A 72089-nucleotide genomic window follows, 5' to 3' on the forward strand; every position below is an offset into this window, starting at 1 on the left:
GTCAGATGAAACCAAAATATAACTTTTTGGTAAAAACTCAACGTCATGTTTGGAGGACAAAGAATGCTGAGTTTCATCCAAAGAACACCATGCCTACTGTGAAGCATGGGGGTGGAAACATCATGCTTTGGGGCTGTTTTTCTGCAAAGGGACCAGGACGACTGATCCGTGTAAAGGAAAGAATGAATGGGGACATGTATCATGAGATTTTGAGTGGAAACCTCCTTCCATCAGCAAGGGCATTGAAGATGAAACGTGGCTGGGTATTTCAGCATGACAATGATCCCAAACACACCAAAGGAGAAGGAGCAACGAAGGCAACGAAGGAGTGGCTTCGTAAGAAGCATTTCAAGGTCCTGGAGTGGCCTAGCCAGTCTCCAGATCTCAGCCCCAAAACATCACTGCTCTAGAGGAGATCTGTATGGAGGAAGGGGCCAAAATACCAGCAACAGTGTGTGAAAACCTTGTGTTGACTTACAGAAAACCTTTGACCTCTGTCATTGCAAACAAAGGGTATATAACAAAGTATTGAGATACACTTTTGTTATTGAACAATTACTTATTTTCCACCATCAGTCCAGGCTCTCTCAGCCTATTGCGGACAGTCTGAGCACTGATGGAGGGATTGTGCATTACTGGTGTAACTCGGGTAGTTGTTGTTGCCATCATGTACCTGTCCCGTAGGTATGATGTTTGGATGTACCGATCCTGTGCAGGTGTTGTTACACGTGGTCTGCCACTGCGAGGACCATCAGCTGTTCGTCCTGTGTCCCTTTGACACTGTCTTAGGCGTCTCACAGTACGGACATTGCAATTTATTGCCCTGGCCACACCTGCAGTCCTCATGCCTCTTTGCAGCATGCCTAAGGCATGTTCACGCAGATGAGCAGGGACCCTGGGCATCTTTCTTTTGGTGTTTTTAGAGTCAGTAGAAAGGCCTCTTTAGTGTCCTTAATTTTCATAACTGTGTCTTAACGACTGTTCCACAGGTGCATGTTCATTAATTGTTTATGGTTCATTGAACAAGCATGGGAAACAGTGTTTAAACCTTTCACAATGAAGATCTGTGAAATTATTTGGATTTTTACAAATGATCTTTGAAAGACAGGGTCCTGAAAAAGGGGTGTTTCTTTTTTTGCTGAGTTTATGTACTGTGTTCAATACTATTCTACTGTTTCTTAGTCCGTTCCGCTCTGACATCGCTCGTCCATATAGTCTTAATTCATTCCTTCTTAGATTTGTGTGTGTTGTGTAATTTGTTAGATATTACTTGTTAGATATTACTGCACTGTCGGAGCTAGAAGCACAAGCATTTAGCAATAACATCTGCTAATCACGTGTACTGTATGTGACCAATTACATTTGATTTGATTTGACTAGAGGCTGAAATCGCTGCCAAAGGTGCTTCAACAAAGTACTGAGTAAAGGTTCTGAGTTCTTACGAAAATGTGATATTTCTGTTTTTTTTATTTAATAAATTAGCAAAAATGTCTAAAAACCTGTTTTTGCTCTTGTCATTATGGGGTATTGTGTGTAAATTAATACATTTTGTAACCTAACACAAATGTGTGGGGGGGGGGGGGGGTCAAGGGGTCTGAATACTTTCTGAAGTCAATGTATGTCTCAAAGGGAGAGTGCAATTGGCATGCTGACTGAGGAATTGTCCAAAAGAGTGGTTGCCAGATAATTTAATGTTAATTTCTCTTCCAAAAGCCACCTCCAACGTCATTTTAGAGAGTTTGGCAGTATATCCAACTGGCCTCACAACTGCAGACCACGTGTATGGCATCGTGTGGGTGAGTGGTTTGCTTACGTCAACATTGTGAACAGAGTGCCACAAGTTGGTGGTGGGGTTATGATATGGGAAGCCATAAGCTATGGACAACGAACACAATTGCATTTCATTGATGGCAATTTTGAATGCACGGAGATAATGTGACGAGATCCCGAGGGCCATTGTTTTTTAAAGGTACCTGTGAAAATCCATATATTAGGGCCTAATGAATTGATTTCAATTGACTGATTTCCTTCCATGAACTGTAACTCTGTAAAATATTTCAAATTGTTGCGTCTACATTTTTTGGGGTCAGTATAGATCCAGGGATGATTGTGGCCAATACTCACGGTTTGCCTGTCCGACAGCTAGCAGTGAGAGAGATGATAGCTCAGAGAACATGGTGCATGCTCCTCTCGTATGCTGGCTCCACGGGGCTGGTAGTAGGTCGAGCATGTAAGCCAAGCACAGTCACGTCCCGTCATGACTTCAGAAGACTTTTCCCGTCTTTAAAAATGCTCAAAAAACACAGCTGCCACCAACGTAGTGGGTCATTTCTAGGGTTCGGAGAGTGATTACAGTCATGTGTGAGGAGAGGGAACAGCACTGGTGCTTCGTCACAGTTGAGGGTCCGCAGTGTCAAAACAGGTTCTCTCTCTCTCTCTCTCTCTCTCTGCAGATCACGTTTTGAGATGTACAGTATCTGGTTCACCCTGTGTTCTATATTTAAAATATTTCAAACATCGAAATTCAGAAGATAACCGAAGATAACAAATAAGCTGTCCACACATTCGTATGAAAGTGAAATCCTCTTCACAATATCTCCACCAAAGACGAGGCTCACTTGGAAACTGATGACAAGAAACAAAAATGGACTCACTAGCAGTTTCATAATTTTTTCTTCCCAGAGCCATCAACAAATACATTTCACTAGTGTGTTTACCAAGAAAACAACAGCAGGACATATATGGGACTAGATTGGCGAGGAGGAGGGGGATAAAAAGGAGGAACATGTTTTGAAGACAAACATTTGTGTTTACAGTACATTTATAACAGGGGTCTTCTGGGAGCCGGAGTCTTTAGTAAAGGACTTGTGTTTTATTAGTTGAATGATATAAAGCATGACAAAACAACTACTCAAAGAGGCTCAGAGATTCTCCCCCTTTTCCCACAGGGATTTCTATGTAGGCCAAGAGCTGCTCCCCTCTTCTCTTTGTGTGTGTGTGTGTGTGTGTGTGTGTGTGTGTGTGTGTGTGTGTGTGTGTGTGTGTGTGTGTGTGTGTGTGTGTGTGTGTGTGTGTGTGTGTGTGTGTGTGTTGGCAAGGAAAGAGGACATTCTAGCACACATAGAGGAGATTGAGAGGCAGGGCAAAGCTAGGCAATCTTATCCGCTGTAGAGATGACAACACTGGAAGCCTGGGAGAGAGAAGTGTGCGGGTAAAATAAACAAGCATCTGCAATCCCATATGCACAAATGTGAATTAGACTCATTAACATTAGCAGTCCGATCAAAGCAGACAAGATGCCGTTTATGGACCTGTTCTTGAGAAAATGTTTCTATGGTTCCCTGAAAGTTTTCCTGGGAGGTTTCATTAACTTTGTAAGAATTTAAATTATCAGATATTTGAAGGTGATTAAATAACATTCTGAGAACATGTTTCAATCATACTGCTAAGTTTAGTTGAACTGTTCAGAACTCCAAGCACAGACAGGACACATGGAAATACATTTGCTGAGGCATTAATTATGCAAATATTTATTTATTATTTATTGTGGCATGGCATCAGTGAGATTCAAACCTATGACCTTCTGCTGTCCATCCATGGAATTAGTCCACCGCGCTACCAGGATGGAGCTAGCATGCCATGTTTGTTTTTACTTATACCAAGCTGTTCATCTTAGTCTATTCAAACACATCCTTTTTCAAGTTAAGTGTGTTCAGGTGTGGCCAATTAGTGGGTGTGGCCGACACACACAAACACACTTAACAAGATGGAAGACAGTTTTGTTGATGCTGAGAATGGAATGTATATTTCTTTCAACGTAAATGTTTTCATGTAAAGTTTTCTGAATGTTCTGAGAACATAACTTTAAATATAACCATGAGGAAACATTATGGGACGGTTGCATGCAAAATTAAACATGGGACGACAATGCTCTCACCAAGCTCGAAGAAACATATGGTTCTCAGAACATTATGTGCTAGCTGGGAAAGGTGAGCTAAGGGAACAGATGGCCTTGCTGAACACAACTGAGACGACATCAGATTTTGGCACTGAAGAGAGACGGCTGAGCAGACCTTCCCTGACCTGGAGGCAGTTTATTAAAAAGAACCGCCTTCAAAAATCTTAGGGCCAATGTTATTTGACCTGTTAGAGCTCCTGAATAAAGAAGAAGGAGATGAGGAAAGGAAGCTACCTAATAAGATTAATGGGACACAGCCAATCAGACACAATATTGCTAATCTGACAACTGACAATGTCCTGATATGGATGCTGTACATTCAAAATTGGGTATTAAAACACAGCCCATACTGCACTTAGCTAGTGTTACTCAACTTCTGTTAACTGACCTGAACTAAAATCAGAATTGGGCTTTTTAGAGTCGAACATAGCTATGAACTGAATTGAGCCTAGATCGGTGTATTATTATCAGAGTGGAGATTCTGGAGGACTCCATTCCATAATGAACCCAGCCAAGTGGAACAAGACAGGGTGTGTGTGTGTGTGTGTGTGTGTGTGTGTGTGTGTGTGTGTGTGTGTGTGTGTGTGTGTGTGTGTGTGTGTGTGTGTGTGTGTGTGTGTGTGTGTGTGTGTGTGTGTGTGTGTGTGTGTGTGTGTGTGTGTGTGTGTATACATGCATGTGTACAGTGTGCACAACGCCAGAAGACATGCGTTTGGTTGTGAAAAATCAAACATCGTCTTTAGCTGAATTGACAGATTATAATGCCCTTTTTCTCTCTGTCAGATTTTAGACCAAAAGTGCAGCCATAGTGAGAAACACAATAGCAGCATGCTCTTCAAAGTGGTAATCAAGCTATTCCCAACCCAAGGAGCACTGATCTAGGCTCAGTACACCATGTACAGTAGCATGGTCCGTGTCCTAATACCCTATTACACTGATCTAGGATCAGTTCAGTTCATAGCTGTGTGTGTGTCTGCGAAGAAGTATGTTTATCTGAGTGTGTGTTTATGAGCGTGCGCATGGTGTGTGTGTGTGTGCTGGCCTGCTAGTTGGTGGGGTGGAGCCCAGCCTATATCTCCTCACAGACCCTCTTTCCTTCAGTGGACTGGCTTTTCAACAGTGATCGATTGGGCCGTGCTGACAGTAAATTTTCACTGGCAGCAATAAAGGGAGGCTGATTCAAAGAATAATCACAGTATGCAAATGAATAGGATTTCTGGGCCGTCATTTTATGGACGGCCCCCCGCCGCCATTCATCAGGGAAGAGGTGGGCTTAAAGACAGAGAGACAGAAACCGAGAGGGAGGGATGGGTGAAGGACAAGAGAGAAAGAGAGAGATGAGAGGAACACACACACACACACCTCCCCTTGTTATGCTTGTTTACCAGGCCGTCTTGTACCGTGCTCTCCACTATGTCCATTCCCAGAATAGAGTTGGCTGACAGTATGGCACACTCCCCCAACACCTCTCCGTTTTTGCTTTCCTCTGGCCTTGGGTTAAAAGGCTTAGTGCAAGGATGTTGGTGTCAGAGATTAGGACGTTAGATTTAATTCACAGAGCCTAACAAAGATTGACAAATTAAAACCTTTTGGCCTTTTTGGATAAGCAGGTGCCCGGCTCCCTACCCACTGGACACACACTGGTTGAATCAACGTTGTTGCCACGTTATTTCATTTAAATTATGTTGAACCAACTTTGAATAAAGGTTGAATTACCGTCTGTGCCCAATGGGTAGTAACTCCAAAATGGTACATCCCACCTGCTCATTTTAAATTGTGGAGGTCTTTTCCATTGCAGAGTGTAAGGGGTGGTCCAGCCCACCATACACTGAGTGTTACAAAACATTATGACAGACTGACCAGGTGAAAGCTATGATCCCTTATTGATGTCTCTTGTTAAATCCACTTCAAATCAGTGTAGATGAAGGGGAGAAGACAGGTAAAAAAAATGAAAAAATTAAGCCTTGAGACAACTGAGACATGGATTGTGTGTGTGTGCCATTCATAGGGTTGAATGGGCAAGTCAAAAGATTTAAGTGCCTTTGAACGGGGTATGGTAGTAGTAGCCAGGCACACCAGTTTGAGTGTGTCAAGAACTGCAATGCTGCTGGGATTTTTCACACTCAACAGTTTCCCGTGTGTATCAAGAATGGTCCACCACGCAAAGGACATCCAGCTAATTTGACACAACTTTGGTACAATGGAGTCAACATGGGCTAACGTCCCTGTGGAATGCATTCGACACCTTGTAGAGTCCATGCCACGATGAATTGAGGATGTTTTTAAGGTAAAAGGGGGTGCAACTCAAAATTAGGAAGATGCAGGTGTGTTATGGGTAAACTCCATGCTATTGTCATGATTGGATTAGGACCCATACTCACAAATGCTCCAACAAATACAAAGTAACACTACCTTTTATGGGTTCTTATTACAGTGTAATTACACATCAGCAAGTACTGCAGTTAACTATAACTCATAGTTAGTGTAATAACATGTAACTGGTAATAATTGTAATTAATGTGTACTTATACAGTACATTACCCACCCTGACAACCTGGCCCTCAATTTAAAGCTTCTGGAAGCACCATCCAAACAAAATTAGGAGAATAAACACACAGGTACACCATTGAGTACAGGTAATATTCACATGAATACAATGTAATTACTAATTGTTATACAGGATCAAGCTAATCAAGCTAATCAAATGATCAGGGAATTAATCTACTACTGAAAGCATAAGCTGGCTAGCACTGCAGTGCATAAAATGTGGTGAGTAGTTGACTCAAAGAGAGAGAAAGACAATGGATGAACAAATGGTTGAACAGTTTAACAAATTCATTAATCCCAAAATGAAGTAGAAGCAAGAGAGAGAGTGAGATTTACATTTTTTTTTCAGTTTCACTTACTTAGCAAGCAAATGCAGCTAGATAGTTTAGCCTACTGAAACACCCTGCTCAAACAGTCATTTTAATCCATAGAGACGTGAAGGAGAAGCTCGTCAGATGTTGATCTCTTCTCGGCTGTGAGCTAGCTGGCTATCCTGGCTAAGCCAAGGTAAAGCTGTAGGTTTTACTCATTTATTACCAACGTTGCAAACGGAGGAAAACGGGGATAAACATATCTGATTTTGTCCAATTGAAACTGGTTTGCAACTGTTAGACGAATGATTACACCCCATATCAGCTAGATGCAGGCAAGAGTGTGCAAGGCGGTATTGAATATGTCACTGTCTGTCACCTAATTTCCACCTCTTTCCCTATGTTGCAAACTTTCATTCATAGGCTAGGTTGTACCAACCTCATGATGCGTATAGAGAAAATGTGGGTATCATGCAGTAGCCTAAACCTATCGCTGTTACATTGAACTGGGTGAATGGAATATGAATGACAGTCATCCAATATGCTGTAATAGAAATAAGGCCATGCTCATGAAAAAAATAATCATCCTCCCTCATCTTAAATGGCACTGACCGCCACTGATTTTGATGGGTACTTACTTTTAATTATAGTGTATCTACAAAGTACATTACACATCTTGACAATCTAATCTTCAGCTTCTGAAAGCGCCATCGAAGTGGGAAATGAAAACAATATTACGTACAGTAACAGAGTACATGTATAAATACAATTTAGTTACTAAACTCAAAAAAAGAAATGCCCCTTTTCAGGACCATGTCTTTCAAAGATCATTTGTAAAAATCCAAATAACTTCACAGATCTTCATTGTAAAGGGTTTAAACACTGTTTCCCATGCTTGTTCAATGAAACAAACAATTAATGAACATGCACCTGTGGAACGGTCGTTAAGACACTAACAACTTACAAACGGTAGGCAATTAAGGTCACAGTTATGAAAACTTAGGACACTAAAGAGGGCTTTCTACTGACTCTGAAAAACACCAAAAGAAAGATGCTCCCTGCTCATCTGCATACCTTAGGCATGCTGCAAGGAGGCATATGGACTGCAGATGTGATCATGTCCGTACTGTGAGACGCCTAAGACAGCGCTACAGGGAGACAGGGCAGACAGCTGATGGTCCTTGCAGTGGCAGACCACGTGTAACAACACCTGCACAGGATCGGTATATCCGAACATCACACCTGCGGGACAGGTACATGATGGCAACAACAACTGCTCAAGTTACACCAGGAACGCACAATCCCTCCATCGGTGCTCAGAATGTAATAGGCTGAGAGAGGCTGGACTGAGGTCTTGTAGGCCTGTTGTAAGGCAGGTCCTCACCAGACATCACTGGCAACAACGTCGCCTATGGGCACAAACCCACCGTCGCTGGACGAGACAGGACAGGGGATCCATTCTGCTGTGAGATAAAAGTGGTGAACCTTCTCTCTTATAGTTTTTGAAACCTGTAGATCTTTATATATCCTTTCAACTAGGATATCCTCCTGTGCACAGATGACAAAGTCACACCAGCTACAACCTGTGAGAAGGATTTGACCTTTCACCCACCAGTAGTAAGCATGAGATCTCTGCAACTCAGCTCTCCATTCTGTATCTTCAGGTAAGGACATCAGCTCTCCATTCTGTATTGTCAGGTAAGGACATCAGCTCTCCATTCTGTATCTTCAGGTAAGGACATCAGCTCTCCATTCTGTATCTTCAGGTAAGGACATCAGCTCTCCATTCTGTATCTTCAGGTAAGGACATCAGCTCTCCATTCTGTATCTTCAGGTAAGGACATCAGCTCTCCATTCTGTATCTACAGGTAAGGACATCAGCTCACCATTCTGTATCTTCAGGTAAGGACATCAGCTCTCCATTCTGTATCTTCAGGTAAGGACATCAGCTCTCCATTCTGTATCTTCAGGTAAGGACATCAGCTCTCCATTCTGTATCCTCAGGTAAGGACATCAGCTCTCCATTCTGTATCTTCAGGTAAGGACATCAGCTCTCCATTCTGTATCCTCAGGTAAGGACATCAGCTCTCCATTCTGTATCTTCAGGTAAGGACATCAGCTCTCCATTCTGTATCTTCAGGTAAGGGCAGTCAACATATCTTGGTACATTTGGGCACTTGACCTCTAAGAGTCCAAAGTGTGGTCTTACACTGGGATCAAATATGATTCCGTCTGGAGAGGATCCTAACCACGGAGCATCTGGGTGCACTACAAAGCCACACGGAAAGAAGTTAACATTCTTCAGTGTGCAGTACTCCTGTACAGCTACTGGCTCCATGGCTAGCCCCCTCTTCATCTCCATGGTCTGCATACCAGATCCCTGTACAGCCACTGGCTCCATGGCTAGCCCCCTCTTCATCTCCATGGTCTGCATTCCGCTCAGCTAGGTGGTCAGCTGAGGTCTCTCCCCGGACATGGCAAACCTCTCAGAAACGAGAGGATGTTATTCTCATTTTCCTGAGCTGATGCCATTCCGAGCTGCTGCTGCCATTCCCTTGTAGCAACCTCGACTTTGTGTGACATCTCGTAGGTTGTCTCTAATGCCTTGAGGTGGAACTGCTCCTGATGGCTAAGGACGTAAGCACACTGGGAAGCCTGAAGCCTGTAGTCAACTAATGGAAGTATTGGTGGAGAAGGGGCATCGGCAATCTTCACAAATTTCACAGGTCTTTGTGGAAGCTGAAAGGACAGAACACTGCCGGCTTGCCCTGGCCCAAAGGCGGACTCTACCAGGGGCACGTCAGCTGACATTTCCATTGTTGTCACAAGAGGGGCAGTAAGTGGAGAAAAGTTGGCATACGTTTCTGAGACGCGGAGAAGGTCCATGTCAGGCATGTATCCATCGAGTGCTTTGTAGAGAGAATTTCTACAAAACATTTTAGAACCCTAACATAAGGTTGGAGAGATTACAATGACGAAGACTCATGTAACTTTTCCAGAAACAGTACAAGCCCGAAAGTTCAAATAAAATGAATTCAAATATACAGATTATATATTTCCCCCCCAGTCTTTGTCCCAAACATTTGTCATTACATCGTAAAGACGCCACTGTTTAGGCTTATCATGTGGATACAATCACAAGAAAATGTTTTCTAACATGTTTCCGTTCTAGGAACCTCCAACTTACCTTATTCCATCAGCACACGAGTTAGTAGGTTTACAGAACTCTATCCCATCAACCGGACCTGGCTTCACACCCTAATTAACAAGGATTTACTGTAACATAGGCTGAATACTTTTCAGGTGTATTTTTTTATGGATATTGATAGACTCACAAGTGTTCTTGGCTTGTGCCAACGCTGTTCTGTGTCTGTGCAGCTGTGAACTGGTGGTGCAGCAGGAATGTTTAGTTGAGAGTAGTGCGCTGTCTGGTAAAGAAGGGCCACCAGAAGATTGCACAGAGCACTTCCTGCAACACAGGAGCAGTGGCTTTGGACCACTGTCACTGGTACGGAGTGCTTTAACACCATCTGTGAGGATAAGTGTGATGAAAGACTGAAGTGAGAAACAAGAATGATGTGGCCCATAAATAACAATAAACATAGTAGTGTCTAGTCTTCTTAACTAAGGGCTCATTTTACTATACAGGAATAGATTGTGTCTCAGTAACACAATTACCAAACACTGCATCAACAGATTTTTACCAAATAACCTGTTAAGTGGGCAATTCTAAATTGGGATTGGGACCCATCATTAATATCTCTCTACTGAGAAGATTAAACGTTGACACTGTCTCCAACACATTTTGACCATGATGACAGTGCCTCACAGGAGATGTTTAACAAGGTCCCTAGTAGCCATCTATAACCTTTCCCTACTCTCATGCTGTGCGGCTTTTCACTCTTCCTCATGGACCTGTGACAGGCAGCCGTCACGGTGATCTCCCCTGTCAATGTATCTTTGTTAGATACTGTGAAGAAGACATGAATAACAAGTATTTTTAGCTAGCAAATATAGCTAGCAAGCATAACTTAACCAAGCTAACGAAAATTGCCCATATTTTAGCGCCCCCCAAAACATAATACTTCCAGATCAACTGTAATGTCAATACCATTGTAAAGCATAATTTCTCCCCTTTCCAACAGAATCAATTACATGACCTAAACGCTGCCCGTTTCTGCATAATTCAAGCAGGCAATGAGCCCCGTCGGGTCTTTTTAAAAATGGCGGGTGGGTAAGCTGAACTAATGCGTGATAGTGAGAAGGAGAGATGTTGTGTGGGAATTTTTTTCACTCGATCTGTCCAACTTATCACCTTATCACATCTAAAATGTAAATAAAACACTATAAAGAGTTTATATAATGTGTCATTACATACCTATTTGAACGTTTGTGTCGAATTTGAATCGGGTTTTTAGGGCGGTGCTAAAGTGATCTTAGAAGTAAACAGCGGCCTTGAGAATGATGATCGCATGCTATGATGACGAATAAAACGACTAGGTATCCCCCCCTTACCCCCATCACTGTCCATTTCTTGTTTTTAAAGGATGATAGAAGTGCTACACCTAGTGGAGAGAGATTGTAAGACAGAAATAGTTGCTTTATGCGTGCTGTACGATATGACATGACATGTCAAGATGTAACAGAGGGTCAGTTTTTTCAACTTTTCTCCAATACTATAGAACCATTACCAAGTCGATCAATGCTTGAATAGAAACCTAGTTCACCCCCCCCCCCCCCCCCCCCCCGATTTTGACGTCAACACAGTCGCTACAGGCCCATTAGTTTTCTTTGTAGCCTCGTTTGAATGTTGCGGTTGCGCACATTTGTACGGAATGGGGTGAGTTTACGTTATACATATTGAACCCCTTTTCATTCTTGCTAGCTGGAGTCTCGGAGGCTGATTTAACAATTCGATCTACATCATTAATATTAATTTGAGGCAAGTCCTGAAGACACGTAGTAAAACCTTTTTGCATCAACACATCACATTCGAAAGTCAGAATGTTCTTCAACAGTGCAAGGTTACATGATGGAATAAGAGTTTGTTTTATGACTATTTTAAATGCATGTATAAACCACTATTCAAGCAAACTTACAATTTTAACCATAACTGTTGCTTAATGTGTCTAAAAAAAATGTCATTGATGGTTAAAGAAATTGACCCATTGTCAAATACACATAAAATTATTTAACAATTGAATTGTTTTTTTATGTGAACCATTTGTCAACCTGTTTTTGCCATTGTGCTCATAAGCTTCCATGAATTTGAAACAAAAGCTTGAACTGGGCCTTTGAATCAGACTCCAGAGCCCTTTATAGGTACTTTGCAGAACGTTAATTCCGTAGTCATATAGTAAACAGTACTGCACGGGAGGTTCTCTTGGTGCCTTCAGCAGTTGCCGAAGTTGACCATAAACAATGTCCACAGAAATGCCTGGGCCACAACGTCAGTGCCAAAAATCCAATTGGAGAAGGGCTTTAAATTCTATGTGTCATCCGCTTTAACTCATTTCAAAAGGTATGTATACTTAACATTATTAGCCAACTAGCAAACTAGCTAGGCTAGGTCAGTACTTGCCAGCAGCGACAACATTAGCCAGTTCGCTAATCTAGTAAACAAAACAACCAAAGTTAACTTTCTACCTGGTGATCAAAGCAGAGTCAATGAGGAGATCGGTCCTCAGTTGGCCTACACATATCACAGGGTTTGTCCAGGCTGAAACATGGTGTGTTGGGATGCTAGTTCTGATACTTAAAGATGCACTCCAGGATCTTTAATCGCAACAAATGTGTAACACGATATAGAACGAATAGCCCCAAAAAATGTTTTTGCAGGACATACAGTATCATGTCATATGACATAATACACAATTTGATGACATAGTACACAAACAGGGAACACTTTTGAGCACCACTGTCAGGCTGAAATTATACAAATGTTTGAGAGTGCATCTTTTAGTCAAAAAGTATCTGTAATTTACTACTTTTACTCCACTACAGTGCTAAAGAAAATAATGTACCTTTTACTCAATGCATTTTTGTTGACACACCCAAAATTACTCATTACATTTTGAATGCTTAGCAGGACAGGAAAATGTTCTAATACACACACTTATCAAGATAACTTCCCTGGTCATCCATACTGCCTCTGACCTGGTGGACTATTATTATTATGTCTGAGTGTTGGAGTGTGCCCCTGGCCGTCCATATTGTTTTGTTATTCGAGTTGTCTGGTTTGCTTAATATAAGGAATGTGCAATAATTATTTCTACTTTTACTTTTGACACTTAAGTATATTTAAGACCAAGTACTTTTAGACTTTTACTCAAGGAGTATTTTACTGGGAGGCTTTCACTTTAGTCATTTTCTATTGAGATACAGTGCATTCAGAAAGTATTCAGACCCCTTCACCTTTTCCACATTTTATTATGTTTACAGCCCTATTCTAAAATGTATGAAATGATTTTTTCTTCCTCATCAATCTACACAAAATACCCCATAATGACAAATCAAAAACAGGTTTTTAGACATTTTTGCAAATGTATTACAACCGAAAGGTTGCAAGTTCAAATCCCCGAGCTGACAAGGTACAAATCTGTTGTTCTGCCCCTGAACAGGCAGTTAACCCACTGTTCCTAGGCCGTCATTGAAAATAAGAATTTGTTCTTAACTGACTTGCCTAGTAAAATAAAGGTAAAATAAAAAAATAAAAATTTAAATAAAAAACAACGGAAGTATCACATTTACATAAGTATTCAGACCCTTTGCTATGAGACTCGAAATTGATCAAATCAAATGTTATTTGGTCACATACACATGTTTAGCAGATGTTAATGCTGTGTGTTGTGAAATGCATGTGACAAACCTGATCTCAGCTGCATCCTATTTCCATTGATCATCCTTGAGATGTTTCTACAAATTGATTGGTGTCCACCTGTGATAAATTCAATTGATTTGACATGATCTTTCTAGAGCTGGCCACCCAGCCAAACTGAGCAATCGGGGAGAAGGGCCTTGGTCAGGGAGGTGACCAAGAACCCAATGGTCACTCAGACAGAGCTCCAGAGTTCCTCTGTGGAGATGGGAGAACCTTCCAGAGGACAACCATCTCTGCAGCACTCCACCAATCAGGCCTTTATGGTGGAGTGGCCTGACAGAAGCCATTCCTCAGTAACAGGTACATGACAGCCCGCTTGGAGTTGGCCAAAAGGCACCTAAAGGAGTCTCAGACCACAAGAAACAAGATTACCTGGTCTGATAAAACCAAGATTGAATTATTAATCGTTATTATAGTAAAATCTCAACTACTGTTTGTAGGCATTTTCACTTGGTAATTAGTACTAGGCCTAAGTAATTATATAGAAATTGCTAAAACCTGCGTAACGCCTAGTAACTACCTTGTATTTATGGAGATATTACATTTACTCTGAGGTGTACTAGTGTGTTGATTTCCCACAGAAGCTGACGATGAGATTGTCCCGATGTGTATCTTACTTTGTAGGTACACTATAATTACAAGTACTGTAACTACCCCTCAAGATAAACTTCATTATAACAAACCAAATCCTGTGTAACACCTAGTAATTACACTGTACCTATGCAAATATTACTCTGTGGTGTACAGTGTATTTATTCACCCAGTAAATTGATAGCCCGGTTGTCAGGATGGGTAATATACTGTATATTTACACATTAATTACGGGTAAGTACTCCTAAAGATACACCACATTTTAATTAGCTAAACAACTAGTAATTACATTGTACTTATGCAAATCTTTTTATTTCTCCTTTATTTAACCAGGTAGTTCTCATTTACAACTGCGACCTGGCCTAGATAAAGCAAAGCAGTGCGACAAAAACAACAACACAGAGTAACACATGGGATAATCAAACGTACAGTCAATAAGACAACAGAAAAATCTATAAACAGTGTGTGAAAATGTAGTAAGATTAGGGAGGTAAGGCAATAAATAGGCCATAGTGGTGAAATAATTACAATTTAGCATTAACACTGGAGTGATAGAGGTGCAGATGATGATGTGCAGTAGAGATACTTGGGGACAAAAGAGCAAACATAAATAACTATATGGGGATGAGGTAGTTGGGTGGGCTATTTACAGATGGGCAGTGTACAGGTGCAGTGACCGGTAAGCTGATCTGACAGCTGATGCTTAAAGTTAGTGAGGGAGATAGAAGTCTCCAACGATGACCAGTGAAATATACCTGCTGGAGTGCGTGCTATGGGTGGGTGTTGCTATGGTGACCAGTGAGCTAAAATAAGGCGGGGCTTTACCTAGCAAAGGCTTATAGATTACCTGGAGCCAGTGGGTTTGGCGAAAAATATGAAGCGAGGGCCAGCCAACGAGAGCATACAGATCGCAGTGGTGGGTAGTATATGGGGCTTTAGTGACAAAACCGATGGTACTGTGATAGACTTCATCCAATTTAATGAGTAGAGTGTTGAAGGCTATTTTGTAAATGACGTCGCCGATGTCAAGGATCGGTAGGATAGTCAGTTTTACGAGGTATGTTTAGCAGCATGAGTGAAGGAGGCTTTGTTGCGAATAGGAAGCAGATTCTAGATTTGATTTTGGATTGGAGATGCTTAATGTGAGTCTGGAAGGAGAGATTACTGTCTAACCAGACACCTAGGTATTTGCAGTTGTCAACATATTCTAAGTCAGAGCCGTCCAGAGTAGTGATGCTAGTCGGGAGGAGTGTTGTATTGCATTGAAGCTCGTCTGCAGGTTTGTTAACACAGTGTCCAAAGTTGGGCCAGAAGTATACAGAATGGTGATACAGAAGTTGCTGCGGGGGGTGCATAGCTGTTGGCCAGGGTAGCGGTAGCCAGGTGGAAAGCATGGCCAGCCATAGCAAAATGCTTGAAATGATCGATTATCGTGGATTTATCGGTGGCGACAGTGTTTCCTAGTCTCAATGCTGTGGGCAGCTGGGAGGAGGTGCTCTTATTCTCCATGGACTTTACAGTGTCCCAAAACGTTTTACATGTACTCTGTAGTGTACTAGTGTGTTTATTCTCCCACTTGGATGGTGCTTCCAGAAGCTTTAAAATGGCGGCCAGGTTGTCAGGATTGGTAATGTACTGTGTAAGTACACATTATTTATAAGTAAGTAGCCCTCAAGATACACTTAATATTAACTTGCTAAACCCTGTGTAACAACTAGTAATTACATTGTATTTAGGCAAATCTTACTTGTGCTTAGAAAGTATCTTATTCCTCATCTGGGATGACACACTAAATCTGTTTTCGTCAGCTCAACAAAGTTAACCCAGATGGCAAGCTTTATTTTTGGGTTCGCAACTAACGCTAGCAACAACGTTGACTGGAGATATATTTTTAACAGTTCACATACATGGTTAAAAATGGTTAAATTTAGTGGAAACCTGCCCACTTGTAACAAGCATGGTAACAAGTTTTCGTTGCTACACTTCTGTAATTACAGACCGCAATTACTACCAGGTACATGCTATTACATTGTAACCATGAGTCCTTACAGTTAACTTGTTAGTGTATTTACGTGTGTAATTACACATGTAATCACACTAATAACGACCCCATAAAAGGAAGTGTTACCAACTATAATACACCTATGAGATGAAAAATGCATAATACTGATGAAGTGACAATGTATTGAGATAAATATGACACCGTCCCTCTCTGCCGCTCCTGTAGCCAAATTATTTAATTAAAACACTCTCACCCAGGCTTCTACTGCTCACAGATAGTCTACATCAGGTCAGGAAAAGAGCGACCGTAGATGATGTATATCAGTATATTGTTATCTACAGTAGCCATTTAGCTATGCTATTGAAAGAATACAACTAGTCTTTACGTGACTTGAGTTTGTTTTCTTGCTGCCTTGTACAACAACAAAAAACAGTCAAATTCTCCCCTGCTCTGAGATATGACAACAAGCTACTCAAAAGTAGGATTATACTCTACTCACCATATGGTGCCTGTGGTCTGTCCTACAGCCAGGATGTGCTCTCCTGGTGGCAGAGGTGCTAGGGAGGGGGATTTATCAAAAATTCAAGAGTTTGTGAGATTAGCCTAGCAAGTGTTATGGACAATTCATTACATTTACAAGAAAGAAAACAGAATACATTCTCAATAATTCAAAGTATTCATTAAAAATGTTGCCAATCTGCAAGGGCACTTCTCATACGAGGGCAACTGGGTACCCCTAGGGCCCTATCTGTGCACGTGCCTGATTGAGGGTGGCTAACCAAGCCTAAAAGCTTCTACAATTTCCATGGTTGTGAGATTATGTCCTATGTTTAAGACAAAAAATGGATTTAAAGCTGTACAATTTGACCTCCAATGCACACTGAGAGTTATGATGCTCGAACATGTGAGTGAGTGGCAGATGCCAACATGGGCCTGCCCTGCCGAACCTGTCACTGTTGGAATGCCATCTCCCACCTATCACTCCGTGTGTGCCGGCACTTAATCCCCCCCTTTCCTTCCCTCACTCCCCACTCACTCACTCACTCACTCACTCACTCACTCACTCACTCACTCACTCACTCACTCACTCACTCACTCACTCACTCACTCACTCACTCACTCACTCACTCACTCACTCACTCACTCACTCACTCACTCACTCACTCACTCACTCACACACACGTCAAACAGACAGACACATGCACATACACACACGCAAGCACAAACACACACACATTGCAAACACAGCATCACACAACATAGTACATATAGTAGCATTGTGAGAGATGACCAAACAAATCGACAGCATCACCTGTCCACCAAACACGCTATCCATACTTTGCGCAGTCTTCATCAATCAAATTACCCAGTGCATGTGTTTTTTTTGAGTGAAGGGAAACCAGTCAAACAGTATTCCCCCGGTTGTGATGGGGGGATAGAGGGAGAGATGGAGGGAGGAAAAAGTGGTCTGTCATCTTTGACAGCCCGATTCACAAGGCTGTGCCTCATCTCTTCAGACAGACGTGTGCGTTTCCCCACGTCTACCCCAGGTGCTACAGATAGATGGAGAGCTAAGAGAAGGGGAGACAACTTAAAGACAGTTAGGAAGGAGCTATCAATAGTTCATCACTAAGCTTGTGATGCAAACAAACAAAGAGGAAATGGCACCAGGAACAAACTCCTGCAGCGGATCTCTCTGACTCTGATGGTTCTCTGCAACTGGATCCTGAACTTCCTGACGGGTCGCCCCTGAGTGGTGAGGGTAGGCAGCAACCCAACAGCCTCGTTGACCCTCAACATGGGGCCCCTCAGGGATGCATGCTTAGTCACTTCCTAAAAATGATCAAAGACTCCAGCCACCCAAGTCACTGTTCTGTCTGCTAACACACGGCAAGTGGTACCTATGCACCAAGTCTGGAACCAACCCTGAACAAGACATCATTTTTCTAAATATTAGTTAAATAATTAACCAAGTAGCTACCTGGACTATCTACATTGACCCTTTTTGCACTAACTTTGTTACACCACATACACGAGGAACGGGATGGTCCATAAAGCCACCCACAGAAGACCGAGCTATTGTTTTATTAATGGCATCTTTATGCTTTCATTAATAAAACAATGATAAAAATACTCTTTCAAAATGCCGACGTTTATTTAGTTATGGATCCATAACGAATTCGTATGGGAATAAATATCACTGAATTACAGAAATATTCTCCAATTCTATATATGTAATTATTGGCGGAGAGCCATGTCATATTTTTCGATATACTGTAGGGGGACATGAGTCTCACTAGTGTTGTGCTATTTGCTGTTAAAAGGGGTGTAGGTCTTGTTTCTTTTAAAGAGCATATTGAAGTTCGAAGCAACAGGATTTGAAGCAAAAGCCTACAACTATTTTAGCACCTTTTCGCGCTGCTCTGAGACGAGCATGGGGACTGATCTTGATAAATCCATGAGATTTTATTTTCACAGAATCTCCATTTGGGTATTAGTTTGAGTAGAATGAGAAAATGAGGGTGTAGAAATGTTATGCTCTTAGTGTAACCTTTATTCAACTGGGCAAGTCAGTTAAGAACAAATTCTTATTCACAAGGACCGTCTACTCCTTCCTCCCTGTCGGGAATTGAATCCCGGTCTCCCGTGTGCCTGGCATTCTCTACTACAGCCATTATTGAAGGCTGTCAAATGCTTCTCAAAGATGCACTCTGGCGGTCAAACTAGCACTAAGTAGCATTAAATGGTACCAGTTGTTCACACTTAAATAAGGTGCCATAGAATTATGCGGCACCATGCAAGCTGCACCGCAGTACGCTGCATTTTTTAAAGGGGGAACCACCGTATGCTCCTGCTACTGGTTATTATATGTAACTTTATTCCTTGTAATATGTACATATCTACCTCAATTACCTCGTACCCCTGCATATCGACTCGTTACTGGTACCCGTGTATATAGCTAAGTTATCATTATTTATTGTGTATATATTGTTACTTTTATTACTGTGTGTTTTACTTTTCTATTATTTCTCCATTTTCTTTCTCTTGGGAAAGGCCTGTGAGTAAGCATTTCACTGTTAAGCCTACACCTGTTGTTTATGTGGTTCTCTTTCACTGTCATTCTCTCCCTCGATCGTTTCCTTCTCCACTACTTGAAACCTTTGTTTCTCTCATTCTGTTTTCTTGCCTCATTTAGCCCTTCTCTTCCCTCCTCCCACTTTTTAACTCCTTTATGTATTCCCCCTCTCCCTCTGCAAGTAACTTTAACCTGCTTGAACGAGTCAATTAGGCGTCTAAGCTAAACACAATGTTTGGTGCTGTGGATGTTTATGAACGTGTATATTGTGTAGCCTAAAGTTTGTTAGAGGTATGACTCAGTGACTGTTTATGTAATGACAGGGGAGTGAGGCCTGAGGTATTGGTAATGAGCTATGACTCGTAATAGAGCTAGACCATTATGTCTATGGCTTGAAAAAATCTATCTGAAAAAGTGTATTACGAAATGCATGTGTTCTCCCAGTGGGGAACCTGGTAAATGTTTTTTTTTATTTTAAATAACATTCCAAATAGATTCCTATCTCAGTGGGACTCAATTGGCTAAATAAAGGATCAATACAAAAATAAAAAGTCAGTTACCCGACAATAATCGAACCTACTTTTCCCTTGAGAGGAAACTGTGAGAGTCTGTCATAAATACTTTAGTCTGCACTGCTACTCCCATAACCAACCCATAAGCCCTTGTGTCAGTCTGTTGAACGCACGCTGAGGCAAAAAAAAAAAAAGTTCTTTGAATTCAAGCTTGTTTGTTTTTAAGTTCCGCTCTGTATTAGGCAGTAAAGATTAGGAAAGGCAAAGAGTGGTAGTGGTTTGGGTATTCTGGGCGGGGGTTGCTTTCAAACCGTTTTACTGATGTTTCCCTATCCCCCAGTTGCCTCTTTTTGAACACAGACATACGATTTGAGGATTTTAAAAGGTGCGTTAAATGTTCTGCTCGTTGTTTTTGTTTTGATGTGTGCGTCAGGAAGGCGCCTCCATACTTTGGTCTGACGCTTTGAAGAAAAGTGGGAGAGAGCGAAAGAGAGTCATTTTTTTTAAAGAGGCAGTTTGGAAAGTGTTGCAAATCTCTGTCTTCATAACCCCCTCCCTTCTCAATGCACAAATACACCTTAGATCAGTGAGGGGCTGCTGAGACTGCATGTGCAAATTTGGCAGATTGACAACTGTCCAAGCACAGATACATCAACAACCCATGGGCATGTGTAGAGAGAGAGAGAGAACGAAAGAGAGCGAGAGCGAGAGAGAGATATCCTTAGCAGGCACGTTGACTCGACATTGACAGGCACTTGTCTAGGAGGCGCTCCACTTCCAAAAACCATAAATCTGGATTGAGGGGTGGCCAGAAGGGACTTTGACAGAGGCAATAATAAAATGCAAACAGAAATGAACATTTTAAGAAGCTATTTCAATGAGGAAAAAAGACAACTGTCAGCATTTCAATAATTGTTTTCTCCAACGTTCGCTTTTTGTATTATTTAGAGATAGATTCAAATCTGTCAATCTACGAATACATTTCTCACAAGGTGCTTAAAAGCAACCCAGACCTAAATCTCTTTTTAGAATAAAGCGAAAATCCAATTTGATTGCATTTGAAACATGTTTCTCCACAGTGCAACTTTGATCGAATTAGGTGGATTAGTCTACAACCTTCGCAGCTAACAACCATTCCCACAACTTTAGAAGACGTTCCCTTAGGAGTCTCATTAGGTCTTTAACTAACATATTCATAGGAGCAATCCAGTGATGTGCAAGGACTGTTTCCAAGAGACCATTCATTCCCTTAATGTCAAACAGAACTTACCCAGAACGTGGTTACAATGTTCTCCGAATAATCAATATTCATGTTCTAGACACTTTTCATTGGAACATTGCAAGAATAGTCTAGTTTTCTGAGAGTTAGGATAATATTTCATCAACATCACAACAAACAAACACAGAACACGGTAGCCATGTTCTGAGAATAAAATATATGAATGTTCAAGGCATGTTTCATGGGAATGTTTGCAAGAGCATTCATGTGTCCAATGGCGTTTAAAACATAGGACATTCTGTCATTGTCCTCTTGAGGATTTGGTCTAGTTCCGAGCTTGTTCCAGGTATGTCCCTAAAGACCCTAAAAATGATGTTTCTTTACACACCCCTTGTTGCTGTTGCCAAGCCCATCGAGGCCCTGATTGGTGAACCACTGATCCATTCACAGCTCTTTGTTTGCAAGGTTAGGTACACCCACACACAGAGTGCCATTAACATACAATGTTTTCAGTGAACACATTTGACATAAATAAGTACATTGTACAGTAATTACTGTATTATTCAACATATCCTCATCTGGGATTTGAACTCGCAACCTCTTGGTTCACCTCATTCTGATCTTCCTGTTACACCATCATGTCTGTGTCAATGACTGATTTCACCTACAATGCTACACTTTGAACTACTGTATATCTCAGCTCTTTTACAGTTTATCGCGTTGGTGCTATTTTCACAAGTATGTGGTGAATTTCAAAAACTCTTAGTACAAACTTCAAACTGGTGACACTTGTAACACAGCTAGTCTTACGTTCAAAACCTTCCATTATGAATTATTTTAGCTTGCAGACAAATTGCACCACACAACCAAAATATAAGTTTACAGAGCTGCCAACTCTCACACACCTCTTATATCTCACGCATTGAAAAGTACTGCTTTTAAGTCCATTGTATTGTGGTTAACTTTTCAACTGTGCTCAAAATGGTTTTGAAATTGTAGCATCTGGGACTGCAATTTAACATCACATGCAGAACCTCTATTGTTGTCCTGTCTTGCCACAGCACTATGAACCGCTGCACACTGAAGCATATGATTGGGCTAGTTATGTAAGGGATCAAGGGGATTGGATGCACATTTTAAAGAAACGCCCCTCAAGATCAGAGTGGAGATGAATGGGGAGGGAGAGAGAGAGAGAGAGAGAGAGAGAGAGAGAGAGAGAGAGAGAGAGAGAGTTTATAAAACCGTAAAGAGAGCAGCATGGTAGCACTGTTTTGTGTAGAATGTTGTCAACAAAAACAGGTTGCTGTTACTTCGGTCCCTATTGCAGAATGCAGTCTTTTGACAGCATGTACGAAAATCGATTTAATCCACACTTGAATTAGTCCCCTCTGGTGATTGGCATTTAGCCTGTGACAATGAAAAGGCAGCAGACAGACCTACAGTCGGTTTTAGCATGAAAGTTTGGTAGGGTGACCTGATTTGTAAAGATGAAAATGCATTTTCGTCAAACAGATTGTGAACCCAAAAGTGTACGTTTGACACTCGAGGGGGGACAATGAATAAAATAATAATAATTGATTAGGGGGTAGGGGCAGATTGACGTAATCTTGTGTTTTTATTATCAGTTAACTTTATTGATTCTGATCAGTTGAACAATTCTCATTCTTAACAAAGGGCTAAAATAAATCTATTCCTCACACACTTACAGTATTTTATTATTTCTCTTCTTCCCAAGTTGGCCAGTGTCTGATATGCCTACTTGTGGCTTTGAAAATGATTTATATGAGGCTATGTATTTTTACAGCTATTCGTGGACATTTTTGAATAAGTCCTACAAAGAAGCATTGACTATTAAATGCTCCAGGCCATTTTAGTATTGCTCACATCAATGTTCCCTCTAAGCTGCGCCCCCCGGGTATGCTGTGCAGAAGAAATATCAGCCCACACAGAGAAGCAGGAGATAAAACTTTACTTTCTAGCGTTTTCCCCCCTTAGTTAATTAACACTATCAATGTTTCTTTTTACTGTGGGAATTGTTGACCGAAACAACACAATATTAGCCACTTTCAACGCAGCATACCGAAACAAAACGACTTACGCAAGACTTAGCATGCAAAACGAACTATGCAAGAGAACGCTAGAGAGACGTCATGGCGGACTCAACACAGCAGTGCAAAATGCCTCAAGACAAGAAGATAATAGTCCATATCTGTACGTTTGACTAAATATTAGCACTTCACTCCATAAAGGCTTCGGCAATAACCTTCAATCTGGATAACAACACAAAACAAATGATAAGGCTAGAGAAATTGAGCGACCAATATCACCAACACAATCGACACCCAAACATGTTGGAGAGTAAGCATGGAGAGTCATTCCCCGAAAGAGAACGAGACTCCGACGGACACAGGCGATTTATGCTTTTCACCACCAGGAACACCTTAGCAAGTGTAGAAACCGAGTTGCTAAGATCGATTAATGATAAACTGGGCATACTTGAACTAGTCAGTGGAGATATAAAGGAGTTGAAGGGGAGCCTCGAACATGAGTGATGAAAAAGCTGTGACAATGGAGGAAGAAAGAACGAAAGAAGCTAAAAGGTACAGTCGACACGATTGAAACGGACGTTAAAGAACTTAAAAAGGAAAAACAATTGTGAGACAAGCCTAGTGGTCGGAGACTTGGAGGGGAGTTGCAATGAGGTTAGTGGAAGAACAGCATCTAGTAAAGATGAGGTCGAGCGTATTTCCTGCCTTGTGAGTAGGGGGGGAAGGTGAGAGGGTGAGGTCAAAAGAGGAGAGGAGTGGAAAGAAGGAGGCAGAGAGGAATGAGTCAAAGGTAGACGTGGGGAGGTTAAAGTCGCCCAGAACTGTGAGAGGTGAGCCGTCCTCAGGAAAGGAGCTTATCAAGGCATCAAGCTCATTGATGAACTCTCCGAGGGAACCTGGAGGGCGATAAATGATAAGGATGTTAAGCTTGAAAGGGCTGGTAACTGTGACAGCATGGAATTCAAAGGAGGCGATAGACAGATGGGTAAGGGGAGAAAGATAGAATGACCACTTGGGAGAGATGAGGATCCCGGTGCCACCACCCCGCTGACCAGAAGCTCTCGGGGTGTGCGAGAACACGTGGGCAGACGAAGAGAGAGCAGTAGGAGTAGCAGTGTTGTCTATGGTGATCCATGTTTCCGTCAGTGCCAAGAAGTCGAGGGACTGGAGGGCGGCATAGGCTGAGATGAACTCTGCCTTGTTGGCCGCAGATCGGCAGTTCCAGAGGCTACCGGAGACCTGGAACTCCACGTGGGTCGTGCGCGCTGGGACCACCAGATTAGGGTGGCCGCGGCCACGCGGTGTGGAGCGTTTGTATGGTCTGTGCAGAGAGGAGAGAACAGGGATAGACAGACACATAGTTGACAGGCTACACAAGAGGCTACGCTAATGCAAAGGAGATTGGAATGACAAGTGGACTACACTTCTCGAGTGTTCAGAAAGTTAAGCTTACGTAGCAAGAATCTTATTGACTAAAATGATTCAAATGATACAGTACTGCTGAAGTAGGCTAGCTGGCAGAGGCTGCGTTGTTGACTATGTAGGCTAGCTGGCAGTGGCTGCGTTGTTGACACTACACTAATCAAGTCGTTCCGTTGAGTGTAATAGTTTCTACTGTGCTGCTATTCGGGGCTAGCTGGCTAGCTAGCAGTGTTGATTACGTTACGTTGCGTTAAAAGAACGACAATAGCTGGCTAGCTAACCTAGGAAATCGCTCTAGACTACACAATTATCTTTGATACAAAGACGGCTATGTAGCTAGCTACGATCAAACAAATCAAGCCGTTGTACTGTAATGAAATGAAATGAAAAATGTCATACTACCTGTGGAGCGAAGCGAAATGCGACCGGATTGTTGAGTGCGGAAGTTCTGTTCGGTAGACGTTGGCTAGCTGTTGGCTAGCTAGCAGTGTCTCCTACGTTAAGGACGACAAATAGCTGGCTAGCTAACCTCGGTAAATTAAGATAATCACTCTAAAACTACACACTCTAAACTACACAATTATCTTGGATACGAAGACAGCAAAGACAACTATGTAGCTAGCTAACACTACACTAATCAAGTCGTTCAGTTGAGTGTAATAGTTGTGCTGCTAATCGGTAGACGGTGGACTAGCTAACGGTGGACGTTAGCTAGCTGGCTAGCTGCAGGGCAGTGTAGACTGCGTTAGGACGACGAAATACGATAATTACGCAATTATCTATGATACAAAGACGGCTATGTAGCTAGCTAAGAAGAAATTGCTAAGATTAGACAAATCAAACCGTTGTACTATAATGAAATGTAATGAAATGTAATACTACCTGCGGACCGAGTGCAGATGCAACCGCTCGCTCCAACATGCAACAATTTCAACAAGTTACAATTCATATAAGAAAAATCTGTCAATTCAAATAAATTCATTATGTCCTAATCTATGGATTTCACATGACTGGGCAGGCCCACCCACTGGGGAGCCAGGCCCAGCCAATGAGAATTCGTTTTCCCCACAAAATGGCTTCACTACTAACAGAAATACTGCTTAGCAGCCCCTCCTGCAGGTGAGGAAGCCGGATGAGGAGGTCCTTGGCTGGCGTAGTTATACGTGGACTGTGGTTGTGAGGCCGTTTGGACGTACTTCCAAATTCTCAAAAATGATGTTTGAGGCAGTTTATGGTAGAGAAATTCACATTCAATTATCTGGCAACAGCTCTGGTGGACATGCTCATGCTGTTAAATCAGCTTCTTGATATGCCATACCTGTCAAGTGGATGGATTATCTGTGCAAAAACTTTGAGAGAAATATACTTTCTGTGGGATCTTTTGTTTCAGCTCATGAAACATGCGACCAACACTTTACATGTCGCGTTTATATTTTGCTCAGTATACATAAGTATACAGAAAACACAGAAAATATAAATACAAAATGCAAACAGAAAGAAAAACAGTCATAAAAAAAAAACACATTCATCAGTAATAAGGTCCTCAATCAGCTTTCTGAATTGCCCCAGAGGCACCAGAACATCAAATTGGGAGAACATTGAGATTGTTTCACAAATAAGGTGCAAGAAAACAAAAAGCTGATTTAACTCAGTAGAGACCAAAGCAATCTCCAGAGTTAGCCATCCCTGAGACCGGGTGTGATAACTCTTATTACTAAAGTTTAGTAATGATACAGGTACAGTGGGACTTTTTGTAAAAGGGCTTTATAAATGAAGACATAGCAATGTACTGTATCAACCTACATGACATCAAAGAGGACCAACCAACTTTCTGGTAGATAAATGAATGATGAGTACTAAAATAGTAGTTCAAATAGAGCCTGGTCAACCGTGGGGCCCACAGCCTTCACAACAGTATCATCGACATACAAGTGCAGGTAAGAAATGTTTACAGACATGTCGATATTGTTCATGTAAACAGTCAAAAGTAAAGGACCCAGAATCGACCCCTGCGGGACACTTTTTGTAGTATCCAGGAAACCGGATTTAACACAAATTGGTAGATTTATATACGTTCTATCTGTCAAATAATTTTTAAACCAGTTACATGGCAAATTGAGGAAAGCCTCTTAATTAGCAGTGAGTGAGCAACAGTTTTGAAAGGTCAATGACGAGGGCAGCACAATGTGGCTGTTTGACCATACAGTTAACCACATCTATAACTAGGAATGCAGCAGAGATAGTGCTATGATCTGTTCTAAAACCCGACTGATGTACATTTAGAAAATATTTGAAAGATAAGAAAGATCTTCGCTGAGAATTAATCAAAGATTCTAATATTTTAGCTAGGCAAGAAAGTTTAGACGTAGGCCGATAATTCTTAAGGTCGAAAGGGTCACCACCTTTGTGAAGGGGGAGTACATGGGCCGCCTTCCAAACCTTGGGGACAGTACCAGATATAATTGTCAGATTAAAAATATGGTTGAATGATTCAGCAATCAGTGGGGCAGAGAGCTGCAGCAAATAAAAGGATCAAGCATATCAGCCCCAGTGGATTTTTTTAAAACATCAATCTTAAGCAAAGCATCCACAGATAGTACATTGTTGAAATGAAAACAAAAATTTACTAGAAGTTGACGGGTTAACCTTCGAGTCAGCTAGAGGCTGGCAGAGGGAAGAGCAGTCGATTGACTGACCAGGATCATCTACACCACAGCTTCTCTCAAAGCCTTCCAAGATCAAATTATTATTAAATGCATCACTTAACCCATTCTTCTCAGTTATGATACCAGAATTAGACTGAACTTGCTTAGGCAGGGAAGAAAATGAATTTGTACTCGTCAGACCTCCCTCAAGTCGCTGGATGCAGGGGCAGGGGCACGAACTGGGAGAACAGTTTTGGCAGAGCTCAGTCCACCCCGATGGAGTTCCCACAAAAGGAGTGGAGATGCTGCAGGGGACCAGAGTGGCTGCCAATGTTCCATTCTGGGTGTGCACAGGAGGTATTGGTTGTGGCTCCTGTTGCAGGGTTGGGCTGGGGGGCAGGAGTGTCCCAGGCCTGACCTGGGGATGGGAGTAGGGAGGGTAACCAAAACTTGCCTTGGCCGGGAGGTTGTGGGTGGAATTGAGATGGGTGGTGTGGAGGGCAGCGTGGCTGGTGAAGCACCAAACTCTCAGCATATGTAGGCTGATGATGTGAATGATGTGGACTGCATCATGTGGTGCACTACCCTTGACAGTGTTTTGCCAGACCCTAGGATAGGGGTTGGTGCTGTGTAGAGCTGGGCTGAGTTGGGGTGGGCCTGGTTTGGTAGAGCTGTGCTGAGGCGGCCGGTTCTGGTTGAGTTGTGTTGTGATGGGCTTGGTCTGGTAGAGACGTGCTGTGATAGATATGGTCCGATTGAGCTGTGCTGTGATGGGTCAGGTCGGATTGAGCTGTGCTGAGGCGGGCCTGGACTGGCATCAAGAGTGGGCGGTTTTCGGGGGAATTGAAGAGGATGGTGTGCAGGGCAAAGTGGCCGGCAATGCTCCAAACTCTGTGTGGGGCCTCTTTTAATGCATACGGCTTGGGCATAGCTCAGTGTATCCGCATGCAATTCCTGGTAGAGAAGTGGTGGAGGGTGCTGTGGGGGGGAAGTGTTTATGGCTGTTCTCCAGTCTCTGTGAAGCACCACTGGATGCAGGTATAAAGGAGTGTCTCAGGGAGTTGGTGGCTGGTCTGCGGCTCCTGTAGGGGTGAGGTGAGGTGGCCACCCAGAGCAACATCCTTTAACGTTCTGGTGAAGGTGGGGACTGTCTCTTCGTACAGGTGTACACTGTTGTAAAGACAGTCCAGACTGAGGGTGGGATGGTGTGCTGTAGCACACAGTCCTGAGAGAGGCTGGCATTTATCCTCTGGATGGTGGCAGGGTGGACATGTCTTCTCTGAAGCAGGGTAGATATTACAATCTTCGCAAGGGGAAAGATGGTGGAGGCCTGCTCTATCACTCCCCTTAGGGATGTGGCCACCCTCTCCTGTTGGGCAAGCAGATAAATTGATCCATGTGTGAATGATGATGACTGGGGGAGCAAAGCTGGGCCACAGTCAAGAGCTCCGTAGCTCTCTCTTGTGGAGCACCATAACTTTGCCATCTTTTTATTTGGGAAATGTTTATTATCTAATATAAACGTTCCATTGGAGTCCATCATTAATATAATGTCTGGTTTCTCGTCAGGTCTGTGGAGGATGGCAGGAGTGATGGGAGTAATTATGGGGTTGTCCTCCTCAACAGTTTCATTGCACACTGCAGCTCCCGGATCTCATCTGTATGCTGACGCGCCAGGCTGATCTCCTCCTCTATAAAGATGCTGTGGTACTGCAGGTGCACGTGTGAGAGAGGCATGCTCAGGGCTGTGTCTGCTCAGGCAAGAAACACTGGGGACTACATACTGGGAGAGGTTAAGTGGACAGTGGAGAGGTTAAGTTCAGCAACAAGAGCTTTTATTTGGTCGAAGTAGTGGACAAATTGATCCAGACTGGCCTCCGAACCTTGAACCATCACATTGCTGATATTATAAATATTAATGTTACATTTGGAGGTGGAATCAATGTACCATTTGCCTCAATGTTTATGTTTTCTTCCATTAAGTTGATTGCTGGTCTTGTGGAGAACTGTGTACCGTGTAGAACAGAAGGTCTCCTTTTATTTCCTCATTCGCTTTTAGGATTAAGTCTCTTAAGTCCTCGGAGTCTCTGCGGATTCTCTTAGCAACTTATTTATTATTTATTTATATATTTTTTCCTGACTCACTTGTAAACATTTTCAGGATATGTGATGGCAAGATCTCTGAAACATTGCCTCGAGAATTCATCCATCTTCATCTCCATGGTGACCTCTTTACAAATATATGAAGATACTCTCAATGCTCAGAATGTACTCACCTTTCCAAGTGCTCTTTTGCTTGTTTGTTTCTTCACCTGTATGCTTGTTTACTATCAGGGCCTGAAATAGCAACACTAGACTTGGGTATTGATTTTTATAAGGCAGCGGCTACTTTTCCTAGTGTCCAAACAGGAAACAAAGCAACAAATAAAACACATATAATATACACATAATCTCCTGCCTCACACTTCAGAAAACAGAAGATGACTACATAATACAATACAATGCAAAATAGAATACAAAAGATCAACAAAATGCCTGTTTCTTTCACAGTCACCGTTGTGACGTAAGGTGTTCATTGATCTCTTAAAAAAAATGTTATCTGTTTTTCTTGCTAGCTTGAGTTACCTGGGGTGGCAGAGAGTTCCATGTAGTTATGGCTCCATTTAATACTGTGTGTTTCCTAGCCTCTGTTCTGGACCTGGGGACTGTAAAAAAACAGTCCTCTGATTGCATGTCTTGTGCTGTACCGATGAGTGTCTGTACTGTGGGCCAACTGGACAGATAAGTCGGTATAAAAGAAATAGAGCCCACACACTCATAAGCTCCACCATGTACCTTTACTTATAAACAAACGATGTTTCGATCCTGCAATGATTTTCGTCAGGTATTTTCACAGGAAGTTTACCGTGCCCATAATAATAGACATAAGACAAGCACCAATCAGGGCGGTCTATATATTTTTAAGTTGAAATGAGCAGCACAAAAACAATGAAATATACAGTATGTGGGCTGAACGCGGCGGGCACTGAAGACACGCATATCCGAACATAGAAGTAGCATCAGAAACTAAGACCCCAAAAATCCAGTCGTTATGCCCTTTACGACTGCCAGACACAATGTTTCTTCATTGAAGTAAATGGGTATCGAGCATGTCAAAGACCAGAGGCGAGGAGGGGATATTGATAGATCTTTAATCGCAAAGAAAATCCTACCGGATATTCCGATAGGAAATGATGTCTCCAACGGGACTTAATGAGGATTTTTCCCATCAGCCATTTTCTGTGAACGTCATCCGATTCATCAATTTGTTATTATGACTCTACCACTTTAGGTTTTGGTGCATATGCTTCGTCTAGAAGAAGAAAAATAATATGCATATGCTTTGTCTACCTCATAGGAATTGGTAAACAATCATAATATTGGAGAAGTATATATACAGTTGAAGTCAGAAGTTTACATACACCTTAGCCAAATACATTTAAACTCGGTTTTTCACAATTGCTGACATTTAATCCTAGTAACAAATTCTCTGTCTTAGGTCAGTTAGGATCACCACTTTATTTTAAGAATGTGAAATGTCAGAATAATAGTAGAGAGAATGATTTATTTCAGCTTTTATTTCTTTCATCACATTCCCAGTGGGTCAGAAGTTTACATACACTCAATTAGTATTTGGTAGCATTGCCTTTAAAATGTTTAACTTCAGTCAAACGTTTTGGGTAGCCTTCCACAAGCTTCACACAATAAGTTGGGTGAATTTTGGCCCATTCCTCCTGGCAGAGCTGGTGTAACTGAGTCAGGTTTGTAGGCCTCCTTGCTCGCACACGCTTTTTCAGTTCTGCCCACAAATGTTTTATAAGATTGAGGTCAGGGCTTTGTGATGGCCACTCCAATACCTTGACTTTGTTGTCCTTAAGCCATTTTGCCACAATTTTGGAAGTATGCTTGGAGTCATTGTCCATTTGGAAGACCCACTTGTGACCAAGCTTTAACTTCCTGACTGATGTCTTGAGATGTTGCTTCAATATATCCACATAATGTCCCTCCCTCATGATGCCATCTATTTTGTGAAGTGCACCAGTCCCTCCTGCAGCAAAACACCCCCACAATATGATGCTGCCATACAGTACAGTGGGGCAAAAAAGTATTTAGTCAGCCACCAATTGTGCAAGTTCTCCCACATAAAAAGATGAGAGAGGCCTGTCATTTTCATCATAGGCACACTACAACTATGACAGACAAAATGAGAGAAAAAAAATCCAGAAAATCACATTGTAAATTGAAAATAAGTATTTGGTCACCTACAAACAAGCAAGATTTCTGGCTCTCACAGACCTGTAATTTCTTCTTTAAGAGGCTCCTCTGTCCTCCACTCGTTACCTGTATTAATGGAACCTGTTTGAACTTGTTATCAGTATAAAAGACACCTGTCCACAACCTCAAACAGTCACACTCCAAAGTCCACTATGGCCAAAACTAAAGAGCTGTCAAAGGACACCAGAAACAAAATTGTAGACCTGCACCAGGCTGGGAAGACTGAATATGCAATAGGTAAGCAGCTTGGTTTGATGAAATCAACTGTGGGAGCAATTATTAGGAAATGGAAGACATACAAGACCACTGATAATCTCCCTCGATCTGGGGCTCCACGCAAGATCTCACCCCGTGGGGTCAAAATGATCACAAGAACGGTGAGCAAAAATCCCAGAACCACACGAGGGGACCTAGTGAATGACCTGCAGAGAGCTGGGACCAAAGTAACAAAGCCTACCATCAGCAAGGACATTGAAGATGAAACGTGGCTGGGTCTTTCAGCATGACAATGATCCCAAACACACCGCCCGGGCAACGAAGGAGTGGCTTCGTAAGAAGCATTTCAAGGTCCTGGAGTGGCCTAGCCAGTCTCCAGATCTCAACCCCATAGAAAATCTTTGGAGGGAGTTGAAAGTCCATGTTGCCCAGCATCAGCCCCAAAACATCACTGCTCTAGAGGAGATCTGCATGGAGGAATGGGCCAAAATACCAGCAACAGTGTGTGAAAACCTTGTGAAGACTTACAGAAAACGTTTGACCTCTGTCATTGCCAACAAAGGGTATATAACAAAGTATTGAGATAAACTTTTGTTATTGACCAAATACTTATTTTCCACCATAATTTGCAAATAAATAAATAAAAAATCCTACAATGTGATTTTCTGGATTTATTTTTCTCTCATTCTCTCTGTCATAGTTGAAGTGTACCTATGATGAAAATTACAGGCCTCTCTCATCTTTTTAAGTGGGAGAACTTGCACAATTGGTGGCTGACTAAATACTTTTTTACCCCACTGTAGGCTTTATTCAAGGTCAGTGGAAGGTCATTAGTAAAAACAGAAAACAACAGCCCAAGCCGGCTGTGGTACACCTTTTTTTTTAATGAGCCATTTGGAAGCTTGGAATGATTAAGTGTCCATGATGATACGAGGGCCTGATTCGGATTTTAGCCAGGACATCGGGATTAACACCCCTACTCATACGATTAGTGCCATGGGATGTTAAGTGACCACAGACAAGCAGGACACCCATTTAATACACATCTGAAATTTTAGGTCCATTCTTTGGAACTTAGTTTCTTCTAGACATGGCTATTATATTATGGTCACATCTGAAGGGTGTGGATACTGCTTTAGATCAGATGTCTGCTGGATTAATAAAGATGTATACACATGGATGATTTAGTTCCTGTTCTGTTTGTAAATGTCCTGGTAGGTTGACTAATAACCGATGCCGGCAATCTGATTCAGGTTACAGCTTGTAGCTTCAACTGGCATTGTCTGCGACATGTTGGTGTTATCAATCTGACTTCTCTCGTCATTGATTTGATTTACTTGTTTACTTATTTCACGTTTTTCTGTATAATTGTGTTGTGTTGTTGGGGCACATTACTGTTTTAATGTTACGCCTACTAAATCAATATGATCAACACACAACAAAACAGAACGAGTGTACTTTTAACAGAGCTGAGATATAATTGTAGCAGTGCAGTTGAAATCCTTCATTGACACAGACACGGTGGTGTAGCAGGATGCTTGGAATTCTGTGACCCAAGAGGTTGTGAGTTCAGATCTCAGGCTAGTACATGTTGAATAATGATTACTGTATAAATGAACATGGACAACGTGATCATGTAGGTTATTAAAGCATGTCATTTATGGATGTTGAAAAAGCTATGTCTTAAAAGCACTGTGTGGGGGTCCTCAAACATTGCCAACAGACAAAGAGCTGTGAGTGGATCAGTGGTTCGCCAATCAGAGCACAGTAAACAAGGGATTTTGTAATCAAACATGTTTCTTTGGGATTGTTTAGATGACACCCTAAAAACGTCTTAAGGCACGTCCCTGGATCAAGCCGGGAACTAGACTAAAACCTCTAGAGGACAATGACAGAATGTCCGCTGTTTGAAAAGTTCTTTGGCACGGTCATTTTCTTGCAGGGTCCCATGAAATGTGTCTAGAACATTCATATGTTCGGAGAACATGGCAAACAATGTTCTGTGTATGTTTGGTGGGACGTTGAAGGAATATTCTCCTGACCATCAGAAAACTGGACACATGAATGTTCTTGCAACGTTCCATGAAACGTGTCTAGAACATTAATATGGTATATTATGAGAACATGGTAACCACTTTCTGAGTATGTTCTGTTTGACATTAAGGGAATGTTCTCCTAACTGATGCAAAAACATGCCAAATAGGTTCTTAGGAGGTTTTTTCAAACAATCATAGAATGGAGAACCGGACACTCAAACACCAGGGGAACATTACGATCATTATCAGGGGAATATTACAAAAACGTTCTCTCTCCCTAGAATTGTTAGCTGGGTTATGAGTGTGTCTATCAGATACCCTTTTCACACCATTTTGCCCACCTGAACCATCCCGTTCTGGCACAGAGTTTTTCATTTAACGTCCGGTCACACGTTATTTGGATAGTCTGGATTTTCTATCAACAACTATCTGTTGATAAGCAACCAGACTTAAAACCAGACTCGACAGCCTTGGTTTCTCAAATGATTGCCTCGCCTGGTTCACCAACTACTTCTCTGATAGAGTTCAGTGTGTCAAATCGGAGGGTCTGCTGTCCGGACCTCTGGCAGTCTCTATGGGGGTGCCACAGGGTTCAATTCTTGGACCGACTCTCTTCTCTGTATACATCAATGAGGTCGCTCTTGCTGCTGGTGAGTCTCTGATCCACCTCTACGCAGACGACACCATTCTGTATACTTCCGGCCCTTCTTTGGACACTGTGTTAACAACCTTCCAGGCAAGCTTCAATGCCATACAACTCTCCTTCCGTGGCCTCCAATTGCTCTTAAATACAAGTAAAACTAAATGCATGCTCTTCAACCGATCGCTACCTGCACCTACCCGCCTGTCCAACATCACTACTCTGGACGGCTCTGACTTAGAATACGTGGACAACTACAAATACTTAGGTGTCTGGTTAGACTGTAAACTCTCCTTCCAGACCCATATCAAACATCTCCAATCCAAAGTTAAATCTAGAATTGGCTTCCTATTTCGCAACAAAGCATCCTTCACTCATGCTGCCAAACATACCCTTGTAAAATTGACCATCCTACCAATCCTCGACTTTGGCGATGTCATTTACAAAATAGCCTCCAATACCCTACTCAACAAATTGGATGCAGTCTATCACAGTGCTATCCGTTTTGTCACCAAAGCCCCATATACTACCCACCATTGCGACCTGTACGCTCTCGTTGGCTGGCCCTCGCTTCATACTCGTCGCCAAACCCACTGGCTCCATGTCATCTACAAGACCCTGCTAGGTAAAGTCCCCCTTATCTCAGCTCGCTGGTCACCATAGCATCTCCCACCTGTAGCACACGCTCCAGCAGGTATATCTCTCTAGTCACCCCCAAAACCAATTCTTTCTTTGGCCGCCTCTCCTTCCAGTTCTCTGCTTCCAATGACTGGAACGAACTACAAAAATCTCTGAAACTGGAAACACTTATCTCCCTCACTAGCTTTAAGCACCAACTGTCAGAGCATCTTACAGATTACTGCACCTGTACATAGCCCACCTATAATTTAGCCCAAACAACTACCTCTTTCCCAACTGTATTTAATTTATTTATTTATTTTGCTCCTTTGCACCCCATTATTTTTATTTCTACTTTGCACATTCTTCCATTGCAAAACTACCATTCCAGTGTTTTACTTGCTATATTGTATTTACTTTGCCACCATGGCCTTTTTTGCCTTTACCTCCCTTCTCACCTAATTTGCTCACATTGTATATAGTTTTTTTTTTTTTTTTTTTTTTTACTGTATTATTGACTGTATGTTTGTTTTACTCCATGTGTAACTCTGTGTCGTTGTATGTGTCGAACTGCTTTGCTTTATCTTGGCCAGGTCGCAATTGTAAATGAGAACTTGTTCTCAACTTGCTTACCTGGTTAAATAAAGGTGAAATAAAAAAATAAAAAATAAAAACTGCTTGCTAAGGTCACGGTTAGGGTTAGAGCTAGGGTTAGTAGATAGATGATTGACATGTGACGGATAGTCTGTATAGCATCTACCGATGGACTATCCAAATAAAGTGTTACCCATTTTCCTATGGATGTGTAACCAGGCCAGAACAGTAGTGTAAAACAGACATAGAGTAGGAGGAAGAATTCCTCGCTGAGAGTGACAGAGGATACAAAGGCTCACCCTCTGAAGGTTAAAGCACCTCAGACTGTTTGTGTTTAGAGGACGAATTAACTGAACAGTACTATGCAGTAGATGCTTTGGATGAAAAACAAAACGCTTGCATCTGAAATCTTGGAGGGTCTGATGCTTCCAAGAGCTGTGTTTGGTTTTGGCACTTTGCCTCTCAGCTGTGTTGTACTTGAGTGCAGCTCTTGTGAGAAACGGGGCACGGGTGTGGGGTAAACAGCTCACACACACACCTTCCTGTTCTCTGATTGGCTCCGTGTGCCGTCTGCTGCTGCTCGCCCTTCTCTCTTTGCCATTGGCAGTCACATCTCTGTCCTCCTTCCCTCTAATAATCTTTATCTCGCTCTCTTCCCCCTCACTCTCTCTGGCTCCCTCTCCTTCTCTGCCCAAACCCCACTCTGAAGCGACGCAAGTGAAGAGCCCGCAATCCTCTGACTCATCTACCTCCACAGTCTCACTACTCTTCCTCGTTCCCTCTTTTTGTCCTCCATCTTTCTCCCTCCCTCTCACTTGCTCAAGATGGCCTGCCCATTCTCACCACGTTTGTTCTCCCCGGTTCTTTATTCCTCTCTTTCTCTATCCTTTATCCCTTTTTTTTCTCTCCTCCCTCCCCCCTTCTTGATCTCTTTCTTTTTTTTCTCCTCCCTTCTCTATCCTCACTCTTTCCCCCCTCCCTCCCTCCCTCCCAACCTTTTCTCTGGGCCCTGTGCTGGCCGTCAGTCAGGATGTGTAACACAGCAGCTGCAAAAAGGCCTCACAAACACTGGCTGACAAGAAGTGACAGCACTCTATATCGCTCGCTGGCACTGACAGCTGACAGATGGATACCACTCACACTGGATGGGAGGGGGAGAGAGAGAAAAAAAAGCCCCAGGATGATTCTCTAGCGTGACTCTCTGTTCCCGGTGATGGGGCCAACGTTTGATTGAGTGCCAGGGAGAATAATAAACCCTTCCATTCACTAGAGCCCCCCACCACCACACACACACACACACACACACACACACACACACACACACACACACACACACACACACACACACACACACACACACAATGACCCCTGTGTTTAATTCGTTAAGTGTGGAACTGTCCTGAGTATGTCAATACACTTAAACTAATTCTAAATCTAATTATTTCAGTAATACTTCTCTCTGTGGTCCTCTTTTCCTCCATCCTATTTTGTCCTCCATTCCAACCATCTCGTTCTCATTTCTTTATCCCTTCCTTTATATACCAGTGTTCTTCTTAGACGCCCCATGATGGTTCCCCTTGTTCTCGCTTGACCAGACTTAGAGGTGCAGTATACCTCCTGTCTCAGCCTCCAGTATTTATGCTGCAGTAGTTTATGTGTCGGGGGGCTAGGGTCAGTTTGTTATATCTGGAGTACTTCTCCTGTCCTATTCGGTGTCCTGTGTGAATCTAAGTGTGCGTTCTCTAATTCTCTCCTTCTCTCTTTCTTCCTCTCTCTCGGAGGACCTGAGCCCTAGGACCATGCCCCAGGACTACCTGACATGATGACTCCTTGCTGTCCCCAGTCCACCTGGCCGTGCTGCTGCTCCAGTTCCAACTGTTCTGCCTTATTATTATTCGACCATGCTGGTCATTTATGAACATTTTAACATCTTGGCCATGTTCTGTTATAATCTCCACCCGGCACAGCCAGAAGAGGACTGGCCACCCCACATAGCCTGGTTCCTCTCTAGGTTTCTTCCTAGGTTTTGGCCTTTCTAGGGAGTTTTTCCCAGCCACCGTGCTTCTACACCTGCATTGCTTGCTGTTTGGGGTTTTAGGCTGGGTTTCTGTACAGCACTTTGAGATATCAGCTGATGTACGAAGGGCTATATAAATACATTTGATTTGATTTTGATTTGAGTATACAAGGCTCACAGGTAAGTCCAAAGCTAACACCAACTAGCACAGTTGGCGCCAAGTGGTAGAGTAAGAGACCCCTCCCCATCAACGTCCTGTCTGTCTGTCAGCCATGACATCGCAACCAGGGGGAAAATGGCCAATAGGGACTGATTTTAAGCATCTATCATCCATTTGCTTATACTTCTGGGGGGGCTAAAAGTTTTTGCTTCTGGGAGGGGTGGGGGGCTAAAAGTTTTTTTTCAATCAATAGGCATACTCACCTTCCTAGAGTCTAGCGAGGAAATAGCCAGGTGGTGACTGTCGAGCACATCCTCAATGACTGCAATGAGATAAAGAGACGGGAGAGGGGTGTATCGTTGAGAGAAAGGAAAGGGAGAAATACTGATGTGATAAAAGGGAAATTGGAGGAGGAAAGGAGAGAAGAGGAGTACCTAAAGGAACAGGTAAGAGGGTAGAAACTGAAGATGAAAAATTAACACAAATAAAAAAAGTATGAAAATGTATGCACTCGACTACTAAGTCGCTCTGGATAAGAGCGTCTGCTAAATGACTCAAATGTAAATGTAAAATAGATGAAAGAACACATGAGAAGAGAGAAGACAGAGAGGAGGACCTTTGACAAAATAGGTAGGACAGAAAATAAGGAGTAAGGTGCAGGGAAGGTAGGACAGATAAAGGAGTAACGGAGAGGGGAGAGAGGGAAAAGGGATAGAGCGGAGGAGAGGACAGAAGAGGGAGAGGAGAGATGAGAATTTCAGTGTGGAAGATTGCCAGGGAATTCGCCGTGCGGGTCTGGAAGTGTGTTCAGCTGTTCTAGATTTAAACAGAGAGCTCACTACTCAGTCAAGTTGCAAAGGGATGTTGCGGCTCTTTTAGAAAATGTTTGAGAACCTTTCGGAGAGTAAAAAAGGTCCCCAATGCATGATCTGTCATGGAATGTCACAAGGCTCTTATTCAAAAATGACCACAGTCATTCAAGTATTACCCTTGTCTCCTCCTGAATGCCAATATATATCCCATATTTAAAGTACTGCACTACTTATAATCAACAAACAGAGCAGGCTCTCTAACAAAAGTGTCTCTTCCTCAAAACAACCACATTTTTGTCAAATGTCTCCATCGACCCTGTCAGCGCTCATGTCACTGTCTGTTCATAGATGTCTGTCAGGGGTGGGTGGATGAAGGGGTATTGAAAGAAGCGCACACTTTGTTGCTGAGTGATCAAAGCTGCATGGCAGATATGGGCCCTAATACCCAGGCAGAAGTGTCTGATATTTGATAGCGCTCATCATTTCGTTAGCCTGAGGGCTAGAAACCATTTTAGATACTTATCAGTGTGCATCAGGCTCATTTTGTGTTGTGGACTCAGTAATGAGGGATGGCGACCGCATACTTTTATCAGATTGGAGGTTTGGCTCTCTGTGATTGACAGATGGAGATGGATATGACCTATGACCCTCGTACCGCAGCGTTAGCCGCTAGCCATAGCAAAAACATCAAGCACTAGCTTCTGTGGTTTCTAATAGAACAACAAGACATAGAAGTTTCCCTAAAACCACAGATCTAGGATCAGATTACCCCCAATCATCACCAATACGGTATTGAAAGGGTATCTGACCTCGTATTAGTAATCAGGGGTAACTGCTATCTCGGCCTATAGAACCTCTGTGAGAAGGTGGATGAATATTGTCTTTCATATGGATGATATGCCCAACCCTCTCTTGCCTTAGTCTGCCGTAACCCAAACATTTGAGAGCCTCACTATACACAGCATGATGTTATTTCGCATGATCACATCAATGTGATCTGCGCTGTACCTGTGTGTCTAACGTGGTTGTGTCTGTGTTTTGCGAGGAAAGCTGCGGTGCTTGTGGATATCTTGTCCTTAAAGTCGCCTCTACAGTGGTTATCTGAATTATGGCAACACTTTATTTCAACCGTTGATCTATTGATGCTTGACTCTGCAGAGGTGTTACCTGGGTTTGAATATCAGTTAGGGCCAAACCTCAAATTAAATGGATCTATTTCATTTTCTTTGGAATGTATTGTATGGTCAAGTAAAGTGGACAAAGAACAACCCCTGTAGAAAAAAAGCACCGATGCCTCATTTAGCTTGCATTGAATCACTGGAAGGCACTGAAGAGTTGTAACAAGTCATGATGGGTACTAAAACCTTCTAGATAAGGGACAGAAGAGGAGGATGTAAACTAGATAGCTAAACTTCTAGGACAGTGGTTTCCAGTATTGTGATAGTGTGTCCAACTGCAAAGCCTAATCATAGCTCCGAATCCATGTTGGCAGTTGATGTGGCGTATGACTACGCCTGTCAATCAAACTGCTATGGGTACGGATGTGCCATACGGAAGGCAGGATCAGCAGTCATTTCATGTGTGTGTGATGCATTACAATATTTACAGTTTCCAATATGTTATGTTACAATCAGAAGGATCATTTACATTTAATTTCAGTTCAGGTCTCTCCTTGCCAAAATGTATTATACCGGTCATCTCTGTATACCCGTCGCAAGACCCACTGTTTGTTGCTTATTTACAAAACCATCTTAGGCCTCACTCCCCCTATCCGAGATGTCTACTGCAGCCCACATCCTCCACATACAACACCCGTTCTGCCAGCCACATTCTGTTAAAGGTCCCCAAAGCACACACATCCCTGGGTCACTCGTCTTTTCAGTTCGCTGCAGCTATCGACTGGAACGAGTTGCAACAAATACTCAAACTGGACAGGCTTATCTCAATCTCTTCATTCAAAGTTTCAATCATGGACACTCTTACTGACAGTTGTGGCTACTTTGCGTGATGTATTGTTGCCTCTACCTTCTTGCCCTTTGTACTGTTGTCTGTGCCCAACAATGTTTGTCCCCTGTTTTGTGCTGCTACCGTGTTGTGCTGCTACCGTGTTGTGCTGCTGCCATGTTGTATTGCTACCATGTGGATGTCATGTTGTGTTGCTACCATGTTGTTGTCATGTTGTGTTGCTACCATGCTGTGTTGTCATGTGTTGCTGCATGCTACAGTATGTTGTCGTATTAGGTCTCTCTTTATGTAGTGTTGTGTTGTCTCTCTTGTCGTGATGTGTGTTTTGTCCTATATTATATTTTTTATTTTATATCCCAGACCCCAACCCCGCAGGAGGCCTTTTGCCTTTTGGTTGGGCGTCATTGTAAATAAGAATTTGTTCTTAACTGACTTGCCTAGTTAAAAAAAAAGGTCAAATTAACAAAAAAAATATTCCATTAAATTTTATTTCCTTCAATTACATGGTCACCCCAATCCTAAATGTAGCCATTAAAGTAAGTTAAAATGTGTACATTTATCGTAAACCTATGCCACAAACAATATTAGCCAGTTAAATAGCCAATGAGGTAGCCAGTGTGCTACAACATTCGAACATTTAAATCCAAGTCAGATTATAGTGCAGGCTTGAGCTGGCAGCATTTACTGTGAATCCTCCTCAAACGTCGAGGAAAATGCATTTAAAAGGTTGATTTTCATCTGTCCGGTGCGCTGCTCTATAACACTCGCAATTATACAAACAGACTTCAAGTAAACTAACGCGCACACTATTTTATTTCACCTTTATTTAACTAGGCAAGTCAGTTAAGAACAAATTCTGATTTAAAATGACGGCCTACCAAAAGACAAAAGGCCTCCTGTGGTGACGGGGGCTGGGATTAAAAGTAAATAAACAAAATATAGGACAAAACACACATCACAACAAGCAAGACACCATAACATAAAGAGAGACCTAAAGACAACCACATAGCATGGCCGCAACACATGACAACATGGTAGCAACACAACATGGCAGCAGCAAAACATGGTAGCAGCACAAAACATGGTACAAACATAATTGGACACAGCAACAGCACAAAGGGCAAGAAGGTAGAGACCACAATACGTCATGCAAAGCAGCCTCAACAGTCAGTAAGTGTCCACGATTGAGTCTTTCTATAAAGAGATGGAGATAAAACTGTCCAGTTTGAGTATTTTTTTGCAGCTCGTTCCAGCACTACACGCATTAAACAACAAGTGACATGCCAGCATAACACAAACATGTCAAGTCCCATCACCCCATATGGGTTATGCCACACTGAAAGGCAGAGGGATACACTGTTGATCGGAGGTGAAAAGTGGCAGTGTCGTTGGCACACCTTGGGGCACTGAAGCCGTCACACAGACAAACAATGGCACTGGCAGTCTGGGACACTTTCTCTCATTACTCGCTGGCATCCAATCTGTCACTCATCAAATGTCCCCCCGCACTATAGGTCATGACACAGATGACTTCCTATTCACTTCCTGTGTTTCCCCACCTCCTGCATTCCTTCCTACTTGACCTATTTGTGTACACGAAGAGGAGCGAAATATTGAAGGGCCGGAACTCTATCACATATACCCCGGAGTCATATCTAGGCCGTCCCCATTTCAACTGAAATGCATTGTGATATACACTGGGCTGTGGGATGACGTGACGTGACTCAAAGCCATCCATGTTGGCTCCTCAGGGTTATTATTGACCAATAACAGTCAGTTATTGAACAGAAATGTTCACTAAGGGTACAAACAAAACAGCTTTATATGCAAGAGGTCTCCCAAAAAGAGGTCTCCCAAAAAGAGGTCTCCCAAAAAGAGGTCTCCCAAGTATTCATCATTAGTGGGTGAGTAGACTGTGCAGAGGCAGCATTATGGTATCCAGTTCATCAGAAAACCTTTCTTTCACGACTCTAGCCATCTGTTGTCCTACAGGGGGAGAAAATCATTGGCTGATTTCCTGTATCTCTATTGGGCATATGGCTTATATGAATGTAAAATGTTGGCTTTTGACATAAATGAGGGTGGGAAAGTAGTGGACTGTTTGCCCATGGTCTGTACAAAAGTTATTCTGGTATTATTTGACAAATCATAACTGCCTCTCAGTTGGTTCCTAAAGATCAAACAGTACCTTTCCTCAGCTAGGTAGACCCGCCCTACATATCTCCCCAAGTTTCCTCTCACTTCTCATATACCTTTTCTCGCCATCTGCGTCTGCATTCCGGGTGTTAAAACTGTGACAGCCACGCCCTAGCACTGGCATTCGCAGTAGCTTAATCAATCCATCAACCACACAAATGCATTCACACACACACACTTCGCACAGAAACACACTGAAGAAATCCGCCATGAAACTTAATCACAAAAGGTCATGTTGGCGAGAAGGGGAACAGATTAAATTAGCATAGTATTAGATATGGAAAATGATTTCTGTCAAAACCATCCGTAGTACAATTATAATATGTTAATTACGTATTTCATTAAGGAAGTTGATTATGGTTCACAGCTGAAATGATGCGGGCAAAGACACCTGGAAGGAAGCGATGGAGCTTGAAACGCTTTCTCTTTCTTCTCTCTCCATTCTCTCGCTCTTTCTTTCTCCGTCTTGAATCTTCATTGCTCATCATCATTTTTCATTTATTCCCAGATTGCCATTAATTTATGCATTAATTGCATGAACATGCTTTATAAGAATGGTACAAAAGGGAAACTGGGGCTTCTATTTGTTAATCAAAAAGAAAATTAGGGGAAGAGCAGAGATCGGATTCATTGACCACACACCCAAAATGGAAATCAGGAGAGAGCGAGAGAGTGTAGCGGAAGATGATGTCCAATAAGACAAGGACGAGAGCAACGGATGGAAAGACGAGGCGAAAATATCCTTTTCACAGCACATCAGAATGGTCATTAAATCCCGATTAGAACTCACACTAGGTTGGTTGATTGGATATCTAAAATCCCACTATATAATTGAGCCAAAAGCTTTGTGTGTGATCTCAGCCTTGCATTGACAATCAGATGCACTCAAAAAACCCATAACTAGCCTGCTAATATTCTTGCACGCGTTAAGTCTAGGGGGTTTAGGCTTAGTTAACTGGTCTGTAACCTGAATGAATGTGTGCAGTTATGTGAGGACCGTGTTGGATGCACATGTGCCCAGGGAGACAGCAACCTTACCTTGGTCCAGGGCCAACTCTCTCTTGAACTCTTGGTTGTCCAAGCAGATTAATTTTTGTTCAGAGGGTCATGAAACATAAATCCAGTGTATGTGCAAAAATATCAAAAGGGATGACTAAAGACTAAAAACAAACAAAAGGCCTCATGGCCACCAAGCAAAACCTGCAGCTTCATGGCTTGCAAACTGGGCCACTGACTGACGATCACCCTAATTGGCAGCACCTGATGTGCTTATTAACCAGGCTCAGCATCTGGACAAGGTTGCTGCTGCTCCCTGGGGGTAATGGAGTGTAGAAGTGTATCCCGGATAGTGTGTTTGTCTATGTTCTTACACTACCCGTGCCCCCATATCATAACACCCCATGGTCACAAGCGCCAAGCTCCATCTGGTATGGAGGCAACGATTAGAGACTTGGAGCAACCTTCACTAGGGGCTTCAGCCAACTCACTAAGAACACCATCTACGTTCCCTAATGCCTCTTTGCTCCAGCCCTGCACACTCACTGGAGGGGAAATGCTAGCCATATCCTCCTCAATTTCCTCCACCTTAGCAGGAGACACGCTAGGCCTACATGCTGTAGGAACTATCAAATGCTCCTCAACAACAGGAAGTGACAACACCGATGGATCTAGATTCTCCACCAACCTCACTTCTTCAAACTCCTGATTCTCATCACAAGACACCGCCAAGTCCACCTGCAAAACCCAGACCAGGTCTGCCAGAGAATCCTCACAACATCATTGGGAAGAATATCCTCCCTTCCATATCTCTATGAGAAATGTGTCAGCTAAATCAAACTTGACATCCAAACAACCTCACGGTCAACCTGCTGAGTAACCACAATCTCCTCTGCTTTGGCAAAAAAACGTGTCAGCTAAAGGAACAAAAGACTTGGGGGAGCCAACTAATTTCTCAGCCCACAAATACAACCAAGAAGACACCTTATCAGCCCTACAGTAGCTTACGAACCGCACCAAACATTTCTGTTGACCAAAACCATCCGCTATCTTGCTAATCTCTCCTAGCATACTAGCTCGACACAACACTTGCTACAAACTCTCTCAACAAATGCACAAAAGCAGTACCGAACCATCCTGGTTCAAAATCACCCACACTACATCTGCAAATGTTCACCTCTGTTCAAATGAATGCAGGACGAGCGCCCATATTTTACAAAACCCAAAACTAGCCTGCTACTATTGTTGCACTCACTAAGTCGAGACGTCGCTCTTGCTGCGGGCGATTCCCTGATCCACCTCTACGCAGACGACACCATTCTATATACTTCCAGCCCGTCCTTGGACACTGTGCTATCTAACCTCCAAACGAGCTTCAATGCCATACAACACTCCTTCCGTGGCCTCCAACTGCTCTTAAACGCTAGTAAAACCAAATGCATGCTTTTCAACCGTTCGCTGCCTGCACCCGCACTCCTGACCAGCATCACCACCCTGGATGGTTCCAACCTTGAATATGTGGACATCTATAAGTACCTAGGTGTCTGGCTAGACTGTAAACTCTCCTTCCAGACTCATATCAAACATCTCCAATCGAAAATCAAATCAAGAGTCGGCTTTCTATTCCGCAACATAGCCTCCTTCACTCACGCCGCCAAACTTACCCTAGTAAAACTGACTATCCTACCAATCCTCGACTTCGGCGATGTCATCTACAAAATTGCTTCCAACACTCTACTCAGCAAACTGGATGCAGTTTATCACAGTGCCATCCGTTTTGTCACTAAAGCACCTTATACCACCCACCACTGCGACTTGTACGCTCTAGTCGGCTGGCCCTCGCTACATATTCGTCACCAGACCCACTGGCTCCAGGTCATCTACAAGTCCATGCTAGGTAAAGCTCCGCCTTATCTCAGTTCACTGGTCACGATGGCAACACCCATCCGTAGCACGCGCTCCAGCAGGTGTATCTCACTGATCATCCCTAAAGCCAACACCTCATTTGGCCGCCTTTCGTTCCAGTTCTCTGCTGCCTGTGACTGGAACGAATTGCAAAAATCGCTGAAGTTGGAGACTTTTATCTCCCTCACCAACTTCAAACATCTGCTATCTGAGCAGCTAACCGATCGCTGCAGCTGTACATAGTCTATCGGCAAATAGCCCACCCATTTTTACCTACCTCATCCCCATACTGTTTTTATTTATTTACTTTTCTGCTCTTTTGCACACCAATATCTCTACCTGTACATGACCTTCTGATCATTTATCACTCCAGTGTTAATCTGCAAAATTGTAATTATTCGCCTACCTCATGCCTTTTGCACACAATGTATATAGACTCCCCTTTTTTTTCTTCCTATTGTGTTATTGACTTGTTAATTGTTTACTCCATGTGTAACTCTGTGTTGTCTGCTCACACTGCTATGCTTTATCTTGGCCAGGTCGCAGTTGTAAATGAGAACTTGTTCTCAACTAGCCTACCTGGTTAAATAACGGTGAAATAAAAAATAATCATAATAAAAAATAAAAAACGTCTTAGGCCTGGTTAACTGGTCTGTAACCTGAATGAATGTGTGCATATATGTGAGAAATCAGCGCTTGAAGTCTGTTGGATGCACATGTACAAAGGGAGACAGCAACCTTACCTTGATCCAGGGCCAGCTCTGTTTCTCTTGACCTCTTGGTCGGTCAGTCCAAGCGGATTAGTATTTATTCAGAGGGTAATAAAACATAAATAAGTACAAAAAGAAAAAAAATACTAAAGGCATGCCCAAACTAAAGACTCAAAAACAAACAAAAGGCCTCATGGCCACCAAAGAAAACCTACGGCTTGCAAGCTGGGACACTCATCGGTGATCGCCTTAATATTATTCTTCTTTGGTATTATGGCAGTCCGCAAACAAATATTATAGGTGCATCTCGCCACATACTGTATTGGCTGTGTATCAGCTTACTGTTCTAATAGTATGAATTAATTCAACTTTGTGAAATAATTACCCTATTAACTAACCCTGCACCCATTAAAACCTCACCACTATTCCACTACTTTGGCCCTATCTGATTCTACTCCAAGGCAGCAGCCTGGGAGGACGGGACACTATCGTTCAAAACATCTTGTAACTCTTCTGCAGTCAAATTTAGTACACCCAAGTACTTCTCCGCAGCTGCCACCACAACATCTATCCTCTGTGATTTACTTTCCATTCCTGCGGTACAGTTGACAACCATAGCCATGAACGCCAGAACAACAACCTTACTGAAGCACATGTTATTCCTATCACGCTTTATTGGCCTCAGCCTACTCACAATGATCCTCTTAGGATCCCTCATCCTAGACCCATCATCCTCTACTACTCGCTTCACTGTCTCTGCATACGAACCTTCTGCACTATGATCCTGGCAAACTCAACCTGCCTTTCTCTCACAGGACACCTCTGATCTCTAAGCACCCCGTACACAAAACCTTTTCCACAGACACATTCCTTTATACACACAACCTTTTTCCCCCTCCTACACCCTGCTGCCACATGACCATAAAGCTTGACAACTAAAACACCATAATGAATTCGGGACAGGGATCTCATGGGATAACTGACACATCCTAAATTGACTTTATCTGTTAAAAGACTCTGCATCAAAACTCAGTAGTAACAGACAATGTCTTCTCAGTTTCACCATGCTCTCCACTGGGCATCACAGACACCAGAAGTGCTCAACTTCAGGTGATCCTCCTCAACACTTAACGCCACTCCAGTCATCACTCCTTTCAATGGCGCCCTGCTCCAGAGAGGGAAGCAAGTCACAGTTCTTGTCCCCAGTTGTGTGGTGCAGAGCGCACACGCCCTCTGGACGGCAGAAACACAACAAATAAACATGACTCCACTTCGAGTCCCTTTCACGACCCAATATTCCCCAACCTTTTATCCACCCAACCTGACACCATATATGGATATGAAAGAAGGCAAGAATCCATTCTCTTCTAAAATCTCAATCCCACTGGGCCAGAATCATCTTTCTCATCATCAGGTTAAGTTTAAACTCGGCGGTCTTCACCCCACCTGCCTCTGCAATGAATTCCTCCTCACTCTCGTCCCGTTCAATTTCCTTTTGTAGCTCTTCCCAAAGTGATCTGTGATCCACCACTCCATATTCACTCAAAACATGTTTTACTTTTCTCCTTTTAATCCTGTCTGCCATCTCATGGCCACCGCACCGGTGTTCTATCCCACAATGCAGTTCCCCACCCTAATTGGCAGCACCTGATGTGCTTATCAACCAGGCTCAGCACCTGGACACGGTTGCTGCTGCCCCCTGGGGGAACGGAGTGTGGAGGTGTATTCCGGACAGTGTGTTTTTCTATGTCCTAACACTAGCCTTGCCCTCATATCAAAAACAATGATACTAAGAAAATATAAAAAGAGAACTTGAAGAGAAACAACAAACGCACAAATGAGCCTTACTCTTGCATGACATACACGCATGTACACCCACATGCACATGCACGTCCCACTAGATAGATTGTGTGCCAGTGGTAGTGGCAGAGTTTAGGACAAAAAATACCCACACATTATTCTGGTAAAGCTGGTAAAAAATTGTAACATTGAGTAATATGATTGAAAACACAACATTATAAAGTGTATGCAAGAAATATAAGAAGAAATATATAAGAAATATAAAAAAGAATATACACAATCATGGCTCTGTCGAATATGATCAGGTTTCGTTCCATCATTCATCAGGAACAATTCATTTCTATCACTTTTAGAATAATATGTTAATGTCCCAGAACATAGAAACTGGTGTCCCCCAGGGCTCTGTTCTAGGCCCTCTCCTATTCTCGCTATACACCAAGTCACTTGGCTCTGTCATAACCTCACATGGTCTCTCCTATCATTGCTATGCAGACGACACACAATTAATCTTCTCCTTTCCCCCCTCTGATGACCAGGTGGCGAATCGCATCTCTGCATGTCTGGCAGACATATCAGTGTGGATGACGGATCACCACCTCAAGCTGAACCTCGGCAAGACGGAGCTGCTCTTCCTCCCGGGGAAGGACTGCCCGTTCCATGATCTCGCCATCACGGTTGACAACTCCATCGTGTCCTCCTCCCAGAGCGCTAAGAACCTTGGCGTGATCCTGGACAACACCCTGTCGTTCTCAAATAACATCAAGGCGGTGGCCCGTTCCTGTAGGTTCATGCTCTACAACATCCGCAGAGTACGACCCTGCCTCACACAGGAAGCGGCGCAGGTCCTAATCCAGGCACTTGTCATCTCCCGTCTGGATTACTGCAACTCGCTGTTGGCTGGGCTCCCTGCCTGTGCCATTAAACCCCTACAACTCATCCAGAACGCCGCAGCCCGTCTGGTGTTCAACCTTCCCAAGTTCTCTCACGTCACCCCGCTCCTCCGCTCTCTCCACTGGCTTCCAGTTGAAGCTCGCATCCGCTACAAGACCATGGTGCTTGCCTACGGAGCTGTGAGGGGAACGGCACCTCAGTACCTCCAGGCTCTGATCAGGCCCTACACCCAAACAATGGCACTGCGTTCATCCACCTCTGGCCTGCTCGCCTCCCTACCACTGAGGAAGTACAGTTCCCGCCAGCCCAGTCAAAACTGTTCGCTGCTCTGGCCCCCCAATGGTGGAACAAACTCCCTCACTCCCTCAGCGGAGTCAATCACCACCTTCCGGAGACACCTGAAACCCCACCTCTTTAAGGAATACCTAGGATAGGATAAAGTAATCCTTCTCACCCCCCCCCTCTTAAAAGACCTAGATGCACTATTGTAAAGTGGCTGTTCTACTGGATGTCATAAGGTGAAAGCACCAATTTGTAAGTCGCTCTGGATAAGAGCGTCTGCTAAATAACTTAAATGTAATGTAAATGTAAATCAAAAGTTAATTCAGTGTGTCACAAGCAAATATTGACATTTATTCTGAAGTAGACCTAAGCTTTTGAAGTGTATTCACACAGACCCATACAGACACAGTACACAGAGACACAGATAGACACAGACACAAACAGACTCAGACACACGGACGGACACACACAAATACACACGCAGACACATGCACACACTCACGCACGCACTCACAGACACACAAAAACACAAACAATGCTCCAGCTGTTTCAGATCTGATTTGATGTGAGTCCTTTGGTGTACGTTTAAAGATATATCGAAATGAGTGAGTACAGTTCACTGTTAATGCATTTCAAAGCCTCCGTCTCGTAAGTTGTTCATAGTAATATTTTGAAGATAAAGAAAGCTCAAGTAACCCGTTTCAAATTCAGACAAGCAGAGGGTAAAAGAGAAAACGTGAGCAAAAAAAAATGGGAGGGGGTATCTTAATCATAATTAATAGAATAGAATCAAACATAGAATAAGTATAGTATATATTAGTATATATTAAGATCTCTCTCTCTCTGTCGGCTCCAATATTGAACCTCAAGTGTTGTTTGAGCCCCAACATTACGCCATTTGCAGGTTATGCAATTTTTTAAAGTTTTCTAAACGAGTGAGATGGAAAAAAATGGGATCATCGTCTACTAATGTTCGCTACACTGTGTCACAGTTCAGAAACATCCTCTCCAGCCGGGGAGTTGAAATCCTGTCTTGTGATTCTCCCATCGCTCCTCCGTTAACTCAGGGAACATCTCGGAATATGATTTACTTGCATTTTTGCAAGCCGAACTTTACTTCAAAGTGCGAGATTAATTACTGACCATAATTGCATCCTCCCGATTCCTGCTTACAAGCAAAAACTAATGCAGGAAGTACCAGTGACTGGCTCAATACGGAAGTGTTCAGATGACGTGGATGCTACGCTACAGGACTGTTTTGCTAGCACCGACTGGAATATGTTCCGGGATTCATCCAATGGCATTGAGGAGTATACCACCTCAGTCACCGGCTTCATCAATAAGTGCATCGGCGATGTCATCCACACAGTGACCATATGTACATTTCCCAAACAGAAGCCATGGAATACAGACAACATCCTCACTGAGCTAAAGGCTAGAGCTGCCACTGAGTGTCCTGCAAGGAGTGGGACTCTCATCCGCTATGCCCTGAGACGAACCATCAAACAGGCAAAGTGTCAATACAGGACTAAGAATGAATCCTACTACACTGACACTTGTTGGATGTGGCAGGGCTTGAAAAATATTACAGACTACAAAGTGAAACACAGCCATGAGCTACCAGACGAGCTAAATGCCTTCTATGCCCGAAGCATGCATGAGAGCACCAGCTGTTCCTGATGACTGTGTGATCACGCGCTCCGTAGCCAATGTGATCAAGACCTTTAAACAGGTCAACATTCACAAAACCGGATTACTAAGACGTGTCCTCAAAACATGCGCGGACCAACTGGCAAGTGTCTTCACTGACATTTTCAACCTCTCCCTGACAGAGTCTGTAATACATACATGTTTCAAACAGACCACCATAATCCCTGTGCCCAAGAAAGCAAAGGCAACCTGCCTAAATGATTACTGCCCCATAGCACTCATGTCAGTAACCATGAAGTGCTTTGAAAGGCTGGTCATGGCTCACATCAACACCATCATGCCGGAAACCCTAGACCCACTCCAATTTGCATACTGCCCCAACACATCCACAGATTACACAATATCAATCGCACTCCACACTGCTCTTTCCCACCTGGACAAAAGGAACACCTATTTGAGAATGCTTTTTATTGACTACAGCTCAGTGTTCAACACCGTAGTGCCCACAAAGCTCATCACTAAGCTAAGAACCCTGGGACTAAACACCTCCCTCTGCAACTGGATCCTGGATTTCCTGACGGGCCGCCAACCAGGTGGTAAGGTCAGGCAACAACATATCTGCCATGCTGATCCTTAACACTGGGGCCCCCTCAGGGGTGCATGCTTAGTCCCCTCCTGTACTCCCTGTTCTAAGTTTGCTGACGACACAACAATGGTAGGGCTGATAATAGCAATAACAATAATACAATAATAGCTTCGGTAATTCATGTAGCTTCCCCGACATGTGTCCTGCACCACCATACACCCCCCCCCCCCCACCAACCCCACTACAATCACCCCGCAACTAAATATTTCCCTGCCTAGCCTTAAATAGACTTATTTTCTCCACACCACCCCTTTTCCCCCGCACACTCAAAATGATTCATTATCTCATGATTAGCCCGAAGAGTAAAAAAAAAAAAAAAACATAAGTTGTTCTCGTTCTTGAAAGACAGAAAACACATCTCTTGTGAGTGTTTTAAAGGCGGCAATTTGAAGGACCGGATCACGAGGGCACTTGCGAAATGGCAGTTTCAGTTTCCTCTCTGACAAGTTCTCAAATGGAGGGGATTAGCTTAAGCCAATGATCTCCAATTTGAGTGTGTCATTGAAACCTCATTTGAAGTGGCGTCAATAACATTATCGCGCCTATTTAGAGAGAATCAAATCTGTCGGCATCCCCAAAATTGTGATTTGGGACTTCTGAAGAAGCGAGTTTGTTTTGGTGCCAAATGTGGAATCGAGGCTTCTTGTCTGCGGTTATTATCTGTATCTATTCACTGGGCCTGAGAGATTTGAACTCGATCCCTCAGTCCATCAGCTTTCAAATGACCCTTTCTCATCAAGTGTTTGAGAGAAGATTAGGCCATAATACAATCTATCATGGTGAGAGGCAGGGTTAACGGCTAGTTGGATGTTACTTGAGGGTTAGACTTTGACTCTCATACCATTTTCATCTTTCATTGTCATTTCTAGAAAGCTAATGCAGTGTGTCTCACTACACAATATTCTATACCGCCCTGTCCTTTCCAGTTGTTTGAAACATTTTGATCAAATACAGTATTTTGTACACAAAATGTTATGTTCCAGTAAGTGAACAGCAATGGTCAATAGATGGCACAAGCATGGCTTAACCCTTCATTTGATAGTTTGTTTACTCAATATCTTGTATTACGTAAACAGTATGATGAATGATTATGATCACTTATTTTTCTTCATGGGCAGTATATAGTAAAGCATTCTTGTTCAGAGCGTTCTTGTTTCTCATCTGATTGTGAACAAAAAGCTCAAGCACTTTAATGCTTCAGAGGAGGAGAATACAATTTGAATTGTGGGGGATGGGGGAACCAAGTGTGTGTGTGTGTGTGTGTGTGTGTGTGTGTGTGTGTGTGTGTGTGTGTGTGTGTGTGTGTGTGTGTGTGTGTGTGTGTGTGTGTGTGTGTGTGTGTGTGTGTGTGAATGTTTGTTGGTGTGTGTATTTGTTGGTGTGATGGTGTGTGTCTGTGTGTGTCCATTTGTTGGCGAGTGTGTGTGCGCACGTCTGTGTGCACGTCTGTGTGTGCCTGGGTATGTGCGCCCTGTCATATGATAAATGTGCTCTCTCTCATAATCTATGTGCTTCAAAATATGATGTATGTGAGGATGAACTTTGAATTATAACCTAAAGAGGGACTCATAAATCTTGTTACTTATGTGAGTAGCGGTCCACAGGAATCCATTCTCTGTGTGTCTGTGTTTGATGAATAATGCAGCCGAGTCTGGCCAGTTGGATCCAGAAAGAGACATAGAGACCTATGGTTGCTGACAAACAGCTCTTTTGGGTTGAAATGAATGTAAGGAGAGATGTGTTGGTACTCAGACTCAAGGTCAGGTGTTGCAATGACACTACAGTCATTATTGGGCATCCAGGACCTAACCTTGGTGTTGTACAGGAAACATGCATTTATGGATGCAGACCCACCCAAAGTCTAATACTGCGTTCAACTTGGCGTAGGTGCAAAATAGTTTGAGGGTAACTGAGAAAGTGACACACTCGCGTACGTGTGATTCTATTTGCAACCAACAACAAGAACCTTACAGGTACAGAACTAGTAAAGCTAGTTGCCGTAGATCTAGTTGCTGTAGATCTAGTTGCTGTAGATCTAGACTTAGGGCTCTATTCAAGCCGCATCGTGGAGGTTCAGCTTTACAAGGTGGTTGAAATTCAAAGGCAATGTTCCAGCTTTTATCGGAGACCGCATTTATGGGTAAACGCTGCACATTTCAGCTTAATCGGAAATTATCTTTACGTTTCTATTGCGGAATCAAATCAAATCAAATGTATTTGTCACATGTGCCAAATACAACAGGTGTAGACCTTGCCTGTGAAATGCTTACTTTACAAGCCCTTAACCAACAATGCAGTGTTACAGATTGAATAGAGCCCTAAGCATGGGTAACTCCCCTCTTCAGTGGCTTGAGTGTCAGCTGGCTGTATTTTTTCCCAGGCACTATTTTGATCTGTTAAGGACCCCAAATTACACACACCTGGTTTCCCAGGTCTTAACCAGACACTGATTTGAAAATAAGAACAAAATCCAGCAGACACACAGGCCTCCGAAAGTCCAGAGTTGCTTCATCATTACTAGTTGACGATCCAGACATGATCAGTTATCATAAATCCAGTCAGTGCTATTTGATGCGGACCCAAAACACAACTGCTTACCCTGCCACCCATAGACATCAAAACCAGTAGTTGGTGATAGTGCTGACGTCATCCATGTATTCCTATGGAAGACTCCTGATGATGCATGGAGACAGACGTATTTGGATTTGAAGCGCTCCATATTGCTGAACGTGCTGAATTGGCACATAAGAATCCTAAGGATCATGGTGAAAGTGGCCGTAACTGGCAAACGATCATAGTCATATGATCGATGTAGTCATTTTCATCCTGCCTGAGAAAGCCAAAGTCCAACGTTTTTTGGTTTGGCCATTCTGGTGATCCTAAATTTTACATAGGATTTCTAGTGCAAACCAAGGCTTTTGGCACCGCTAGGTTGTTACGCAGTAGCCGACCAGCGGAGCTTGTGACTTCACGCTCCAGACCGGACACTGGGGGCTTGGTGCCAACAGACAGTGCTGTAGGAGTGGCTCCAGATGCAGATGAGAGACGGTGATAAACACTGGGATGTGCATTCTCTGCCCTTGTCAACACACTCTCCTGTCTGACATCACTCATCATCCTTCTCACCAACCCTCACCACCGTTGCACACAGAGAGATCCGCAGCTATAGCCAATGCAATTCAGCACAAAATCCTTCATGAATTTGAATTAAAACCGCACACACACAAAATAAACGGTTGTCGAATAGAAAGCCGTCAGGCCCTCGACTTATCATATCCTTTTAGCAAGACAATAAATCATCAGAGATATTCCAGGTAAGATCAATTAGATTGGGGCTTTGATTGGAGGGGATGTTGTGGTCTACAGCAACAATTAGTCTCTCTGAAATGCAACTCAACTTCAGTGTGTGAAATTCTATACTGCAACGAATTCGGGGGCAGACCCAACCGGTACCCAAAACTGAGTCCAGCGTCTTTCAACTCCTTGACAAGGTTACTATGTGTTGTTTTCTTTGATGTACTGTGGCGGTAATACACCTCCCAAAACCTTCAGATAAAAGCAGTAGAACATGAAGGAAGGTGGGAACCTACCAGTTGGCAGAGTCTCAACCTTGTTGATGTCACCTTCTGGTCAGTAAGGATATGAAATGGGACCTACAGAAGAATTCAAAAAAGAATATGCTGTAGTTCAAAGTCAGTCAATGAGAGCTTTAGGCGGACTGTGCTCAGGGCACTCAGTCAGTAGGACTGACCTAAGATCAGTCATGTCATTGTTGAAGAGGTATAACTAGAGGCAGTTTATTGGTTTACAGCTGATCGAGGGAAATCAGACAATGCTACATCTTCTGCTAATTGAGTCCCACACCAACAGTAATCGGATCAGAACCTCTGTACTCTTTATCAATTAAGAGAGCAGACTCATTTAGAAGGGAAAGGGACTATTGAACCGATTTACCTTGGCCATGTCAAAGGTCAAGGTTTCTGTTTGTCAATGCAATCAGAGTCGTGTTCATTAGGCACCGCAATGGAAAATATCTTTCAACAGAAAACTAAAATTAGCATTTCTTATTGGACCCCTTGTTTTAGTCCATTTGGTGCCTAATGAACATGACCCAGGTCTCTTCAAGCAATTGGGCATTGCCAAAGTTATAATGCAGCGTGTCCTTGAATTATAACCTCTGTTATAGGTCCCAGAGGTTTTCCTGGTCAAGGTCATGTACAGTAGTCATGAGATCCTGGCCCTATATATGCTGCATTATATGGAGATGTTGGGGTGTCTCTTCATAAACAAAATGTTACACATTCTTTCATAGGCATAGCTCTAAATGTACTCTCAGCCATCATACCATCTTGGGGTATAGAGGATATTCTCTCACTGAGGTAAAATGCAGAATAACAAGGTTTGTGTCCAAGCTGGGACTTCAAACAGTCATTTAAGGCCTGAACACAACCTGACAGTGTCCTCTTAAGCGGCCAGCACAAACGGTAAAACCCCCTTCTCCAGGAAATGTAAAAACCCTTAGACTGTCTGTCGGTTCAGAGGCCACAAACTTTCCCAAACACAATACAACGTGTTTTATTTCAGAGCTGGGTGGCTGTCACCAGGGCTTTCTCAGCTTCTCAGAGGTTTGATTTGAACCTAAATTGCATCTGTGGAAACTCATTGCTTAGCCCTTCCTGCTTTCATCCCCTCTTTGCACTCCACTGCATCGTCCCTCCAGTCCCCCTCCCCAAATCATGATATGTCCTTGTCTACTCCAACCACCAGGGAAAAGACATTGGATGGACAACAATTAACTATAGGCCCAAAATGAATGCTTTCCGCTTAGTTGATCGAACACTGTTCCAGGGAGGTTGAGCGGCGTTCCCCTAACTAACTAGGGCTGTTACAGCGAGGAAAGGGAATAAAACATGAAACTGATGCCTCTGTTACGCATAGGAGTCAGTTCCCTTTAAAAAAAGATATATATATATATTTGTCAAGTGTGTTGAGAGGTTTTATAAATGAATTTGAAATTAATAGTTTTATTTTATTTATTCACATTAACTAGCTAGCTAAAGATGCTAACTCTGCTGTGTTAGCTAAGGATGCTAACTCTGCTGTGTTAGCTAAGGATGCTAACTCTGCTGTGTTAGCTAAGGATGCTAACTATGCTGTGTTAGCTAAGGATGCTAACTCTGCTGTGTTAGGTAAGGATGCTAACTCTGCTGTGTTAGCTAAGGATGCTATAACTCTACTGTGTTAGCTAAGGATGCTAACTCTGCTGTGTTAGCTAAGGATGCTAACTCCGCTGTTTTAGCTAAGTGGCTAATTTTGCACGGCCATGTCATCAGGTTTTTAATTTACGATGTTCATTTTGGGGATTTTTGCCTAAATCCGTCTTAAAAGTCTTAATGGCTTGGCATGGGCCATCACAAAACACTTAAACCTAGACCCTCTGGCACTTGAGGACAAAATGGGCTTTAATGGTGAATTTATTTAGAGAGAATGTACCTCTTCATGTTTTACTCCATTACAAGCTTGTGGCAGTCTTTTTTCATAAGCCTGTTGCATTTCAGTGGTTGATCAATTAATATGACTCCTTTTTTTGGCAGACCAGATTAAGGATATACAGTATATAACAAGAATCAAAAGTTTTTAAAATTGTGATTCTGAACTGAATCTCTACCTAAGATATATGCATACATTTACACGCACATAGTACTCATCTGTCAGGGAAGCACCCTTCTTACCCCATCCCTTGCTTTCATGTCTTCTCTCAACACCCTACATAAACAGCGGAGACAAGATGGAGAAGAATATTTTAGACAGAGAGAGATACATTAACAACCGTATTACTAGTGGCAGTGGCCTTGTACTGTACTGTAGTGTAAAACCATACAGCCTTAGCCAGGTGCGGCGCAGGAAGCGCGACCCGTCAGATCAATCCACCATCCATATTCAGAGTATTTACTCTGCCTTTGAGTGAGAAAGATTAGCTCGGAAAAGTTGATTTATGGACAACAGAAAGCTTGTGTGTGTGATTCCGCCATGATTCCCAGCGTTCCCAGTCATTCCCAGCCGGAAAGCCCCTTGATACCTGTTAGACCTGAGGTGTAATGTTTGATAATATACTGCTTCTGTCATGGCTCTCGTTTTTTTCTCACTCTCTGTGCAAATACATTACATTCAGGCACAACGTTAAAAGATTTATGTGAGTGGAGGGATGAAAAAAAGGAGCGAGGGAGAGAGAGAGAGAGAGAGAGAGAGAGAGAGAGAAAATATGCATTGATTAAAAGCCTCAGATAGTCCATCCAATACCGCCCTGGAGAACATCAGTTATTTCGCATTCTGACACAGCGATTGATAACTGGTAAATGTGTGTGGGAATGACAAATGCAGATTGAAACAGGCTTTGACAAAAACGATAACAGCATCGGTCTCGGAGAGCAACTGAGGTATGAGCAGAGGCTGTTTAAAATATTTAATCATTTTATGAAGGCTGCAAGATGTTGTTTGACCCTGGAGGAGTGTGAATGTCATGAGGATCAGAAATTGCCAAGACCTTGAAGTAAAACAGAGGGGGGGGGGGGGGGGGGGGGTCATTCCAATTTTCTGTTACTTGGTCTGGACCCCTGTCTTGAGGATATAGAAAATAATATATTCACAGGCAAGACAGGGAGAGGGGATGATATGAAACTATTTGCACTAGTACTATCATTATCAAATATTAAGAACAGAGCAAATACAAATAGGTTGTTGTCTGCTTTCTTGCCAACAGGCAAAATATATATATATACAATATGTATATTTGTTACAAATTACAAAGCAATCTGAACATGATAACAAAACAGGAGGAATTTAATTCCAATAAGGTGGCACAGTTACTTACCGTATTAAACTTCCAGACATTTTAAGTCGCTGCCCAATCATGCCCATCATCCTCTTTTGTAGACAGCAGCATTCTGAATCCCTCTCCATATGGCACTTGGCGGGGCCCTGAAGAGAAAAACAGCGGGAAGTGGGAAATATGAAAAGATTCCAATCCCCCCATTCCTCCCCACCTCCCCAATTCCAAAGACCCCTATAAGGGAACTTGGTCATGTTCGTTGAGGTTTGCATCGGAAAGTTTTGCAATGGGAAACGAAAATGAGCGTTTCTTATTAGACAAGTTCCGGGAAATCCCTCCCTGTTTCAGTCAGTTTCTTCCCAATTGGTGCCTAAAGAACATGATCTTTATCTTGTCTAGTATAGCATTTGGGGAAATCAGCCCCCGAAACATTGACCACCAGTACAATCCTCTTATCAAAGTCTGATGTCTGAGAAGCAACAGACAATTAAGAGGTGCCCACTAATGAAGGAGATTAAGGACTCATAGTAACAAGCATTAAAAGGATTTGTGTACATGGGTCACAGACAAAGGAGATAATACACTGCATGACCAAAAAAGTATGTGAACACCTGCTCATCGAACATCTCATTGCAAAATCATTGGCATTAATATGGAGTTGGTCCCCCCTTTGCAGCTGTAACAGCCTCCACTCTTCTGGGAAGGCTTTCCACTAGATGTTGGAACATTGCTGCGGGGACTTGCTTCCATTCAGCCACAAGAGCATTAGTGAGGTCGGACACTGGGCAATTAGACTTGGCTCGCAGTCGGCGTTCCAATTCATCCCAAAGGTGTTCAATTGGGTTGAGCTCTGTACAGGCCAGTCAAGCTCTTCCACACCAACCTAGACAAAGCAATTCTGTATGGACCTCACTTTGGGCAGGGGGGCATTGTCATGCTGAAACCGGAAATGGTCTTCCCCAACTGTTGCCACAAAGTTGGAAGCACAGAATCGTCTAGAATGTCATTGTATGCTACAGCGTTAAGATTTCCCTTCAGTGGAACTAAGGGGCCTAGCCCAAACTATGAAAACAAAACTTTACAGTTGGCATTATGAATTTGGGCAGGTAGCGTTCTCTTGGCATCCGCCAAACCCAGATTCATCCACTGGATTGCCAAACTGCCAATGTTTGTCTATGGAGATTGCATGTCTGTGTGCTCGATTTTATACACCTGTCAACAACGTGGGTGTCCACATACTTTCGCATATATAGTGTATGGAAATTGAGAGCTCAAGGAAATTTGTCAAGTGTGATGTACCTGCTTTCGACATTGACTTAAAATGTCCGGTAAATCATGCATTGATTTCAATGTAAGTACGTGCAAGTATTCCAGACTCTATGATTTGTGTGGTTCAATTGGAACTTCCTGCTTGTTACAGTTGCAGTTCATGAAACAACCCCATTCCGCCCACTGAGAGAGAGAGAGAGAGAGAGAGAGAGAGAGAGAGAGAGAGAGAGAGAGAGAGAGAGAGAGAGAGAGGCAACGTCTTGAGCCAGGTTCAGGAGACATTTCACAAGGATTTGGCTCAGCCTCTTAAAAACCTCATTGACAACTGAGATCGAAACAAACACTTCCACAATAGTTACCGTCAACTGTTCAGGATGCCATCATTGCAAGTAAGGTATTATTTAGATTTAGGAAGGAATCTAAATGTGATATTTGGCGTTTGTAGCAGGAATTTCGGTGAGCACACACACAAAACACACATTTCTAATTCCTTTAATACATCAATTGTAAATGTAATGGCAAAAATAATTATAATATAATATAATTGGATGTAAATAAAAAACAAGCTTGTAAGCTAGGATTGGGTCCCAATTCCATTTCAATTATGGAAGTAAACTGGAATTGGATCATAATTTCGGTTCAATTTCTGAATTGAGTGAGTTGAAATGGGATTGACCCCAACCTATCATCATTGTTGTTTCTCCTCTGAACCATCCTTGTTCCAAGACATGGGAACATTCACCGGTGCCAATACTCTCTGTTTCTCAACAGCAGCCCAGTTTTGCAGTGCTCAGTGTGCCAGTTGGTGGCGTTTGTTGGCCCTTCTAGGTGCGTACACACATAGCATGTCCTTGAAAACATTGTGCTCTTCCCTCTCACACCTGCAAAGCTGTCATATGGGCTCTTGTCACTTTTCTCCTAAGGTTACTATACACGCTGTGGAAGGTGACTGAGGAGGAGAGGCGGACAGACAGTCAGTTGTACACCAAACCTGTCTACGGTTTGAATCAGACCTGGTTTCAACATTGTATTTCTTTTCTTTCAAATATTTTAGCTGTGCTTGCTTGAGCTTGCATGGTGCAATGGAAACACATGAATAGTACAAAAAATGCCAATCCATTTTTTGAATTTATGCTACAGCAATGGGTGGTGAATTGATATAGTGTTTGCTAAATCTATGAGATTTCGGTTCAGTTACCAAATCAAAAATACTATAGACGATTTAAAACGAACGTCCAGATAATATTGAGCAAGAAAAAAAGGTAATTTATTCAGAAATGACATCAACTCAATCTTTACACTTTTTATTAGGCAGTTTTAGTTCAGCATTCCACTTTGACTTCAGCACATTAGGGCCATGAAGCAAATGGTCCCAATAACTCTAATCCAACACTGGTAATAAAGTGTTAGCTGTCCATTTTTCATCATCATTGCTGGAATTTGATACTCCCCAAAGTAATCTCAAATATACAGCTATGAGAGACTACAGAGGACCTTTTAGAGGGAGAGAGAGAGGCAGAGAGGTATATCCAGGTATATCTCTCTAGTCACCCCCAAAACCAATTCTTTCTTTGGCCGCCTCTCCTTCCAGTTCTCTGCTGCCAATGACTGGAACGAACTACAAAAATCTCTTAAATTGGAAACACTTATCTCCCTCACTAGCTTTAAACACCAACTGTCAGAGCATCTTACAGATTACTGCACCTGTACATAGCCCACCTATAATTTAGCCCAAACAACTACCTCTTTCCTAACTGTATTTAATTTATTTATTTATTTTGCTCCTTTGCACCCCATTATTTTTATTTCTACTTTGCACATTCTTCCATTGCAATACTACCATTCCAGTGTTTTACTTGCTATATTGTATTTACTTTGCCACCATGGCCTTTTTTGCCTTTACCTCCCTTCTCACCTAATTTGCTCACATTGTATATAGACTTGTTTTTTTTTTTACTGTATTATTGACTGTATGTTTGTTTTACTCCATGTGTAACTCTGTGTCGTTGTATGTGTCGAACTGCTTTGCTTTATCTTGGCCAGGTCGCAATTGTAAATGAGAACTTGTTCTCAACTTGCTTACCTGGTTAAATAAAGGTGAAATAAAAATAAATAAAAGAGAGAGAGCATCGTTACGACACCGTACATGATAGGACATTTGAAACGTCTCTATTCCTCTGAAACGTTTACTGTAAAAAATAAAATAAAAATCTGTCTATTTCACTTTTGTTTCGTATTTATTTCACTTGCTTTGGCAATGACAGTGCCTTCGGAAAGTATTCAGACCCCTTGACTTTTTCCACATTTTGTTACATTTCAGCCTTATTCTAAAATTGATTAAATAAAAATTTGTACTCATCAATCTACACACAATACCCCACAATGACAATTTTTTTAAACAAAAAAACAAACATAAGTATTCAGAACCTTTGCTGAGAGACTCAAAGTTGAGCTCATGGTGCATCCTGTTTCCATTGATCATATTTGAGATGTGTCTACAACTTGATTGGAGGCCATCTGTGGTAAATTCAATTGATTGGACATGATTTGGAAAGGCACACACCAGTCTATTTAAGGTCTGACAGTTGACAGTGCATGTCAGAGCAAAAACCAAGCCATGTGGTCAAAGGAATTGTCCATAGAGCTCAGAGACAGGATTGTGTCGAGGCAGTTTGGGAACCACCAAGACTCTTCCTAGAGCTGGCCGCCCAGCCAAACTGAGCAAGCGGGGGAAAAGGGCCTTGATAAGGGAGGTGACCAAGAACCCGATGGTCACTCTGACAGAGCTCCAGAGTTCATCTTTGGAGATGAGAGACACTTCCAGAAGGACAACCATCTCTGCAGCACTCCACCAATCAGGCATTTATGGTAGAGTGGCCAGATGGAAGCCATTCCTCAGAAAAAAAACTATTGACAGCCTACTTGGAGTTTGCCAAAAGGCACCTAAAGACTCTCAGACCATGAGAAACAAGATTCTCTGGTCTGATGAAACCCAGATTGAACTCTTTGACCTGAATGCCAAACATCACGTCTAGAGGAAACTGGCACCATCCCCACTGTGAAGCATGGTGGTGGCAGCATCATGCTTTTTGGATGTTTTTCAGTGGCAGGGACTGGGAGGCTAGTCAGGATCAAGGCAAAGATCCTTGATGAAAACCTGCTCCAGAGCACTCAGGACCTCAGACTGGGGCGAAGGTTCACCTTCCAACAGGACAACGACCCTATGTACACAGCCAAGACAACACAGGTGTGGCTTTCAGGACAAGACTCTGAATGTCCTTCAGTGGCCCAGCCAGAGCCCGTACTTGAACCCGATCGAACATCTCTGAAGAGACCTGAAAATAGCTGTGCAGCAACGCTCCCCATCCAACCTGACAGAGCTTGAGGGGATCTGCAGAGAAGAATGGGAGAAACTCCTCTGGCTATTTCAGCCACACCCATTGCTGACAGGTCTATAAAATCGAGCACACAGCCATGCAATCTCCATAGACAAACATTGGCAGTAGAATGACCTTTACTGAAGAGCTCAGTGACTTTCAATGTGGCACTGTTATAGGATGCCACCTTTCCAGCAAGTCAGTTCCTTACATTTCTGCTCTGCTGCAGCTGCCCCGGTCAATTGTAAGTGCTGTTATTGTGAAGTGGAAACATCTAGGAGCAACAACGGCTCAGCCGCGAAGTGGTAGGCCACACAAGCTGACAGAACGGGAGCACCAAGTCCTCAAGCAGGTAGTGTATATAAATAGTCTGTCCTCGGTTCCAACACTCACTACTGAGTTCCAAGCTGCCTCTGGAAGCAATGTCAGCACAATAACTGTTTGTTGGGAGCCTCATGAAATAGGTTTCCATGGCCAAGCAGCCGCAAACAAGCCTAAGATCATCATGTGCAATGCCGGATGTTGGCTGGAGTGATGTAAAGCTCACCGCCATTGGACTCAATCACGCTTCACCATCTAATAGTCTGACGGACAAATCTGGTTTTAGCGGATGCCAGGAGAACACTACCTGCCCCAATGCATAGTGCCAACTGTAAAGCTTGGTGGAGGTGGAACAATGGTCTGGGGCTGTTTTTCATGGTTCGAGCTAGGCCCCTTAGTTCCAGTGAAGGGAAATCTTAACGCTACAGCATACAATGACATTCTAGACGATATTGTGCTTCCAACCTTGTGGCAACAGTTTGTGGAAGGTCCTTTCCTGTTTCGACAATGTCCCTGTGCACAAAGGGAGGTCCATACAGAAATGATTTGTCGAGACCAGTGTGGAAGAACTTAACTGCCTTGCACAGAGCCCTTACCTCAACCCCCATCGAACACCTTTGGGATGAATTGGAATGCCGACTTCGAGGCAGGCCTGATCGCCCAACCTCAGTGACTGACCTCACTAATGCTTTTGCAAGCGAGAGAGAGAGTGTGTACAGGATTAATAGTACTTCAGGCATCTGCCGTATGATGCACAACCAATTTGATTTACTCCATCACTCACTTTAGGAGGATGACTCTACAACTTCACAACCAATCCCTCATCTTTTATTCAAAACCGCCCCTCCCCCCCATCTCTCTCTTTCTCTCTCTCATTCAATCTCCATCTACACCGCACGCCTTCACACTTCCCAAACTTTGTTGTCATACTCTATGGCTAGACGGCAAGACACAGGTATAGCATAGCTATCTGACAGAGACATACTAGCTGGGTGTTTTAGAGGGAAAAATACTCCAAATGCCTTTAACCAGTCAGTAACACAGCGGGATGCCATGGCAGCCTCATGCCCTTAATAACGGTAGCTGTCAATGCAGACAAGGTTGCTGAACTCGAGAGGAACCTGTCAAAAACTCTGAGGCTGTGACTAGCAGAGCCACTATTGAATGTAAACATGAGTACCCATTTGTACAAGCTGGGGGGGTTTGGCTGATAAAACGACCAACTTTCTTTCAAAGCTGGTTCAAATTAAGACCATAGTACAGTTTACCTATTGACATTTTAAGGGCTTGGTCTGCTTGTGTTAGTTGTAATTTACTGTTCTGAATTGGTCTTATTGAACATTGTGTTAAAATAGTCAAATGAGTGACATCAGGGGTTTGTTTAGAAGATTAAAACGTCTAAAAGAATGCAGGTATGTCTATGACGTTGCTCTCTTGAATAAGCTCCATGTTTTAGACCATCAGACCACTAAAGTGCATAAAGAGCTAAACAATTTGTTGAAGTGACGGGGGTTTTCACTTTGTTTCATTGTCCAGGGACACGTTACTACAGTTGTATTTCCTACACATACAAACACCACTTTTATGGTAGAATGAATACATTTGGTACATACAGTACTATCTGACATACCCTAATGTGGAATGGCAACCCTAAAACACCAATGACAACATGATGGTAAGGTACTTAATATTAATTCCACAAAAATATAAATGGTTTGTTATCACTGTCTTCCCAGTGACAGACGTTAAGCACAGTGACTCAGACAAAAGGAAGGAGAAGTTAAGTCAACGAGAATGGAGGCACGAAGATAAGTGAGAAGGGTATCAAATTAAAAAAGGGCAATATAAATGGATGAAAATTGATTTTAAGTTGTGATAGTTCCAATAAAGAAAATGCCAACCTAAAAAATGGGCTCACAAAAACACCTCAGAAACAAAATGGTGCCATTAACGATATAATAGGATTATAGTTTCTGTCTGTTTGTTTGTTATGGTGGATAAAGAAAATCAGCGTTAAAGAGAAAAAGCTTAACAGCACCCTGATATCACTGCCTCTGAAAATTAGCGGCAGACAGAGATCATTTGCATATTAATGTATTGTTTTCAGGAATTTGCCTCGTTAACTAGCCCTATCGCAGCGAACTAGCTATTGCCAATTATTTCCGCCAAGCACGCTGTCATAAACACGTAGAAAAATCTGCTGGTTCTGGGGTGTCATTTTTAGATAAAATGTTTTGTCAAACCTATATGAATTTGCACCCCAATTATGAGAGCTTGAGTGATGCGTGAGTGGGAGGTGATTTATTTATGAATAACATCAAAGTTGAAGTGCGGGCACTTAATAAAATGTGGTGAAAACAGGCATTCTTTGTGTGTGTATGTGTGTGTTTTGTGCTCGTGTGTCAATGCACATCTTTAAGTGGATAATTTTTTAAAAACAAGTGGAATTGTCATTTGATTTTAATTATCGTGTACAAATTGAGACAGTCCTTGATACAACGTTCTCAAAAAAGGCATATGGCTGAATACAAGAGGATAATGTGACAGGCTGTTAATTACAGACTTGGGTTATTGTCATTCTCAGGGGATAAACATGGTTTACACCAATACACACCTACAGTAAACAGAGGTTGAGGACACACGGGCCAGAATTCAATTGTACATTGAACACAAATATAAAGGCAACATGTAAAGTGTTGGTCCCATGTTTCACGAGCTGAAATAAAATATCTCAACAATATGAAGGAGTATTTCCGTCTGTAATAAAGTCCTTTTGTAGGGAAAAAAGTACATTTCAATTGACTGATTTCCTTATATGAAGTGTAACTCAGCCAAATATTTTTAATTTTTGGCTGCGTGTTGCGTTTATATACCTATTCAGTACAGACAATAGAGTTGCAAAGCGCAGTGAAAGTAGACAACAAATACAGTAGATGCCTAGGCATTAGTTTAGAGGGTTAACACAGCATGCAGAATAGCCAGATTGAAAGCTAGTTGGTCACGCTTGTCTTACATATTCAGGCCCAACCAATGTAACTAACTCAAAACATTAGTCCCTCCATTTTCAGATTCATCTCCCTATTCGGTTGAACTTCCACACAAGTTGTGTCCCAACTGATGAGTTTTATAGGGTACCCTGGGCTCAAGGTAGATTAACTTCCGACTCATCCTCTTTGAACTGCAGATTCCATTTCAGTGATTCATTTGCATCTTTCGACCATGTCGTTACACATCGCTGGTGGTGTAACTTGTTAGTGCTCTGTGGAGCTGCTATCAGAGGATATGAGGGTCATTGATCTCAGTCTCTGGTGGCTAACCCGTTCTCCATTCGTTCTCCCCTCACCGGTTCTCCATTTGGGCTCCCCTCACCGTGTCGACTTTCCCCCACCATGGTTCGCCAACATAATGACCATCTCTGGGCTAGTTTAGTAAAAAGTTGCCTTGTCGACATGACCGCAGTTGCTTGGATTCAAAACATGGACCTTAGTGAAACGTAACCCCTCCCCACCCCCCACCCAGCCACCCACCCAGCATCCCCAAGAGAACGATGAAAAGGGGCCTGGAGAAAAGAGAAAGAAAAGAGAAGATGGGAAGGAAGAGGGGAAAAAAAGAGAGTGAGCCCAGCTAGATGGATAAGATGGCAGGCGGTTTTGGCCCGGGCTTCACTCCACATCGCCCTAGCTACTGATCTGTTCTCCCGACACTGCCCGCCGAGCACATTTCCATCACAGCAGCATCAAACTGATCAAAAAGCTCCTCAAATGGCTCCAGGCACTGCTTTCTGTATGGGCTTCATATTAACCCTTTCCTGGACTACTGGGGTGGTGTAACACAGTACATTGAGTGTCCATGTGTTGTACTATCAGAGAGTGAGATTCTAATTGTGGTGTGTGTGTGTCTGTAAATGTGTAGGCAGTTTAAAGACTATCAATTCAAATTTGTACATGTGTTTTTTAAAAACAATACGCTTCAATGTGTGTGTGTGCGTGTGCGCGCGTGTGTGTGTGTGTGTATACACTAGCGTTATTGTTGTTTGTGTCTGAGTGTGTCATATTGAAAGTGATTAGCACAACGAACAGGCCCCAAGGTGCACTCAACCCGTGCTTATCTCTTATCTCTCACACACACACGCACACACACACACACACACATACACACACACACACACACACACACACCCCTCTGTCTCCAGCAGACGAGGCTACATGTGCTCTTGATGTTAATGATAATATTACCAGGCCCCAGGCAGGGGATTGGAATGGGCCTTGGTAATGACCCATTAAAGGAGGGGGAGAGTGGCAGCCATCCCTACTCACTCAGTGAGCCATCACAGTATATGCCTTGGCTTTAGATTGCAGTATTCATACAAGGTACACCATTGCTGTTTTAAAATGGTAGGGTTATGAGTACTAGTTGACGCTGATATGAACATTGATTTCGTATGTTTTACCACTACAAACTCAAATGGATGTTCTATAGGGATTTCGCTGTCTGACGAACCTACATCCCAACACGCACACACCCGCAAGAACGTATGCACGCACGTAAGAACACATGCACACAATCACAATCAGGACTACTTTGAGATAGTACAATAAGCACAACTCTATAGCAGCAGACAATAGAGAACATGTTAAATTGATAGAGTTGCATGAACCAAAGGTCATGTTTATAGCCTGTAAACTAAAGGGTGTTCAGCTGGCGTCAGCTTGAAAACCTGCAGTAGGACGGATCAGTAGTTTCTTTCTTTTTTTTACAAACATATAAAAAATGATAACATCATACAAACATCAACTACATGGCACCTGCCCAGACCCACTGGCATATAGCCCCATCTCCAGCGCCCACATCACTTTCCACCACATGGCCTGAAACGGGCACCATTTTGTTTCTCTCCGTAGCCCACACACTTTCAATATTTAAGTAATAAATCATATTAGATTTTTTTCCATTGTGCTTAATGACGGTGAATTGATCGATTTCCACGTTGTTAGGGCACGTTTTTTTCAAGATGATTGATGAGAAGAGAATCGTCCAACCCATCGGGAATCTCACTACACCCCCATATGGCATGTCTGGAAATATGCAGACAGATGGATTAAGAGTATGTTTACATAATAATACTTCTGACAGCCAACTTTCTAGCTCCACCCACGACGTGACATAAAACTTTAACATTCTGTCATGGAAATAAATGTATTACTTAAGTCATACTTAACTCTTTCCATGCCTTTTTTGTTTTCCATCTGGACCAATTTGTCTGAGAATTTCTGAAAAGCTATTTAAGGATTTTTTCTGCGAGGTTATGTTTTTAGGAAGTGTTATTAGTTGTTGTAGAATACATTTCATTTTCTTTCCATATTGTTATAGTGTTCTTTAACTATGAAGTTGTTCATGTTCTTAGAGTTATCCTTTGAAAATGAACAAGTAAAAACATTCTGGGGATCTTCAATATGTACCCATTGTTCCTCTTTAGTGCATTTAATAATATGTCGCAAGTAAAAGCCTTGGGTGGCGAGTTGATACAATTCCAAGTCTGGAAAGTTAAAACCACCATCAGACTTAAGGAGATGTAAAATCTTTATTTATGACCGAGTATACTTTTGTAAAGAATGTCCTCATTTGGGTAATTGGTATTATCGACAATAAATACAAAAACATTGTAATTTCAGCATCATCAGCCATTATTGATAAATCTATATCTAGTTTTTTTTTGCATATTGTGTTGAACTTAAACATGTTCATGTATTTGTTTGTATGTGCCACTTTTTTATAAACCCTTTTTGATTGATATGTACCAAGTCTGGTAAGACTTTTGCCATTCGATTGCTTATAATTTATTAAACTTATGGGTGTCATATAATGAGACTCTCCAGATTCTTCTGGGTTTAATATAACTGAAATAACTGTTTGACACATGGAACTAGGAAGTACTGAATGGAGTGACGTGTGTGTTGTCATTTGTGTAAATAAGGTGGCTACTTTTCCCAAAATGCTGAATAGAATGAATTATATAGGAAAGTCGTCCATTCCTGGTGCTTTTCTCTGTGCGAATGTCTTAACAGTATCAACTTCTTCTTCTTTGGTGATCTCTGTTTTTAGTGATGACTTTTTGTCTGCTGATAATTGCTTCAGAGTTGTCGAGTCTAAGAAGGCTGTAGGATCCATCCAACTATCGTTTTAATTCTGATTTATGTACATACACGCTTTTACATGTTTTATTAATTACGTTGTTGTTTGTAATTAGCGCTTTTGTATCTTTATGTTTTCAAATTATAATTGGTTTAGCATGTATTTGTTTTGTGAGAGCTGTGCGATATTCACCAGGTTCATTTTCCATTAAGTACTATGCTTTATTTGAGTTTAACCTGTAGTTGCTGGCTCTCTTCAAACATAAAAGATTGTATTCATTCTTAAGTTCCGAAATTGTATATTCTTCTCTACCTTTTTCTAAGATAATGATTTATAACATTTGCATTGACATTTAATTTCTGAACCAGATTGAATTTTGCAGAGTATGAGATTATTATCCCCCTAATGTACTCCTTAAAAGCATCTCAAATTCTATCAGAGGTCGGCTTTTCTCTGTCCTCTATGTCTACATTTGTAATGGTAAAATTTCTAATTTTTTAATTTACGTATTTAATACATTGGGGTCCAGAAGATGCGCTCTGGTCATTCTCCAAACTGTCACGAAGTGTATTTTCTATTGGTGTAATTAAACATGTTACCGGAGAATGATCCAATATCGGGGCGGCAGGGTAGCCTAGTGGTTAGAGTAGCCGGAAGGTTGCAAGTTCAAACCCCTGAGCTGAGAAGGTACAAATTTGTCGTTCTGCCCCTGAACAGGCAGTTAACCCACTGTTCCTAGGCCGTCATTGAAAATAAGAATTTGTTCTTAACTGACTTGCCTAGTTAAATAAAGGTTATAAAAATAAAAAATCATGAATTCTTTTAATCCAGTAAATTGTTTGGTGTATTTTTGGAAATACGAATGTAGTAAATTCTTGAATAGCTTTTCTTACTTTCAGAAAAAAAGGAATAGTCCTTTGTAGTTGGGGATAATAACATCTACAGGTGTCCGGTAAATCATTTGTAGAGATGAACATTTTCAGCCTCTTTGGAGGCTCCCTAAATTTGTGAATAAAAACTATGGATACATACATTGCACATACATTGTACATACATTTAAAGAAAGAATTCCACTTTTAAGAAAGAAATACAATTACATTGTAGTATAATTAAGTCTTTTTTTTTCTCTCTCTCCAAAACCAAATCCATCCCTCTCCACCACCCCTCCCGTTCTCTCCCCCAAAACCAAATTTGTCACCACCTCGCCTTCCTTGCTCTCCCTTAACCATCCAGACCAAGTTTATCCCAACCTCCATCCTTTCCCCTCTCCCTTCTTTTCAAACATATTTACACCCCTCTATACTACTACTTAATCATGCATTCTCTTTTATTCACACAGAACATACACCCAATAACTACACACATCCATTCTCTACCGCCCTCCTAAACATATTCATATGCACCCTCCTTCACTCTCCCATTCATATGCACAGACACATACACACACATACACCCACTCACACCCTCTTGCCCACACACACACACACACACACACACACACTCACATGCATGCATGCATAGAATAATTATTGACAATTGTTGACGTGCTAATTTCCTCTTTTATATTGTCTTTTCAGTGTCCATGTATCTCATTGGCTCTGGCTAATTCTATTGTTACTTCTTAGAGAACAACAGTTTCTTGGGGACAATAGAGTCTAGATTGTATTGGGGGTAGGGTGAAGTACTATTGTCTCAGTATACGATAAACTGGTCTTGGGCATCACTGTATGTAGCCTAGTGTGCTTATCTGTTTTTTCCACTTCTGCCACTCTGCTGGGTACTGGGCTCTCTTTCAACTGGAAAGGTTTCCTGCAGCCGGTTTAGTGCTTCATTGGCTCTTGTGAACTCCTCTCCATTCTCTGTGTTCCCTTCCATACGAACAGTATTGCTTGGAATCAGAGTTGGTTTGAGTCTCAGTGTCGTTGCACCCACAGATTGGTATGCTGTTGTGTATACAGTGGGGCAAAAATGTATTTAGTCAGCCACCAATTGTGCAAGTTCTCCCACTTAAAAAGATGAGAGAGGCCTGTAATTTTCATCATAGGTACACTTCAACTATGACAGACAAAATGAGAAAGAAAAATCCAGAAAATCACATTGTAGGATTTTTTATGAATTTATTTGCAAATTATGGTGGAAAATAAGTATTTGGTCAATAACAACAGTTTATCTCAATACTTTGTTATATACCCTTTGTTGGCAATGACAGAGGTCAAAGTTTTCTGTAAGTCTTCACAAGGTTTTCACACACTGTTGCTGGTATTTTGGCCCATTCCTCCATGCAGATCTCCTCTAGAGCAGTGATGTTTTGGGGCTGTTGCTGGGCAACACGGACTTTCAACTCCCTTCAAAGATTTTCTATGCGGTTGAGATCTGGAACTGGCTAGGCCACTCCAGGACTTTGAAATGCTTCTTACAAAGCCACTCCTTCGTTGCCCGGGCGGTGTGTTTGGGATCATTGTCATGCTGAAAGACCAGCCACGTTTCATCTTCAATGCCCTT

This window comes from Oncorhynchus nerka, linkage group LG4 (assembly GCF_034236695.1).
Source record: "Oncorhynchus nerka isolate Pitt River linkage group LG4, Oner_Uvic_2.0, whole genome shotgun sequence".
NCBI classification, from domain to species: Eukaryota; Metazoa; Chordata; class Actinopteri; order Salmoniformes; family Salmonidae; genus Oncorhynchus; species Oncorhynchus nerka.